At 30.1% G+C, this 67149-nt stretch overlaps 1 long non-coding RNA gene and 5 other non-coding genes across 6 annotated transcripts; 4 read left to right on the top strand and 2 right to left on the bottom strand.

The window, feature by feature from the left end:
* Window positions 1-4896: 4896 nt before the first annotated feature.
* LOC142241421 (uncharacterized) lies at window positions 4897-6652 on the top strand. The gene is made up of 2 exons (XR_012723626.1): window positions 4897-5478; window positions 5543-6652. It is a non-coding gene; the product is annotated as an uncharacterized LOC142241421 (long non-coding RNA).
* A 38335-nt stretch (window positions 6653-44987) lies between these two features.
* On the top strand, window positions 44988-45153 carry LOC142242133 (U1 spliceosomal RNA). Its single transcript, XR_012723994.1, has one exon. It is a non-coding gene; the product is annotated as a U1 spliceosomal RNA (small nuclear RNA).
* Window positions 45154-48030: 2877 nt separating this feature from the next.
* On the top strand, window positions 48031-48196 carry LOC142242132 (U1 spliceosomal RNA). The gene has a single exon (XR_012723993.1). It is a non-coding gene; the product is annotated as a U1 spliceosomal RNA (small nuclear RNA).
* A 1705-nt stretch (window positions 48197-49901) lies between these two features.
* TRNAD-GUC (transfer RNA aspartic acid (anticodon GUC)) lies at window positions 49902-49973 on the bottom strand. The gene has a single exon. It is a non-coding gene; the product is annotated as a tRNA-Asp (tRNA).
* Window positions 49974-50525: 552 nt separating this feature from the next.
* TRNAD-GUC (transfer RNA aspartic acid (anticodon GUC)) lies at window positions 50526-50597 on the bottom strand. Its single transcript has one exon. It is a non-coding gene; the product is annotated as a tRNA-Asp (tRNA).
* A 445-nt stretch (window positions 50598-51042) lies between these two features.
* LOC142242126 (U1 spliceosomal RNA) lies at window positions 51043-51208 on the top strand. Its single transcript, XR_012723988.1, has one exon. It is a non-coding gene; the product is annotated as a U1 spliceosomal RNA (small nuclear RNA).
* The last annotated feature ends 15941 nt before the right edge of the window (window positions 51209-67149 follow it).

Raw genomic sequence — 67149 nt, 5'->3', positions numbered from 1 at the left:
AAGTTAGATTAAGTTAGAACAAGTTAGAATAAGTTAGATTAAGTTAGAATAAGTTAGGTTAAGTTAGAATAAGTTAGGTTAAGTTAGAATAAGTTAGGTTAAGTTAGAATAAGTTAAATTAAGTTAGAATATTAAGATTAAGTTAGAACAAGTTAGATTAAGTTAGAATAAGTTAGATTAAGTTAGAATAAGTTAGGTTAAGTTAGAATAAGTTAGGTTAAGTTAGAATAAGTTAGGTTAAGTTAGAATAAGTTAAATTAAGTTAGAATAAGTTAGGTTAAGTTAGATTAAGTTAGAATAAGTTAGAATAAGTTATAATAAGTTATAATAAGTTAGAATAAGTTAGGTTAATTTAGAATAAGTTAGATTAAGTTAGAATAAGTTAGATTAAGTTAGAATAAGTGATATTAAGTTAGAATAAGTTAGATTAAGTTAGAATAAGTTAGATTAAGTTAGAATAAGTTAGGTTAAGTTAGAATAAGTGAGGTTTAGTTAGAATAAGTTAGATTAAGATAGGTTAAGTTAGATTAAGTTAGAATAAGTTAGATTAAGTTAGAATAAGTTAGGTTAAGTTAGAATAAGTTAGAATAAGATAGGTTAAGTTAGAATAAGTAAGTTAAGTTAGAATAAGTTAGATTAAGTTAGAATAAGTTAGGTTAAGTTAGAATAAGTTAGATTAAGTTAGAATAAGTTAGAATAAGATAGGTTAAGTTAGAATAAGTTAGTTAAGTTAGAATAAGTTAGATTAAGTTAGAATAAGTTAGAATAAGTTAGATTAAGTTAGAATAAGTTAGGTTAAGTTAGAATAAGTTAGAATAAGTTAGATTAAGTTAGAATAAGTTAGATTAAGTTAGAATAAGATAGGTTAAGTTAGAATAAGTTAGAACAAGTTAGAGTAAGTTAGAGTAAGTTAGAATAAGTTAGAGTTAGTTAGAATAAGTTAGAATAAGTTAGATTAAGTAAGAATAAGATAGAATAAGTTAGATTAAGTTAGAATAAGTTAGTTGAGTTAGAAAAAGTTAAATTAAGTTAGAATATTAAGATTAAGTTAGAACAAGTTAGATTAAGTTAGAATAAGTTAGATTAAGTTAGAATAAGTTAGGTTAAGTTAGAATAAGTTAGGTTAAGTTAGAATAAGTTAGGTTAAGTTAGAATAAGTTAAATTAAGTTAGAATAAGTTAGGTTAAGTTAGATTAAGTTAGAATAAGTTAGAATAAGTTATAATAAGTTATAATAAGTTAGAATAAGTTAGGTTAAGTTAGAATAAGTTAGAGTTAGTTAGAATAAGTTAGAATAAGTTAGATTAAGTAAGAATAAGATAGAATATGTTAGGTTAAGTTAGAATAAGTTAGGTTAAGTTAGAATAAGTTGAATTAAGTTAGAATATTAAGATTAAGTTAGAACAAGTTAGATTAAGTTAGAATAAGTTAGATTAAGTTAGAATAAGTTAGGTTAAGTTAGAATAAGTTAGGTTAAGTTAGAATAAGTTAGGTTAAGTTAGAATAAGTTAAATTAAGTTAGAATAAGTTAGGTTAAGTTAGATTAAGTTAGAATAAGTTAGAATAAGTTATAATAAGTTATAATAAGTTATAATAAGTTAGAATAAGTTAGGTTAATTTAGAATAAGTTAGATTAAGTTAGAATAAGTTAGATTAAGTTAGAATAAGTTAGATTAAGTTAGAATAAGTTAGATTAAGTTAGAATAAGTTAGATTAAGTTAGAATAAGTTAGGTTAAGTTAGAATAAGTGAGGTTAAGTTAGAATAAGTTAGATTAAGATAGGTTAAGTTAGATTAAGTTAGAATAAGTTAGATTAAGTTAGAATAAGTTAGGTTAAGTTAGAATAAGTTAGAATAAGATAGGTTAAGTTAGAATAAGTAAGTTAAGTTAGAATAAGTTAGATTAAGTTAGAATAAGTTAGGTTAAGTTAGAATAAGTTAGAATAAGATAGGTTAAGTTAGAATAAGTAAGTTAAGTTAGAATAAGTTAGATTAAGTTAGAATAAGTTAGGTTAAGTTAGAATAAGTTAGGTTAAGTTAGATTAAGTTAGAATAAGTTAGAATAAGTTAGATTAAGTTAGAATAAGTTAGGTTAAGTTAGAATAAGTTAGAATAAGTTAGATTAAGTTAGAATAAGTTAGATTAAGTTAGAATAAGTTAGGTTAAGTTAGAATAAGTTAGAACAAGTTAGAACAAGTTAGAGTAAGTAAGAGTAAGTTAGAATAAGTTAGAGTTAGTTAGAATAAGTTAGAATAAGTTAGATTAAGTTAGAATAAGTTAGGTTAAGTTAGAATAAGTTTGATTAAGTTAGAATAAGTTAGAGTAAGTTAGATTAAGTTAGAATAAGTTAGGTTTAGTTAGAATAAGTTAGATTAAGTTAGAATAAGTTAGAATAAGTTAGATTAAGTTAGAATAAGTTAGATTAAGTTCGAATAAGTTAGAATAAGATAGAATAAATTAGATTAAGTTAGAATAAGTTAGATTAAGTTAGAATAAGTTAGGTTAAGTTAGAATAAGTTAGATTAAGTTAGAATAAGTTAGGTTTAGTTAGAATAAGTTAGATTAAGTTAGAATAAGTTAGATTAAGTTAGAATAAGTTAGGTTTAGTTAGAATAAGTTAGATTAAGTTAGAATAAGTTAGAACAAGTTAGAGTAAGTTAGAGTAAGTTAGAATAAGTTAGAGTTAGTTAGAATAAGTTAGAATAAGTTAGATTAAGTTAGAATAAGTTAGAGTAAGTTAGATTAAGTTAGAATAAGTTAGAGTAAGTTAGATTAAGTTAGAATAAGTTAGAGTAAGTTAGATTAAGTTAGAATAAGTTAGGTTAAGTTAGAATAATTTAGATTAAGTTAGATTAAGTTAGAATAAGTTAGATTAAGTTAGAATAAGTTAGATTAAGTTAGGTTTAGTTAGATTAAGTTAGAATAAGTTAGGTTAAGTTAGAATAAGTTAGAGTTAGTTAGGTTAAGTTAGAATAAGCTAGGTTAAGTTAGAATAAGTTAGATTAAGTTAGAATAAGTTAGAATAAGTTAGGTTAAGTTAGAATAAGTTAAATTAAGTTAGAATAAGTTAGATTAAGTTAGAATAAGTTAGATTAAGTTAGAATAAGTTAGATTAAGTTAGAATAAGTTAGAATAAGTTAGTTAAGTTGGAATAAGTTAGAGTAAGTTGGGTTAAGTTAGAATAAGATAGGTTAAGTTAGAAAAAGATAGAATAAGTATGAATAAGATAGAATAAGTTAGATTAAATACCGCGTACGCTATCCCTACGTTATGGGGATGTGGCCCCCGCGGTCGGTAGGGGCGGGTAAGTGGGCGTGGGTCCGTTCGAAAAAACTATATGTTAGAATAAGTTAGAGTAAGTTAGGTTAAGTTAGAATAAGTTAGAGTAAGTTAGGTTAAGTTAGAATAAGTTAGAGTAAGTTAGGTTAAGTTAGAATAAGTTAGAGTAAGTTAGATTATGTTAGTGTAAGTTAGAATAAGTTAGATTAAGTTAGAATAAGTTAGATTAAGTTAGAATAAGTTAGGGTAAGTTAGAATAAGTTAGGTTAAGTTAGAATAAGTTAGATTAAGTTAGAATAAGATAGAATACGTTAGGTTAAGTTAGAATAAGTTAGGTTAAGTTAGAATAAGTTAGATTAAGTTAGAATAAGAGAGGTTTCGATTCGCAAAAAATATGTTGCCTTGGTGTTACCCTACTTTCAAAATTTGTTACCTATTAAAATTTTCATTAATTTTCAATCAGTTTCAATTATAGATTTATTCAAGATGGTTTTATTCAAAAAGCGCGCCTAAAAATATGTTTTAAAACAATTCAATTGAAAAAAATATTTTCCCTGAATGGATTCCGCAAATAGAAACTGCTTAAATTTAAGATGACCAACGCAACACTATAATTTCAACTCTAAAGGACAGAAAATCTTCTGAACTCATCTGAAATGGGAATTGTTTGAATTTTCTTTGCTGTTTCCATAGCAATTTGGATTTATGTGAAGAATATGAACATTTAGAAAATCTAAGTCATCCTTTGGTAGTGGATTGAATATTTGTGATGACCAATGATAATTTTGGATGTTCAACATCAATGGCCAGTGAAGTTTCGAATTAGATATCGAAAATTTTGAAACGTTGCTATGGATACTATTTATGTTTCCATAACAATTTATGCTGCAATCGACCGACGGCAGCATAAGATGCTCCTTTAGTAGATGGTATATAAACAATACGGCTGAAGATGAATTTTCTAAATTGTTGCTTAGATATTTGTGGAAACGTTGCCAAGGATACAATTTGTATTTCTATAACATCTGCGAATTGAATAAAAAATGTTTTATTACACCAAACTATTGTATCAAAATATTCTATAGCAAATTTTTGGCGAAAATATTTCCATATATTTGTTTTCCTGGCTTAATTTTGTGTTGTCAATAAATGTTTGTTTGGTAAAATCCGTGTAATTTTTGATAGTAACGAAAAAGATGAAAAAGATTCAGAAAAGACAAAAGAAGATCAATAAATTAATGAAATTTATCAAAATTTTATTCAAGACGCATAAAGATGAATATTCATGGATACAAAATTTTGTCCTAACAAGCATCGGAAGACTGCTGTTAATATAAACAACTCTTCATTTGTATATTCAACACTTTTAAGAATCATTAAATGGAATGGAAGATGCTAAAATAAAATTTCCTTAATTTTTGTTTTATTGGACTTAGTCGTTTTTCAACAATTTTTCATCAAAGGCTGAGAAGCAACTGCAAAATCTATTGCAATAAACTTGTTGCAAAAACAACTTGTTACTGGAACCATAAATTCATATGAAATTTTTTTTTCCAATACCAGTAGGCGATGATTTCAAAATTTGTTATCATGGAAAATTTTTATTTATTTCAAAATGTGTTACCATGGAAAATTTTCATTTATTGTCAATAAGTTTCAAATATTTATTCGGTTCGGAAAATATTTTTGAAAATAATTTAATTCAAGAAAAAAATATTTGGAATTCAAACATGAAAACCCTGAAAAATGAAGATGACCACCGATGTAATTCTTGAATGGACCGAAAATGTTTGTTTGGATCTTTGGTGCAATTTGGAGTTTGAAAATTTTAACACCAATGTGAAGTGAAGCTTTAATCTCGGTATCTAAAATGTTGATACGTTGCTATGGATACAATTTATGTTTCCATAACAATTGATGGCTCAGTTTACCCATGGAAAAAATATTGACCCCGAGATGCTGTTGTACTACATGGTTTAATGAAGACGCATGAAGATTAATGTTCCAAATTTTGTCCTAACCGACATCGGCAGACTTAAGTTAAAAATTCCCCCCTAGAAGCTGTCCAATTTATTTATGAAAACCAATGTTAATCCTGTATGTTCAACACCAATGGCTGGCGAAGCTCCTATGTGGATATTCAAAATTTTTGAATGAATGAATTAAATAAGAATGATCCGAAGATTGTGTTGTACTAGACGGTATGTAATCAAGATGAAAATTCAAAATTTTTGTTGGCATGGTTACAAAATTTTGTCCTTACAGACATCGGAAAACAAGTTTAAAAAAATATGAAAATTCATTTTTTTAATAAACAATTGCCGATCTAAGATGTCTGTGTTCTGTATTTCATTGCAAACAACGCTTCTTTTGGATCATGAAATGGAATGGAAGATGCCAAAATAAAATTTCCTTAATTTTTGTTTTATTGGACTTAGTTCGTTTTTCAACAATTTTTCGTCAATGGCTGTGAAGCAATTGCAAAATCTATTCCAATAAACTTGTTGCAAAAACAACTTGTTAGTGGAACCAAAAATTCATATGAAAAAAATTTTTTTCCAATACCAGTAGGCGATGATTTCAAAATTTGTTACCTAGGAAAATTTTCATTTATTTTCAATCAGTTTCAATTATTGAATTGTTCAAAACGGTTCTATTCAAATAGTGCGCCGGAAAAAAAACAATTTTTGTTTTAAGAATTCAATTGAAAACATTTCCCCTGAATGGATTACGCAAATAGAAGCCCATTTTATTAAAGATGACCAAGGCAACGCTATAATTTCAACTATAATGGACCGAAAATCTTCTTTGAATTTTCTTTGGTGTTCCATAGCAATTTGGATTTGGATTTATGTGAAGAAAACGAACATATAGAAAATCTAAGTCATCCTAAGTTAGTGGAGTGAATATTTGTGATGACCAATGATAAGTTTGGATGTTGAACACCAATGGCCAGTGAAGTTTCCATTTGGATACCGAAAATTTTGAAACGTTGCTATGGATACTATTTATGTTTCCATAACAATATGTGCTGCAATCAACCTACGGAATAAAGAATGTACGGGATGAAGAATGATTAGAAGATGCTCCTTTAGTAGATGATATATAATCAAGACGTATGTATTCAATATTGTGGCTGAGACATTTGTGGAAACGTTGCCATGGATACATATTGTATTTTCACAAGAATTGCTAATGGATTAAAGAATAATCGGCATTAAACTGTTTTATTAAACCAAAATATTGGAGAAGAATATTCTATAGCAAAAATTTGGCGGACATATTTTCCATTTATTTGTTTTCCTGACTTAATTTTGTGTTAATAAATGTTTGCAAAATAAATGTTGTGGCTTTTGTTTTGGATAATCCGTTTAATTTTGAAATTTTATTGCAAATATAATTGCATCGACTGAGATCAATATATCGTATTTTCTATGTTAAAAAAGATATGAATCCCCGATTAATCCATATTTGAATATAACGTAACGAATGAATAAAAAGGAATATTAAATTGAGATGAGAATTTTAAATTGGATTAGGGTACGATTGAAGATGGTACTTAAAATGTAAATCGAAAGAAAGAAGAAAAATGTGGAGACCCCAATTTTTCTGAAATCTACTAATGGGAAACTATAATCCAATTGTTTTTTTTTTACTATATTATATATGGGATAAAAATGCTTACAACAATAGGAACGTTTTCTGAAACATACATACATACATATGTCCAAAGCATTACTGCGACATAAAAAATGATGAATGAAAACTCATTTGGTATTCAGTGAAGATTTAGGGAATTGCCTTAGCATAGAGAATAAAAACATCATTCGTATTAAAAAAACGATTTAATTCACTTCAAATGATATAACTCAATCTATTCAATTCAACTGGATTCCGATTCATTTCGGATCAGGTGAGTTCAATGAAATTAATTTATATCAAATTAATTTAGAACTTAAATGAATGCTAGGTTAAGATAAAAAAGGAACAATTTGGTCTACACACAGAAAATCTAGATTGAGATAGTTAAGTTAAGTACGAATAAGTTAGGTTAGGTTAGAATAAGTTATAGGCTAAGTTAGAAAAAGTTAGAATAAGTCAGGTTAAGTTAGAGTAAGTTAGGTTAAATAAGAATAAGTTAGGTTAAGTTAGAGTAAGTTATAGGCTAAGTTAGAATAAGCTAGGTTAAGTTAGGTTAAGGTTAGATATAGTGAATAAGTCAGAATAAGCTAGGTTAAGTTATATAAGATAGAATAAGTATGAATAAGATAGAATAAGTTAGATTAAATACCGCGTACGCTGTCCCTACGTTATGGGGATGTGGCCCCCGCGGTCGGTAGGGGTGGGTAAGTGGGCGTGGGTCCGTTCGAAAAAACTATAAGTTAGAGTAAGTTAGGTTAAGTTAGAATAAGTTAGATTAAGTTAGAATAAGTTAGAGTAAATTAGATTAGTTAATATAAGTTAGAATAAGTTAGAATAAGTTAGATTAAGTTAGAATAAGTTAGATTAAGTTAGTATAAGTTAGAATAAGTTAGTTTAAGTTAGAATAAGTTAGTTAAGTTAGAATAAGTTAGAATAAGTTAGATTAAGTTAGAACAAGTTAGATTAAGTTAGAATAAGTTAGATTAAGTTAGAACAAGTTAGATTAAGTTAGAATAAGTTAGATTAAGTTAGATTAAGTTAGAATAGGTTAGGTTAAGTTAGAATAAGTTAGTTAAGTTAGAATAAGTTAGATTAAGTTAGAATAAGTTAGGTTTTGTTAGAATAAGTTAGATTAAGTTAGAATAAGTTAGAATAAGATAGAATAAGTTAGAATAAGATAGAATAAGTTAGATTAAGTTAGAATAAGTTAGATTAAGTTAGAATAAGTTAGATTAAGTTAGATTAAGTTAGAACAAGTTAGATTAAGTTAGAATAAGTTAGATTAAGTTAGAATAAGTTAGATTAAGTTAGAATAAGTTAGGTTAAGTTAGAATAAGTTAGGTTAAGTTAGAATAAGATAGATTAAGTTAGAATAAGTTAGATTAAGTTAGAATAAGTTAGAATAAGTTAGATTAAGTTAGAATAAGTTAGGTTAAGTTAGAATAAGATAGATTAAGTTAGAATAAGTTAGATTAAGTTAGAATAAGTTAGGTTAAGTTAGAATAAGTTAGAGTAAGTTAGAATAAGTTAGATTAAGTTAGAATAAGTTAGAATAAGTTAGAATAAGTTAGGTTAAGTTAGAATAAGTTAGAATAAGTTAGATTAAGTTAGATTAAGTTAGAATAAGTAAGAATAAGTTAGATTAAGTTAGAATAAGTTAGATTAAGTTAGAATAAGTTAGATTAAGTTAAAATAAGTTAGAATAAGATAGGTTAAGTTAGAATAAATTAGTTAAGTTAGAATAAGTTAGATTAAGTTAGAATAAGTTAGGTTAAGTTAGAATAAGTTAGAATAAGTTAGGTTAAGTTAGAATAAGTTAGTTAAGTTAGAATAAGTTAGAACAAGTTAGGTTAAGTTAGAATAAGTTAGATTAAGTTAGAATAAGTTAGAGTAAGTTAGAATAAATTAGAATAAGTTAGATTAAATTAGAATAAGTTAGGTTAAGTTAGAATAAGTTAGATTAAGTTAGAATAAGTTAGAGTAAGTTAGGTTAAGTTAGAATAAGTTAGAATAAGTTAGATTAAGTCAGAATAAGTTAGATTAAGTTAGAATAAGATAGGTTAAGTTAGAATAAGTTAGTTAAGTTAGAATAAGTTAGAACAAGTTAGAGTAAGTTAGAATAAGTTAGAGTTAGTTAGAATAAGTTAGCATAAGTTAGAATAAGTTATAATAAGTTAGAGTAAGTTAGGTTAAGTTAGAATAAGTTAGAGTAAGTTAGATTAAGTTAGAATAAGTGAGGTTAAGTTAGAATAAGTTAGATTAAGTTGGAATAAGTTAGAGTAAGTTAGGTTAAGTTAGACTAAGTTTGAATAAGTTAGGTTAAGTTAGAATAAGTTAGATTAAGTTAGAATAAGTTAGGTTAAGTTAGAATAAGTTAGATTAAGTTAGAATAAGTTAGGTTAAGTTAGAATAAGTTAGATTAAGTTAGAATAAGATAGAATAAGTTAGATTAAGTTAGAATAAGTTAGATTAAGTTAGAATAAGTTAGATTAAGTTAGAATAAGTTAGATTAAGTTAGATTAAGTTAGAACAAGTTAGATTAAGTTAGAATAAGTTAGATTAAGTTAGAACAAGTTAGATTAAGTTAGAATAAGTTAGATTAAGTTAGAATAAGTTAGGTTAAGTTAGAATAAGTTAGGTTAAGTTAGAATAAGATAGATTAAGTTAGAATAAGTTAGATTAAGTTAGAATAAGTTAGAATAAGTTAGGTTAAGTTAGAATAAGTTAGAATAAGTTAGATTAAGTTAGAATAAGTTAGAATAAGTTAGGTTAAGTTAGAATAAGATAGATTAAGTTAGAATAAGTTAGATTAAGTTAGAATAAGTTAGGTTAAGTTAGAATAAGTTAGAGTAAGTTAGAATAAGTTAGATTAAGTTAGAATAAGTTAGAATAAGTTAGAATAAGTTAGGTTAAGTTAGAATAAGTTAGAATAAGTTAGATTAAGTTAGATTAAGTTAGAATAAGTAAGAATAAGTTAGATTAAGTCAGAATAAGTTAGAGTAAGTTAGAATAAGTTAGAGTAAGTTAGAATAAGTTAGATTAAGTTAGAATAAGTTAGATTAAGTTAGAATAAGTTAGATTAAGTTAGAATAAGTTAGAATAAGTTAGATTAAGTTAGAATAAGTTAGAATAAGTTAGATTAAGTTAGAATAAGTTAGAGTAAGTTAGAATAAGTTAGAGTAAGTTAGAATAAGTTAGAATAAGTTAGAATAAGTTAGATTAAGTTAGAATAAGTTAGAGTAAGTTAGAATAAGTTAGAATAAGTTAGATTATGTTAGAATAAGTTAGATTAAGTTAGAATAAGTTAGGTTAAGTTAGAATAAGTTAGATTAAGTTAGAATAAGTTAGATTAAGTTAGAATAAGTTAGATTAAGTTAGAATAAGTTAGATTAAGTTAGATTAAGTTAGAATAAGTCAGATTAAGTTAGAATAAGTTAGATTAAGTTAGAACAAGTTAGATTAAGTTAGAATAAGTTAGATTAAGTTAGAATAAGTTAGGTTAAGTTAGAATAAGTTAGAATAAGTTAGATTAAGTTAGAATAAGATAGAATAAGTATGAATAAGATAGAATAAGTTGGATTAAATACCGCGTACGCTATCCCTACGTTATGGGGATGTGGCCCCCGCGGTCGGTAGGGGCGGGTAAGTGGGCGTGGGTCCGTTCGAAAAAACTATAAGTTAGAGTAAGTTAGAATAAGTTAGGTTAAGTTAGAATAAGTTAGAGTAAGTTAGAATAAGTTAGAGTAAGTTAGGTTAAGTTAGAATAAGTTAGATTAAGTTAGAATAAGTTAGGTTAAGTTAGAATAAGTTAGATTAAGTTAGAATAAGTTAGAATAAGATAGAATAAGTTAGAATAAGATAGAATAAGTTAGATTAAGTTAGAATAAGTTAGGTTAAGTTAGAATAAGTTAGATTAAGTTAGAATAAGTTAGATTAAGTTAGAATAAGTTAGAATAAGATAGAATAAATTAGATTAAGTTAGAATAAGTTAGATTAAGTTAGAATAAGTTAGGTTAAGTTATAATAAGATAGAATAAGTTAGATTAAGTTGTAATAAGTTAGGTTAAGTTAGAATAAGTTAGATTAAGTTAGAATAAGTTAGAATAAGATAGAATAAGTTAGAATAAGTTAAGTTAAGTTAGAATAAGATAGAATAAGTTAGATTAAGTTAGAATAAGTTAGAATAAGATAGAATAAGTTAGATTAAGTTAGAATAAGTTAGGTTAAGTTAGAATAAGTTAGATTAAGTTAGAATAAGTTAGATTAAGTTAGAATAAGTTAGATTAAGTTAGAATAAGTTAGAATAAGAGAGAATAAATATGAATAAGATAGAATAAGTTAGATTAAATACCGCGTACGCTATCCCTACGTTATGGGGATGTGGCCCCCGCGGTCGGTAGGGGCGGGTAAGTGGGCGTGGGTCCGTTCGAAAAAACTATAAGTTAGAATAAGTTAGAGTAAGTTAGGTTAAGTTAGAATAAGTTAGATTAAGTTAGAATAAGTTAGATTAAGTTAGAATAAGTTAGGTTAAGTTAGAATAAGTTAGATTAAGTTGGAATAAGTTAGGTTAAGTTAGAATAAGTTAGGTAAAGTTAGAATAAGTTAGGTTAAGTTAGAATAAGTTAGAATAAGTTAGGTTAAGTTGGAATAAGTTAGATTAAGTTAGAATAAGTTAGGTTAAGTTAGAATAAGTTAGATTAAGTTAGAATAAGTTAGATTAAGTTGGAATAAGTTAGGTTAAGTTAGAATAAGTTAGGTAAAGTTAGAATAAGTTAGGTTAAGTTAGAATAAGTTAGAATAAGATAGATTAAGTTAGAATAAGTTAGATTAAGTTAGAATAAGTTAGAATAAGTTAGAATAAGTTAGATTAAGTTAGAATAAGATAGATTAAGTTAGATTAAGTTAGAATAAGTTAGGTTAAGTTAGAATAAGTTAACGAAAGTTAGAATAAGTTAGGTTAAGTTAGAATAAGTTAGGTTAAGTTGGAATAAGTTAGATTAAGTTAGAATAAGTTAGGTTAAGTTAGAATAAGTTAGGTAAAGTTAGAATAAGTTAGGTTAAGTTAGATTAAGTTAGAATAAGTCAGATTAAGTTAGAATAAGTTAGATTAAGTTAGAATAAGTTAGAGTAAGTTAGAGTAAGTTAGAATAAGATAGATTAAGTTAGAATAAGTTAGAGTAAGTTAGATTAAGTTAGAATAAGTTAGAATAAGATAGATTAAGTTAGAATAAGTTAGAATAAGTTAGAATAAGTTAGAATAAGTTAGAGTAAGTTAGAGTAAGTTAGGTTAAGTTAGAATAAGTTAGATTAAGTTAGAATAAGTTAGGTTAAGTTAGAATAAGTTAACGAAAGTTAGAATAAGTTAGGTTAAGTTGGAATAAGTTAGGTTAAGTTAGAATAAGTTAGATTAAGTTAGAATAAGTTAGATTAAGTTAGAATAAGTTAGGTTAAGTTAGAATAAGTTAGATTAAGTTAGATTAAGTTAGAATAAGTTAGGTTAAGTTAGAATAAGTTAGATTAAGTTAGAATAAGTTAGGTTAAGTTAGAATAAGTTAGATTAAGTTAGAATAAGTTAGGTTAAGTTAGAATAAGTTAGATTAAGTTAGGTTAAGTTAGAATAAGTTAGGTTAAGTTAGAATAAGTTAGATAAAGTTAGAATAAGTTAGGTTAAGTTAGAATAAGTTAGATTAAGTTAGAATAAGTTAGATTAAGTTAGAATAAGTTAGATTAAGTTAGAATAAGTTAGGTTAAGTTAGAATAAGTTAGGTTAAGTTAGAATAAGTTAGGTTAAGTTAGAATAAGTTAGATTAAGTTAGAATAAGTTAGATTACGTTAGAATAAGTTAGGTTAAGTTAGAATAAGTTAGGATAAGTTAGATTAAGTTAGATGAAGTTAGAATAAATTAGATTAAGTTAGAATAAGTTAGAATAAGTTAGAGTAAGTTAGGTTAAGTTAGAATAAGTTAGAATAAGTTAGATTAAGTTAGAATAAGTTAGAGTAAGTTAGGTTAAGTTAGAATAAGAGAGAATAAATATGAATAAGTTAGAATAAGTTAGATTAAATACCGCGTACGCTATCCCTACGTTATGGGGATGTGGCCCCCGCGGTCGGTAGGGGCGGGTAAGTGGGCGTGGGTCCGTTCGAAAAAACTATAAGTTAGAATAAGTTAGAGTAAGTTAGGTTAAGTTAGAATAAGTTAGATTAAGTTAGAATAAGTTAGGTTAAGTTAGATTAAGTTAGAATAAGTTAGATTAAGTTAGAATAAGTTAGGTTAAGTTAGAATAAGTTAGATTAAGTTAGAATAAGTTAGGTTAAGTTAGAATAAGTTAGGTTAGGTTAGAATAAGTTAGGTTAAGTTAGAATAAGTTAGATTAAGTTAGAATAAGTTAGAATAAGTTAGGTTAAGTTGGAATAAGTTAGATTAAGTTAGAATAAGTTAGGTTAAGTTAGAATAAGTTAGATTAAGTTAGAATAAGTTAGATTAAGTTAGAATAAGTTAGATTAAGTTAGAATAAGTTAGATTAAGTTAGAATAAGTTAGATTAAGTTAGAATAAGTTAGATTAAGTTAGAATAAGTTAGGTTAAGTTAGAATAAGTTAGGTTAAGTTAGAATAAGTTAGGTTAAGTTAGAATAAGTTAGAATAAGTTAGAATAAGTTAGGTTAAGTTAGAATAAGTTAGGTTAAGTTAGAATAAGTTAGATTAAGCTAGAATAAGTTAGATTAAGTTAGAATAAGTTAGAATTAGATAGAATAAGTTAGTTAAGTTAGAATAAGTTAGGTTAAGTTAGAATAAGTTAGGTTAAGTTAGAATAAGTTAGAATAAGTTAGGTTAAGTTAGAATAAGTTAGATTAAGTTAGAATAAGTTAGAGTAAGTTAGAATAAGATAGGTTAAGTTAGAATAAGTTAGTTAAGTTAGAATAAGTTAGAGTAAGTTAGGTTAAGTTAGAATAAGATAGATTAAGTTAGAAGAAGTTAAATTAAGTTAGAATAAGATAGGTTAAGTTAGAATAAGTTAGGTTAAGTTAGATTAAGTTACATTAAGTTAGAATAAGTTAGAATAAGATAGGTTAAGTTAGAAAAAGATAGAATAAGTATGAATAAGATAGAATAAGTTAGATTAAATACCGCGTACGCTATCCCTACGTTATGGGGATGTGGCCCCCGCGGTCGGTAGGGGTGGGTAAGTGGGCGTGGGTCCGTTCGAAAAAACTATAAGTTAGAATAAGTTAGAGTAAGTTAGATTAAGTTAGAATAAGTTAGAATAAGTTAAGTTAAGTTAGAATAAGTTAAGTTAGTTAATAAGTTAGTTAAGTTAGAATAAGTTAGGTTAAGTTAGAATAAGTTAGGTTAAGTTAGAATAAGTTAGAATAAGTTAGGTTAAGTTAGAATAAGATAGATTAAGTTAGAATAAGTTAGAAGATGTTAAATTAAGTTAGAATAAGATAGGTTAAGTTAGAATAAGTTAGGTTAAGTTAGATTAAGTTACATTAAGTTAGAATAAGTTAGAATAAGATAGGTTAAGTTAGAAAAAGATAGAATAAGTACGAATAAGATAGAATAAGTTAGATTAAATACCGCGTACGCTATCCCTACGTTATGGGGATGTGGCCCCCGCGGTCGGTAGGGGTGGGTAAATGGGTGTGGGTCCGTTCGAAAAAACTATAAGTTAGAATAAGTTAGAGTAAGTTAGATTAAGTTAGAATAAGTTAGAATAAGTTAAGTTAAGTTAGAATAAGTTAGATTAAGTTAGAATAAGTTAGGTTAAGTTAGAATAAGTTAGATTAAGTTAGAATAAGTTAGATTAAGTTAGAATAAGTTAGGTTAAGTTAGAATAAGTTAGGTTAAGTTAGAATAAGTTAGGTTAAGTTAGAATAAGTTAGATTAAGTTAGAATAAGTTAGATTACGTTAGAATAAGTTAGGTTAAGTTAGAATAAGTTAGGATAAGTTAGATTAAGTTAGAATAAGTTAGGTTAAGTTAGAATAAGTTAGAGTAAGTTAGGTTAAGTTAGAATAAGTTAGATTAAGTTAGAATAAGTTAGATTAAGTTAGAATAAGTTAGATTAAGTTAGAATAAGTTAGGTTAAGTTAGAATAAGTTAGAGTAAGTTAGGTTAAGTTAGAATAAGAGAGAATAAATATGAATAAGATAGAATAAGTTAGATTAAATACCGCGTACGCTATCCCTACGTTATGGGGATGTGGCCCCCGCGGTCGGTAGGGGCGGGTAAGTGGGCGTGGGTCCGTTCGAAAAAACTATAAGTTAGAGTAAGTTAGAATAAGTTAGGTTAAGTTAGAATAAGTTAGAGTAAGTTAGAATAAGTTAGAGTAAGTTAGGTTAAGTTAGAATAAGTTAGATTAAGTTAGAATAAGTTAGGTTAAGTTAGAATAAGTTAGATTAAGTTAGAATAAGTTAGAATAAGATAGAATAAGTTAGAATAAGATAGAATAAGTTAGATTAAGTTAGAATAAGTTAGGTTAAGTTAGAATAAGTTAGATTAAGTTAGAATAAGTTAGATTAAGTTAGAATAAGTTAGAATAAGATAGAATAAATTAGATTAAGTTAGAATAAGTTAGATTAAGTTAGAATAATTTAGGTTAAGTTATAATAAGATAGAATAAGTTAGATTAAGTTAGAATAAGTTAGGTTAAGTTAGAATAAGTTAGATTAAGTTAGAATAAGTTAGATTAAGTTAGAATAAGTTAGAATAAGTTAAGTTAGAAAAAGATAGAATAAGTTAGAATAAGTTAGATTAAGTTAGAATAAGTTAGGTTAAGTTAGAAAAAGTTAGGTTAAGTTAGAATAAGTTAGGTTAAGTTAGAATAAGTTAGATTAAATTAGAATAAGTTAGAATAAGTTAGGTTAAGTTAGAATAAGTTAGATTAAGTTAGAATAAGTTAGATTAAGTTAGATTAAGTTAGAATAAGTTAGATTAAGTTAGAATAAGTTAGGTTAAGTTAGAATAAGTTAGATTAAGTTAGAATAAGTTAGATTAAGTTCGAATAAGTTAGGTTAAGTTAGAATAAGTTAGGTTAAGTTAGAATAAGTTAAATTAAGTTAGAATAAGTTAGATTACGTTAGAATAAGTTAGGTTAAGTTAGGATAAGTTAGATTAAGTTAGGTTAATTTAGAATAAGTTAGAGTAAGTTAGGTTAAGTTAGAATAAGTTAGATTAAGTTAGAATAAGTTAGATTAAGTTAGAAAAAGTTAGGTTAAGTTAGAATAAGTTAGATTAAGTTAGAATAAGTTAGGTTAAGTTAGAATAAGTTAGAGTAAGTTAGGTTAAGTTAGAATAAGAGAGAATAAATATGAATAAGATAGAATAAGTTAGATTAAATACCGCGTACGCTATCCCTACGTTATGGGGATGTGGCCCCCGCGGTCGGTAGGGGCGGGTAAGTGGGCGTGGGTCCGTTCGAAAAAACTATAAGTTAGAATAAGTTAGAGTAAGTTAGGTTAAGTTAGAATAAGTTAGATTAAGTTAGAATAAGTTAGATTAAGTTAGAATAAGTTAGATTAAGTTAGAATAAGTTAGGTTAAGTTAGAATAAGTTAGATTAAGTTAGAATAAGTTAGGTTAAGTTAGAATAAGTTAGATTAAGTTGGAATAAGTTAGGTTAAGTTAGAATAAGTTAGATTAAGTTAGAATAATTTAGATTAAGTTAGAATAAGTTAGAATAAGTTAGAATAAGTTAGATTAAGTTAGAATAAGATAGATTAAGTTAGAATAAGTTAGATTAAGTTAGAATAAGTTAGAATAAATTAGAATAAGTTAGATTAAGTTAGAGTAAGTTAGGTTAAGTTAGAATAAGTTAGATTAAGTTAGAATAAGTTAGGTTAAGTTAGAATAAGTTAGGTAAAGTTAGAATAAGTTAGGTTAAGTTAGAATAAGTTAGAATAACTTATTCTAATTAGAATAAGTTAGGTTAAGTTAGAATAAGTTAGATTAAGTTGGAATAAGTTAGGTTAAGTTAGAATAAGTTAGATTAAGTTAGAATAATTTAGATTAAGTTAGAATAAGTTAGAATAAGTTAGAATAAGTTAGATTAAGTTAGAATAAGTTAGAATAAGATAGATTAAGTTAGAATAAGTTAGATTAAGTTAGAATAAGTTAGAATAAGTTAGAATAAGTTAGATTAAGTTAGAGTAAGTTAGGTTAAGTTAGAATAAGTTAGATTAAGTTAGAATAAGTTAGATTAAGTTAGAATAAGTTAGATTAAGTTAGAATAATTTAGATTAAGTTAGAATAAGTTAGAATAAGTTAGGTTAAGTTAGAATAAGTTAGAATAAGATAGATTAAGTTAGAATAAGTTAGATTAAGTTAGAATAAGTTAGAATAAGTTAGAATAAGTTAGAGTAAGTTAGAGTAAGTTAGGTTAAGTTAGAATAAGTTAGGTTAAGTTAGAATAAGTTAGGTTAAGTTAGAATAAGTTAGATTAAGTTAGAATAAGTTAGGTTAAGTTAGAATAAGTTAGATTAAGTTAGATTAAGTTAGAATAAGTTAGGTTAAGTTAGAATAAGTTAGATTAAGTTAGAATAAGTTAGGTTAAGTTAGAATAAGTTAGATTAAGTTAGAATAAGTTAGGTTAAGTTAGAATAAGTTAGATTAAGTTAGGTTAAGTTAGAATAAGTTAGGTTAAGTTAGAATAAGTTAGATTAAGTTAGAATAAATTAGGTTAAGTTAGAATAAGTTAGGTTAAGTTAGAATAAGTTAGATTAAGTTAGAATAAGTTAGATTAAGTTAGAATAAGTTAGATTACGTTAGAATAAGTTAGGTTAAGTTAGAATAAATTAGGTTAAGTTAGAATAAGTTAGGTTAAGTTAGAATAAGTTAGATTAAGTTAGAATAAGTTAGATTACGTTAGAATAAGTTAGGTTAAGTTAGAATAAGTTAGGATAAGTTAGATTAAGTTAGATGAAGTTAGAATAAATTAGATTAAGTTAGAATAAGTTAGAGTAAGTTAGGTTAAGTTAGAATAAGTTAGAATAAGTTAGATTAAGTTAGAATAAGTTAGAGTAAGTTAGGTTAAGTTAGAATAAGAGAGAATAAATATGAATAAGATAGAATAAGTTAGATTAAATACCGCGTACGCTATCCCTACGTTATGGGGATGTGGCCCCCGCGGTCGGTAGGGGCGGGTAAGTGGGCGTGGGTCCGTTCGAAAAAACTATAAGTTAGAATAAGTTAGAGTAAGTTAGGTTAAGTTAGAATAAGTTAGATTAAGTTAGAATAAGTTAGAGTAAGTTAGATTAAGTTAGAATAAGTTAGAATAAGTTAAGTTAAGTTAGAATAAGTTAGATTAAGTTAGAATAAGTTAGGTTAAGTTAGAATAAGTTAGATTAAGTTAGAATAAGTTAGATTAAGTTAGAATAAGTTAGGTTAAGTTAGAATAAGTTAGGTTAAGTTAGAATAAGTTAGGTTAAGTTAGAATAAGTTAGATTAAGTTAGAATAAGTTAGATTACGTTAGAATAAGTTAGGTTAAGTTAGAATAAGTTAGGATAAGTTAGATTAAGTTAGAATAAGTTAGGTTAAGTTAGAATAAGTTAGAGTAAGTTAGGTTAAGTTAGAATAAGTTAGATTAAGTTAGAATAAGTTAGATTAAGTTAGAATAAGTTAGATTAAGTTAGAATAAGTTAGGTTAAGTTAGAATAAGTTAGAGTAAGTTAGGTTAAGTTAGAATAAGAGAGAATAAATATGAATAAGATAGAATAAGTTAGATTAAATACCGCGTACGCTATCCCTACGATATGGGGATGTGGCCCCCGCGGTCGGTAGGGGCGGGTAAGTGGGCGTGGGTCCGTTCGAAAAAACTATAAGTTAGAGTAAGTTAGAATAAGTTAGGTTAAGTTAGAATAAGTTAGAGTAAGTTAGAATAAGTTAGAGTAAGTTAGGTTAAGTTAGAATAAGTTAGATTAAGTTAGAATAAGTTAGGTTAAGTTAGAATAAGTTAGATTAAGTTAGAATAAGTTAGAATAAGATAGAATAAGTTAGAATAAGATAGAATAAGTTAGATTAAGTTAGAATAAGTTAGGTTAAGTTAGAATAAGTTAGATTAAGTTAGAATAAGTTAGATTAAGTTAGAATAAGTTAGAATAAGATAGAATAAATTAGATTAAGTTAGAATAAGTTAGATTAAGTTAGAATAATTTAGGTTAAGTTATAATAAGATAGAATAAGTTAGATTAAGTTAGAATAAGTTAGGTTAAGTTAGAATAAGTTAGATTAAGTTAGAATAAGTTAGATTAAGTTAGAATAAGTTAGAATAAGTTAAGTTAGAAAAAGATAGAATAAGTTAGAATAAGTTAGATTAAGTTAGAATAAGTTAGGTTAAGTTAGAAAAAGTTAGGTTAAGTTAGAATAAGTTAGGTTAAGTTAGAATAAGTTAGATTAAATTAGAATAAGTTAGAATAAGTTAGGTTAAGTTAGAATAAGTTAGAATAAGTTAGAATAAGTTAGAGTAAGTTAGAGTAAGTTAGGTTAAGTTAGAATAAGTTAGGTTAAGTTAGAATAAGTTAGATTAAGTTAGAATAAGTTAGATTAAGTTAGAATAAGTTAGAATAAGTTAAGTTAGAAAAAGATAGAATAAGTTAGAATAAGTTAGATTAAGTTAGAATAAGTTAGGTTAAGTTAGAAAAAGTTAGGTTAAGTTAGAATAAGTTAGAATAAGTTAGAATAAGTTAGAATAAGATAGATTAAGTTAGAATAAGTTAGATTAAGTTAGAATAAGTTAGGTTAAGTGAGAATAAGTTAGAGTAAGTTAGAGTAAGTTAGGTTAAGTTAGAATAAGTTAGGTTAAGTTAGAATAAGTTAGGTTAAGTTAGAATAAGTTAGATTAAGTTAGAATAAGTTAGGTTAAGTTAGAATAAGTTAGATTAAGTTAGATTAAGTTAGAATAAGTTAGGTTAAGTTAGAATAAGTTAGATTAAGTTAGAATAAGTTAGGTTAAGTTAGAATAAGTTAGATTAAGTTAGAATAAGTTAGGTTAAGTTAGAATAAGTTAGATTAAGTTAGGTTAAGTTAGAATAAGTTAGGTTAAGTTAGAATAAGTTAGATTAAGTTAGAATAAATTAGGTTAAGTTAGAATAAGTTAGGTTAAGTTAGAATAAGTTAGATTAAGTTAGAATAAGTTAGATTAAGTTAGAATAAGTTAGATTACGTTAGAATAAGTTAGGTTAAGTTAGAATAAATTAGGTTAAGTTAGAATAAGTTAGGTTAAGTTAGAATAAGTTAGATTAAGTTAGAATAAGTTAGATTACGTTAGAATATGTTAGGTTAAGTTAGAATAAGTTAGGATAAGTTAGATTAAGTTAGATGAAGTTAGAATAAATTAGATTAAGTTAGAATAAGTTAGAGTAAGTTAGGTTAAGTTAGAATAAGTTAGAATAAGTTAGATTAAGTTAGAATAAGTTAGAGTAAGTTAGGTTAAGTTAGAATAAGAGAGAATAAATATGAATAAGATAGAATAAGTTAGATTAAATACCGCGTACGCTATCCCTACGTTATGGGGATGTGGCCCCCGCGGTCGGTAGGGGCGGGTAAGTGGGCGTGGGTCCGTTCGAAAAAACTATAAGTTAGAATAAGTTAGAGTAAGTTAGGTTAAGTTAGAATAAGTTAGATTAAGTTAGAATAAGTTAGGTTAAGTTAGAATAAGTTAGATTAAGTTAGAATAAGTTAGAATAAGATAGAATAAGTTAGAATAAGATAGAATAAGTTAGATTAAGTTAGAATAAGTTAGGTTAAGTTAGAATAAGTTAGATTAAGTTAGAATAAGTTAGATTAAGTTAGAATAAGTTAGAATAAGATAGAATAAATTAGATTAAGTTAGAATAAGTTAGATTAAGTTAGAATAATTTAGGTTAAGTTATAATAAGATAGAATACGTTAGATTAAGTTGTAATAAGTTAGGTTAAGTTAGAATAAGTTAGATTAAGTTAGAATAAGTTAGAATAAGATAGAATAAGTTAGAATAAGTTAAGTTAAGTTAGAATAAGATGGAATAAGTTAGATTAAGTTAGAATATGTTAGAATAAGATAGAATAAGTTAGATTAAGTTAGGATAAGTTAGGTTAAGTTAGAATAAGTTAGATTAAGTTAGAATAAGTTAGATTAAGTTAGAATAAGTTAGAATAAGTTAAGTTAGAAAAAGATAGAATAAGTTAGAATAAGTTAGATTAAGTTAGAATAAGTTAGGTTAAGTTAGAAAAAGTTAGGTTAAGTTAGAATAAGTTAGGTTAAGTTAGAATAACTTAGATTAAATTAGAATAAGTTAGAATAAGTTAGGTTAAGTTAGAATAAGTTAGATTAAGTTAGAATAAGTTAGATTAAGTTAGATTAAGTTAGAATAAGTTAGATTAAGTTAGAATAAGTTAGGTTAAGTTAGAATAAGTTAGGTTAAGTTAGAATAAGTTAAGTTAAGTTAGAATAAGTTAAATTAAGTTAGAATAAGTTAGATTACGTTAGAATAAGTTAGGTTAAGTTAGGATAAGTTAGATTAAGTTAGGTTAATTTAGAATAAGTTAGAGTAAGTTAGGTTAAGTTAGAATAAGTTAGATTAAGTTAGAATAAGTTAGGCTAAGTTAGAATAAGTTAGATTAAGTTAGAAAAAGTTAGGTTAAGTTAGAATAAGTTAGATTAAGTTAGAATAAGTTAGGTTAAGTTAGAATAAGTTAGAGTAAGTTAGGTTAAGTTAGAATAAGAGAGAATAAATATGAATAAGATAGAATAAGTTAGATTAAATACCGCGTACGCTATCCCTACGTTATGGGGATGTGGCCCCCGCGGTCGGTAGGGGCGGGTAAGTGGGCGTGGGTCCGTTCGAAAAAACTATAAGTTAGAATAAGTTAGAGTAAGTTAGGTTAAGTTAGAATAAGTTAGATTAAGTTAGAATAAGTTAGATTAAGTTAGAATAAGTTAGATTAAGTTAGAATAAGTTAGGTTAAGTTAGAATAAGTTAGATTAAGTTAGAATAAGTTAGGTTAAGTTAGAATAAGTTAGGTTAGGTTAGAATAAGTTAGGTTAAGTTAGAATAAGTTAGATTAAGTTAGAATAAGTTAGAATAAGTTAGAATAAGTTAGGTTAAGTTGGAATAAGTTAGATTAAGTTAGAATAAGTTAGGTTAAGTTAGAATAAGTTAGATTAAGTTAGAATAAGTTAGATTAAGTTAGAATAAGTTAGATTAAGTTAGAATAAGTTAGATTAAGTTAGAATAAGTTAGATTAAGTTAGAATAAGTTAGATTAAGTTAGAATAAGTTAGGTTAAGTTAGAATAAGTTAGGTTAAGTTAGAATAAGTTAGGTTAAGTTAGAATAAGTTAGAATAAGTTAGGTTAAGTTAGAATAAGTTAGAATAAGTTAGAATAAGGTAGAATAAGTTAGATTAAGCTAGAATAAGTTAGATTAAGTTAGAATAAGTTAGAATTAGATAGAATAAGTTAGTTAAGTTAGAATAAGTTAGGTTAAGTTAGAATAAGTTAGGTTAAGTTAGAATAAGTTAGAATAAGTTAGGTTAAGTTAGAATAAGTTAGAATAAGTTAGAATAAGTTAGATTAAGTTAGAATAAGTTAGATTAAGTTAGAATAAGTTAGGTTAAGTTAGGTTAAGTTAGAATAAGTTAGATTAAGTTAGAATAAGTTAGAATAAGATAGATTAAGTTAGAATAAGTTAGATTAAGTTAGAATAAGTTAGAATAAGTTAGAATAAGTTAGAATAAGTTAGGTTAAGTTAGAATAAGTTAGATTAAGTTAGAATAAGTTAGAATAAGTTAGAATAAGTTAGAATAAGTTAGATTAAGTTAAAATAAGTTAGATTAAGTTAGAATAAGTTAGATTAAGTTAGAATAAGTTAGATTAAGTTAGAATAAGTTAGGTTAAGTTAGATTAAGTTAGATTAAGTTAGAATAAGTAAGGTTAAGTTAGAATAAGTTAGATTAAGTTAGATTAAGTTAGGTTAAGTTAGAATAAGTTAGATTATGTAAGAATAAGTTAGGTTAAGTTAGAATAAGTTAGATTAAGTTAGAATAAGTTAGGTTAAGTTAGAGTACGTTAGGTTAAGTTAGAATAAGATAGAATAAGTATTAATAAGATAGAATAAGTTAGATTAAATACCGCGTACGCTATCCCTACGTAATGGGATGTAGCCCCCGCGGTCGGTAGGGGCGGGTAAGTGGGCGAGGGTCCGTTCGAAAAAACTATTGGAAGATATTAGAACAAGATAGGATAAGTTAGAATAAGTTATAGGTTAAGTTAGAATAAGTTAGGTTAAGTTAGAATAAGTTAGGTTAACTTAGAATAAGTTAGGTTAACTTAGAATTAGTTGGGTTAAGGTATAATAAGTTAGATTAAGTTAGAATAAGTTAGGTTAAGTTAGAATACGTTAGATTAAGTTCGAAAAGATATGTTAAGTTAGAGTAAGTTAGGTTAACTTAAAATAAGTTAGGTTAAGTTAGAATAAGATAGAATAAGTCAGATTAAATACCGCGTACGCTATCCCTACGTAATGGGGATGTGGCCCCCGCGGTCGGTAGGGGCGGGTAAGTGGGCGTGGGTCCGTTCGAAAAACCTATTTGAAGATAATCAAATAAGTTAGGTTAAGTTAGAATAAGTTAGGTTAATTTAGAATAAGTTATAGGAAACAACTGAATACTTATGGCAAACTAAAAATAGTCCTATACAATTAGAGAGTTGAAAAAATTCATTAAAAGAAAAACAAACAAAAATTTTTGAACTTAGCAAACAATAGGCTGATAAAAATAACGGAGAATAGGGAACGCAATAACAAACACAAACAATCATACGAGATATACACAAAATGTCTCTACAAACCCTCCACACGGTGCAATGATTTCATTGCTCTCTTCCTCCTTAATTTTCTAGTAGCACATTTATTGATTAGTTGAAACTCTATCTACTCTATCTAAGATGAAATATATTACACATTTACGAGGAATCTATAAAAAATCATATACACCCGTTAAGGATTATGTTAACTACTTTTTATTCCACTTTATCTACAATTTCAAAATACGAGGAAAAATACTCTAACTTATAATAAAAATGTGAATAAGCTGTAGGTAGCCATCGTACGAATCGGAAGTGTGCTTAAGATAATTTTTAAATTAAATTGTCCAAATTTGTCATGCAGTGGTTGTTTGCGTTTCTCTCAAACTTAAGAAAACTAGGATTTAGAACCTACTTTGTAATAACCAATTTTGTGTTTTTATTAATGTTTTCAATCCATTAAATTTTTGGCAGACAATTTGAAATTATAACTATATAACCAATTTATCAAAGCAGCGCTTCAGGTTGAATTATACACCATGCGTCAATCCGTGCGTTGATGGAAGGGTTGATTTCTTTTCTGTTTGCGGCAGACTATTCGAGCTTTTAATTTCAAAGAGAAATTTCAACTCTTCAATCATCGGACGCATTGAACGCATGGTATATAATTCTACCTTTCGACCACAACGCGGTGATTGTGCGACATCTATACGGTTACATTTACATTTGTTTGTTTGTCTTTGCAGGAGAGCCATTTTCTTTCTCTTGTGTTTCCTACTCTTTGCTGCTCACAAAAGAAGCAACCTTTTCTTAGTTAAAGAAAGCTATTTATAGACTATTAATTTCCCAGCAGATGAAAAAGGCATAAGATACGCGTTTATGCCGAGATAGGCCCCATTTGGGAACCCACATGCACAATCTATTTTGGTGGACCGAATAACCAGACCAGATCTGGAGAATACTGTGGGTGGGGAAGCAATTCGAAGCCCAATTCATGAATTTTTGCCATCGTTCTCAATGACTTGTGGCACGGTGCGTTGTCTTGGTGGAACAACACTTTTTTCTTCTTCATATGGGGCCGTTTTGCCGCGATTTCGACCTTCAAACGCTCCAATAACGCCATATAATAATCACTATTGATGGTTTTTCCCTTCTCAAGATAATCGATAAAAATTATTCCATGCGCATCCCAAAAAACAGAGACCATTACTTTCCCAGCGGACTTTTGAGTCTTTCCACGCTTCGGAGACGGTTCACCGGTCGCTGGCTACTCAGACGACTGTCGATTGGACTCAGGAGTGTAGTGATGGAGCCATGTTTCATCCATTGTCACATATCGACGGAAAAACTCGGGTGTATTACGAGTTAACAGCTGCAAACACCGCTCAGAATCATCAACACGTTGTTGTTTTTGGTCAAATATGAGCTCGCGCGGCACCCATTTTGCACAGAGCTTCCGCATATCCAAATATTGATGAATGATATGACCAACACGTTCCTTTGATATCTTTAAGGCCTCTACTATCTCGATCAACTTCATTTTACGGTCATTCAAAATCATGTACAATTTTTTGATGTTTTCGTCGGTAACCACCTCTTTCGGGCGTCCACTGCGTTCACCGTCCTCCGTGCGCATTTCACCACGCTTGAATTTTGTACCAATCAATTATTGTTGATTTCCCTGGGGCAGAGTCCGGAAACTCATTATCAAGCCAAGTTTTTGCTTCCACCGTATTTTTCCCCTTCAGAAAACAGTATTTTATCAAAACACAAAATTCCTTTTTTTTTCATTTTTTTCACAATAACAAAAGTTGCTTCACAAAAGACGCTCTATCTCACAAACTAATTGACTTACAGACGTCAAATTTTGACACGAATCATTTGAAGGTTGGTACAATATAATAAAATAATATGCATTTAATACTAGCACGTCATCTATGTGTCAGACCGGGGACTTATCAGCCAATCTGTTACTTACCAAATTTCAATATTAAATGAAAAGCGCAGATTATATTGAGATTTTATTTATTTAAATAAATATAAAAAAGATTAGGTGCTAGCAACAACGGTCAAACTACAAAACCTAATTCAATATATACTTACCAGAGACTTACTACCTAAGCCTCTAGATATAAATACAGACCGACTTATAACCGCCGTTGACTCGTTCTAGAATTTTATGTGCTTAATACAATATAATAACTCGCTTGCCGTAAAAAGTATTTGTGTTTGCTGGTGTATGAAGCCTGCACATTTTAATGGAAACTTCTCTAATATTCAGTTTTTACTAAATCGGTATGGTACATATGTTACCTTAAGCCAAATTCTAGTCTGCACTTGTTAATGCGAAAAATTTTATTCAATTTATTGCGGACTATTAATAAGTAAACTTAGTGATGCTGTTCCCCGTTTTGCAAATTTCGTAGCGTCATACCATCTAAATTGTCAATGTTGATATTACTATTTATTTGGTGCAACGTACAACGTGCGTTCGATGATTGAAGTAAAATTCTTTTAGTACATTCGACTTTTGGTTATACTTACCCCACTATGCTGATGGTTAGCTCCACTATGCTGGTGATTAGCTCCACAATTTGATGAAATCAAATTAATAGGCATTGGTTATTGTAACCAATTGAATGGTTATAGGAATTCTTATTTGATTTTTTGAACTTTTTTACAGTTGTGTTGGATATATAATGGGGGAAATAATCAAAACATTGTTCTTGTAACAAAAAAAAAAAAGTTACTGTCATTATCTCCTTGTTGTAATGGTCTAATTGCAACCAACCATTTCTCTGGGTGCAAGGTATCCTCTTCTTCCAAACTCGTGCTATATACACTACCATCCTTAATTCCCATTCGACACAGCTATGCCCTCAACTTTAGGTGCGTAGTCTGACTGTCCCTCGCCCTATTCTCCTTCTATAGTTCTTCGAACTTTTTCTTGTTTGGGTCAATCCATAGTATTTTGGACTCCATTTCGACTGTTGCGCTGTTCCAACTCGACTCAGATTGTGTCCCAACTCTTAAGGCAGACAACCAATGAACACGCCGCTTAATTCTTCGCTATATTCTTTGCTTTGAAAAATGTTGAAGCACACGTAATTATATGAGCCTGCACTCAATAAATGTAAACATGACAACAAAAAAAAGGCTTCAAAAAAAGTTTAAAATATTTTAACTCTTGGGCTTTGGTAGGCTGTTTTGTTTTTGGACGTTCAAAACATTTGTTTGCAATTGAAAATAAAAATTTGCTTATATGTTTATGAGCGAGCATTGCACTTTTCTATGTGTGTTGGGAAAAATAAAACCGTTTTAAAGCTAAAGCATACGCCTGCTTTTTTCATTGTGCTTCGGCCTTTATCGCTTTGTATTTCCATGCATCCATATGATTCTGATTAGAGGTGTGCGCGGGACTGAAATTTCACTCACATTCACGAAGCAAAATGTTTATTCACGCACGCTCACGCACGATACATGTTGTAGCCAATCCCACTCACGCACATTCACGAAATGAAAACCAGTACTCACGCACGCTCACGCACGCTCACGCACGAACTACTTTTAAGGACTCACGTTCACCCACGATTCACGACAATTCTCGTGATTCACGAGCCTCACGACATTTTCCAAACGGAAATCAGCAAAGGTAACATACTTCAAAAATAGAATATAGTTCGAGAGCTAAATTAATTTCATTTAACATACGAGTATGAATTAAATCTTGATTTTTTCGTGAGCGTGACTACGCAGAAATGTTACTCACGCACATTCACGAACCGATTTTATTTCTCACGCACGACATATTTATTTTAGTCCCATTCACGCACATTCACGAGACTTGCTTTGGATTTTGTTCACGACTCACGTGATTCACGTGTGAATCACGCGTGTCACGAGAATTGCGTGTCACGCGCACACCTCTAATTCTGATACCGCCTTATTCTGAGTAATCGTTGATTACTCTGGCCTCGTTTTATTTCTAAGCAAACCCAGTTCCGTCCCTTCAATTTAAGTTAAAAGAAACAGTGTCTCTTCTAATGGCATTCTAGCTTTAAGGCCTCTTTACAGGCCGTTTACACAAAAGTATTTCATACATTTATGTATACATACTGGCTAGCTTTTGAGAGTCAGCGTCATTGCTATGCACACGGACGTTAAAAATAAACCGATCTCGCCTGCCTAAAGCCACCACTAACCCCCTCACAGACCATGGTGAGTAATCAACTTCAATGCGATATATTCACTCAGGGCTGCCAAATTTGCCGATTTATAGGCATTTTTAAGATTTTTAACTTAAAAAATAGCAAATGCCGATTTTTGTCCCAAAAATGACGATATTAGCTCCGTTCAAAAATCTTGACTAGAAGCAGTTCGTTTACACGTTTAGAGTCAGCAAAAGATAGAATGCATTTGACACTTGTCAGATAGAGAAATTATAAGTTTCTGCTAGAGATTTCATACACGTAGGAGCTATATCTCATTTTACATCTACAGTATTAGTATCACGACTGCCACTGGTGCCAAAATTTTAAGAAAATGTTCCCAAAAAAAAAAAAAAGAAATGTTACCAAATTAGAACTTATAGAAAATTTTATTAAAATTTTATTTCTACAGAAAAAGTTGTCAACATTGTATTACTATAGAAAATTTTGTCAAAATTTTATTTCTTTAGAAAATTTCGTCAACATTTTATATCTATAGATAATTTTGTCTAAATTTTATTTGTATACAAATAAAATTTTGACAAAATTTTATTTCTATAGAACATTTTGTCAAAATTTTATTTGTATAGAAAAAAATTTTATTTTAATAGAAAATTTTGTCAAAATTTTATTGCTATAGAAAAGTTTGTCAAACTTTTATTTCTAAAGAAATTTTTGCCAAAACTTTATTTCTTTAGAAAATGTTGTCAACATTTTATTTCTGTAGAGAAAATTTGTAACTCTTAATTGGAATGTCAATCAATGGAAAGTCGGGCAACACATACGTAAATATTAAAGATGTTTATTTTTATTTTTAGATAAAAACCTTACTGAATTATATACATATATTAAAAAATATTTTTTATATTATTTTTTGAATTGAATAGCATAGCATAAAATGCATAAAAATTCATTTCTTTGCAATTCATTATGCCTTTGTTGTTGAAATGCATAGTTATGTATGTTTATTTTTTGTTCTTTATATGAAGTAAATACTTTTGGTTTTATTGACGATTTTTAAAATGGAAGTGAATTTCTTCGGAAAAAAGTGGCGGTTTTTCTTGAAATTTTATTGGCAGCCCTGCACTAACTGTTTGCATCTATCTCAGTGATGCAAATATTGATTTCAGTTGTACTAAATTTCGTACATGTCAGATACCAAAAGTAGAAGGGTATTGCAAATACATATTTGGTATAATGTGTGTAAAAAAAATAGACTATGTCGAATTCAATATTGTTTTCAATTATTTTAAGCTTGTCTTTCAGAACCATTTTGATTTCTCGTAAAGTATCCACGGAAATTTAATGAGATTTAAAACAAAACTAATGTTCCAATTTATAATTTTTCTGTTCGTAAACAAACAAGAGTTGTTAAATCATGCACATATGAACGAAATCGCAATTATTCCCCAATATGAACACTTTGTAAAGAGGTAATTATCATTTTATATTTTAGAAAATCTAGTAAAATTGAATTGTTTATAGTGACCAAAATCGACTAACCGACATAAAACAAAAACTAAAAGTTTAAAGGAAAAAGTGATATGGACAATTTTTTCTTTATTAAGGTAAGTACTATGTTCGCTTTTCGCGTTGAAATTTTCGTGGTTACTTTATTAAAATAGTTCAATATAAAGCAGATAAATTAACTCAATTGATGCGTAGTTTCTTGTTTCTCTAGATTTCGGCAAGACTTTACAGGAATAAGTTTGTTTTCATTTATAATTTTGATTATTTAAGGAAAAGTAATCGCGAAAATAAAGTGGTTTTCAACTCGAAAACATAACATAGTACCTACCCTTATACGTTCACACTAGCGCGAAATCTTCTTTAAGGCAGTGCTTCCACAAAAATATGGTTCTATGTGCTATATGATCATATATAAAACATGAAAATGCTGCGTATATAACGTAATAATAAATTTGTATTCAGTCTTTTAAAAATTCATTAATCACAAAAGTAATACAGTTCCTTAACCCTAAACAGCTTATCTACGTCTGAGAGACGTATGCGTTTTTTAGTTGTTCGCTCTCCCTCATGAAAATGAGTACCGAAAATGTGATTTATTTATTACACAATAAATAAAGCGTGTATAAATGATAAGGATTTGTATATAGAATCGGTAGAAGTACAAAAATTTTAAAACAAAAATCCACAAATTTTGTCCACATGATGACAAACTATGATATGTCCCACAGACGTATGTTTAGCTTATCCGTGACTTTCAGTAGGATAAGCATTCTAGGGTTAATGGAATAAAGTTTTTGTTTTTAGATACGTAGTTTCTCATTTAAAACTCACAAAGTCTTCATGTTGGGGGCTATGAGCATACTCATGGTGTTTTCTTTTCTGAAAAAGTGCTTTGCCTTCATATTGTCTGTACAGAATGCGCATTTTTAAAATGTTACCAGTAACCTAAAAAAATACTATCATTTCAGCGGGCAGAAAAGAATTCAAAGAAGGTAACAGGGCAATCGCAGCACTCTCGTTTGCAGCAGTGCTGAAAATGCCCGCAATTTGCCTATATACGTGGCGCTATTTTCACAAAAGAATCGAAGCCTTTTCAAACTTTTGCCTGTTTTTTTTTTAGAAAAGAACCAAAAAAGTACTTTTTCTGGGCAATATGCAAAAAAGTGCGCATTTTTTACAAGAAAAAAAAAACGCCATAAGATGATCTACATAACAGCCCATCAAATTTGGTTGATCACTTTTTTTTCGCAAAATAATTTATAACTTATATTTTGTGACGAAATGTTTTTTATATGAAGCTTCGGTTGACCATGTTTCTTGAGTTTTGATTTACCACAGTACATAAATTTTTTGACAAGCAAGTCATTCACACTTCGTCTTTCACTTCAGCGAGCAATCCTATACAGATTTCCTTTGCAAGCAATTCCTACTTAAATTCTTATTTTCTTTTCTTTCGGATAGTTTCCGAAGACATATTCCTATAAAATAAATTTAAATAAAAAAAATCACCAAAATGTAAAAATTGTGTTAAGTGATTTGTTTAATTTATTTAACTTTTTTTTGCTTATTTTATAGCTACATTTTAATTCATCTTTCTAATAAAAATATTTTAATATAAAAATTATAAATTTAATACAACGAGAGTTTTGAATATTCTTTTCTAAATCGAATTTTAATGAAACAGTATATTCTTGTGTTCACATGAAAACTTCTCTCTTATAAAAAATATTTTGCCTAAAAGAAAAACTAAAAAAAATATGTGTTTTTTACTTTCTTATATCTCTTATCTACTATATAAAATTTTTTACACAATTTCATCCAAAAAGTACACTTTTTCCTTCGCATTGGTACAATTGATAAATTTATTTTTCATCTCTGATTTGTGTAACCAGAAACTAATTGCATCGCTGTTGCATTTCGAGTCAATGCTTGTTCCCCATAAACAAAATCGTTTTCAATGTTCAAATTGAAATCTTAAAATAAAAAATAGCTCGTCATAATTCTCATATAGTTCATAATGTGTGTGCCTTCAATAGTTTAGCCTGTGTTAGAGTACGTTTATTTCCATCGTAGAGGTAAACCGTTATCAAGAAGGCGGTTCCTCCAAGGGGGCGGTTCCTCCAAGGGGGCGCGCGCTTATGTGAACGTCCTGCGTGTAATTCTTGAGTCGGGATTGCGTTCGCGTAGTCTCGGCGACTTAATCCAAATAAATTTCAGAAAATTGTGGTTTTAACCAGTGTAGTGTTGTAAATTTTGATTACTTTTGACTACTCGTTACTTTTGAATTGAGTACTCGTTACTTTTATAAAAAAATTAAAAAAGACATTGTGGGCACTTTTTAATAATATCTTCCTCTTTTTTAAATTTAAAAACAGTATAGAAAAGCAAATTACATTATCCAGTTTTATTCTAGTGTTATAAAATGTGGTGTTGTAGATATATGGGTCTCTTTAGAAAAAGATTTTCACCAATCATTCAAATTTTTAGAGCCAATTTCGTATTCACTATTTGGTATTTTTTCGTCAGGGTATATCTAAATGGCATTGTGTATTACTGATGCTTGCAATTTGCAAACTTTTTAAATCCACCATTGACAGTGGATGAAAATATTTAGCGATCATTTTTATCGTGAGACCCAATGTTGAAATTTTCCAAGGGTTTTTGAATAAGCTTGAGTACCTTCTCTGAAAACAATTGGATTGAACCAGCTGAAGTCAACGACATTATTATTCATACTATTCGCATGAGACGTGATCCATGTGATGCTTTAAATTATAGCTCCCACCTACACCCAATGCAAATTTTTTCAAATGCAAACGTTTTTAAGAAATCGGATAAATTTTTCACTTTGTTCAAAGGTGAAGCCATATATCCTTTTCGTGTTATTTTAACTGATAAAACGATTTTCGAAAACTTCAATTAATATTTTTCAAGAAGTCAAGAATTTTACTTCCAAACCGCCAACTTACTCACCGTCAGAAGAAAAAAACTGGCATTGAAGATATTGAGTACTCTTTTACTAGTAACGAGTACTCAAAAAATTAGTCAGTAACGAGTACTTGTAATCAAATACTCGTTACTTTCCCAACACTAAACCAGTGTTGCCAATTTGGTGCTTTTAGCACCAAATTTAGTGCTTTTTGATTTCTAAAAAGCACCAAATTGCCTTTTTGGTGCCTTTTCAAAAAAAAAAGCACCAACTTGGTGCTTTCTGGCATTTTCATTTAGTGCTTTTGGTGCTTTTTTATTTTGAACAGTATTAAGTTTAATTGATACAAAAATTTTGATTAGACTTTCAAGAGCCGAAGAAACTCAAATTTATTGCCAAATATAGAATTTGATTGTTATGAAGTTTGTATTGATTATTTTTTAATTAATATAGTTATTTAGGGTATTCTGTAGGAAAGTCGAGCGATGAGTTTCGAATTTGGTAAAGATGTCATTAAAAACGTTTGTATTAAATTCACAAAAGCACGCACAACTGAAATAAGACTCCTTCCATATATTAATATAGACTCCTTCCACATATTAATATTTTGAAAGTTGAAAAACATCACTGATCAAAATGAATTGGACGAAAGCATTAAAACTGATCAAAGTGTATACTTGAATAGCGGTTCATAATGGTGAGTACTATGTTCGAGTTTTGCCGCTAAAGTGAAAACTATATCAGTAAAAAAGGCATAAAATTTTGCATATTTGCTGCAAATTTTATTATAACTTGATGGGGAATAGCCAAAAGCAAATTTTTACAAAGTTTGTATTCCTTAAAATGAATTATTAAAGAAATTGTAATTGTCAAAAAATGACTATTTCAGCAGCTAAACTCGATCTTAATACCCACATTAACTTCTTAAAATTCAATTCACAAAAGTTCTATGATACACTGAAAAAACAGTGAACCCACCAGGAAGAAAACTTTTGATTAATTTTAGAAAATTTTGAATAGTTTTAGAAATTTTTAACTAAACAGTATTACAAGCGCTGGCATCACGCCGATATCACAAAAATAAGTAAATATTTTTCGACAAATTCAAGAAAATTTATTAGACATAAATAATTTTTTTCACTTTTTAAAGAAAATTTTGTAGTTTGAAGACAAAAATGGAGTTCAAAATTGCAAGAATGTCTTTAGTGACATACGAAGTTCATGATGGACACTGCTGTAGTAAAATTTACAAATTTAAAGAAATAATGAACTATTTTGTGAGAAGCACGAATTTAGTAAACATTTTTACTTCATTTGTGTATATTTTTTTCCCGTCTTTTAGTTCATTTAACTAACGTACGCAAAAAATTATTAGAGTAAATGAAACTTTCTTCAAATATAATAATTTCATGAACTAAAATATAGTTAAATTGGCTTTAGTGAAATAGTGAGTTCACTTTTTTTTGAGTGTAGGTACATCTTCGGAAGTTTTTTTTTTTTTTTTTTTTTTTTTAGTAGAGCATTTAATTTTCGATTTTGTGGTGGAAGGTGGTATGTTAGAATTTATAATATATTTTTGGTGCTTTTTGGCCTTGGGGAGTTGGCAACACTGCCTCTAATGCCCCAATTTTTTTTGCAAGCTGATTAAATTTTCAATGCTAAGCAAGAAAACTAAACAATAAAAATTTATACGGTAAAATTCAGTATATGCTGCAAAGCCTCTTGAACAATTTTAACTAAGTTTTCTTTTTATTTTACCCATTTTTATTCTCTTAAGGTGTGTTTTACTAAAACATTCCTCATTAAATGAAGACCGCCTAAAGGTGGGCTTGGGCATTAGAGGGTTAAATGAGTTTTTCCTAGAGCTGTTAAACTATCCTTGAGCACTATCGATACGATACTATGGCTTAATTTACGTGTTATAATACACATTAAATCAAATAAGTTTTTGTTTTACAAAATAAAATCTAATTCAAATACATAAAAGAAACAGAAAACGAAGCACTTATTATAACGACTTAAGGTGGGCAGCAGTGCTGCCGCTAGTGAAATATTGAGTGAAGTAGATTTTGGAAAAAAGTGGAGTAGATTGAATAAAATTGAAGTAGCATACATTTTTGAAAACAAAACAATAGAATTCATTTTATTATACCCACCACCATAGAATGGTGACGGGGTATAATAAGTTTGTCATTCCGTTTGTAACGCATCGAAATATCGATTTCCGACTATATAAAGTATATATATTCTTGATCAGGGAGAAATTCTAAGACGATATAAGCATGTCCGTCTGTCTGTTGTAATCACGCTACAGCATTCAATAATGGAGCTATCGTCCTGAAATTTGGCACAGAATCGTCTTTTGTCTGCGCGCAGGTCAAGTTCGAAGATGGGCTATATCGGGCCATGGTTTGGTATAGCCCCCATATAAACCGACCTCCCGATTTGGGGTCTTTCGCTTATAGAAACCGTAGTTTTCATCCAATTTGCGCGAAATTGAAAATCTAGAGATATTTTGGAACCTTGAAGAGGTGTGCCAAAAATGGTGAGTGTCGGTCCATGTTTTGGTATAGCCCCCATATAAACCGACCTCCCGATTTGGGGTCTTTCGCTTATAGAAACCGTAGTTTTCATCCAATTTGCGCGAAATTGAAAATCTAGAGATATTTTGGGACCTTGAAGAGGTGTGCCAAAAATGGTGAGTGTCGGTCCATGTTTTGGTATAAACCGACCTCCCGATTTTACTTCTTGGGCTTATAGAAACCGTAGTTTTTATCCAATTTGCCTGAAATTGGAAATCTAGAGGTATTTTTGGGCCATAAAGAGGTGTGCCGAAAACGGTTAGTATCGGTCGGTATTTTAGTATAGCCCCCATAAGAACGATTTCCCGATTTAACTCCTTAGGTTTCTAGAAACCGTAGTTTTTATCCGATTTGCCTGAAATTGTAAATATTCTCGTATTTAAGGCTCACAAAAACGTGTATCGGATTAAGTTTTTATCGGTCCATTTGGTAATGCCTCCATATAGACCAATTTCACTTCTTGTGAGTATAGAAGGCGCACTGATCATGAAAATTGCTTGAAACTCAATGTAAAATTTCCAGATTTTATTTTTCGGGTGAAAATCTACAGATTTAAAATTTCAAATCAAGACGTTATTTTATAATTTTCTTGCACACTTACAAGAGATGTTAATGATTCCTCTAAAACTCAAACAAAAATGGTTCTTATAAATCCAGAATCTGATATAGTCCTCATAGGTGAAATCTTTAAATGTATCTTCGGGAAGTGTCCTCAAGTCCTCAAGCCCTCCTGAAATTTCAAAGGAAATCCTAACATTTGGTTCATGGTGGTGGGTATTTAAGATTCGGCCCGGCCGAACTTACTGCTGTAAATACTTGTTAAATCCTCCGCTATAGAATGGGGGTACATTAACTTTGTCATTTCGTTTGTAACACATCGAAATATTGCTCTAAGACCCCATAAAGTATATATATTCTGGGTCGTGGTGAATTTCTGAGTCGATCTGAGCATGTCCGTCTGTTGAAATCCCGCTAACTTCCGAACGAAACAAGCTATCGACTTGAAACTTGGCACAAGTAGTTGTTATTCATGTAGGTCGGATGGTATTGCAAATGGGCCATATCGTCCACTTTTACGTATAGCCCCCATATAAACGGACCCCCAAATTTGGCTTGCGAGGCCTCTAAGAGAAGCAAATTTCATCCGATCCGGCTGAAATTTGGTGTTAGTATATGGCCTCTAACAACCATGCAAAAATTGGTCCACATCGGTCCATAATTATATATAGCCCCCATATAAACTGATCCCCCGATTTGGCTTGTGGAGCCTCTAAGAGAACCAAATTTCATCCGATCCGGCTGAAATTTGGTACATAGTGTAAGTATATGGTATCTAACAACTATGCAAAAATTGGTCCACATAGGTTAATAATTCAATGATTAAAATCGCTATGTTCATCGTAATTAAAGGAATAGGAAAAACAATTAGGCAATATGGGGAAAATTTTAAAAATTTGAAGGAGTGACGAAGTAAATTTTGTGAAAATGAAGCAAAATACTTCGATTGAAGTAGTAGCGGCAGCACTGAAGTTGGGTATTAAGCAGGGTTGTAGTGTTGTAAATTTTGATTACTTTTGACTACTCGTTAATATTCGTTACTTTTGAATAGAGTACTCGTTACAACTCGTTACTTTTTAAAAAAAAAAATTAAAAAAGTCATTGTGGGCAATTTTTTTTTCTTCTTTTTAAAATTAAAAAACGGTATAGAAAAGCAGATTATAACTTCGTATTCAATATTCGGTATTTTTTCGTCAGGGTATATCTAGATGGCATTGTGTATTACTGATGCTTGCAATTTTCAAACTTTTTAAATCCACCATTATCCACCATTGACAGTGGATACAAATATTTAGCGATCATTTTTATCGTGAGACCCAATGTTGAAATCTTCCATGGGTTTTTGAATAAGCTTGGGCCCTTCTCTGAAAACAATTGGATTGAACCAGCTGAAATCAACGACATTATTATTCATACTATTTGCATGAGACGTGATCCATGTGATTCTTTAAATTAAAGCTCCCACCTACACCCAATGCAATTTTTTATACCCTTCACCACTACTGTGGTACAGGGTATAATAAGTTTGTGCATTTGTATGTAACGCCAAGAAGGAAAAGTCTGAGACCCATCGTTTAGTATACCGATCGTCTAAGAATTAAATTCTGAGTTGATTTAGCGATGTCCGTCTGTCTGTCTGTCCGTCTGTCTGTCTGTCTGTCTGTTGATGTATTTTTGTGTGCAAAGTACAGCTCGCAGTTTTAGTCCGATTGTCCTAAAATGTGGTATAGGGTCATGTTACGGCTCAGAGACGATCCCTATTGATTTTGGAAAAAATCGGTTCAGATTTAGATATAGCTGCCATATACATTTTTTCACCGATCTGGTCATAATTGGCATGTATATCAACCGATCTTCCTCAAATTCCGTACATTCGAATATTTTAACAGTCTCGAAAAACTTGCAAAATATCAGCCAAATCGGTTCAGATTTAGATATAGCTCCCATATATAGCTTTCGCCCGATTTACACTCATTTGCCCACAGAGGCCAATTTTTTGCTCCGATTTAGTTGAAATTTTGCACAGGGAATAGAATTAGCATTATAGCTATGCGTGTCAAATTTGGTTGAAATCGATTCAGATTTAGATATAGCTCCCATATATAGCTTTCGCCCGATTTACACTCAAATGACCACAGAGGCCAACTTTTTGCTCCGAATTAGTTGAAAATTTGCACAGGAAGTAGAATTAGCATTGTAGCTATGCGTGCCAAATTTGGTTGAAATCGGTTCAGATTTAGATATATCCCCCATATAGCTTTCGCCCGATTTACACTCATATGACCACAGAGGCCAATTTTTAACTCCGATTTAGTTGAAATTTTGCACAGGGAGTAGAATTAGCATTGTAGCTATGGTCAAAATACCAACATTTTCCTTGTTAAATCGGCACTGCTTAGTCGAAAAGTTGTAAAAATTACTCTAATTTTCCTAAACTTCTAATACATATATATCGAGCGATAAATCATAAATAAACTTTTGCGAAGTTTCCTTAAAATTGCTTCAGATTTAAATGTTTCCCACATTTATTTTTTTACTAAAATTGTGTTCCACCCTAGTGCATTAGCCAACTTAAATTTTGGGTCTATAGATTTTGTAAAAGTCTATCAAATTATGTCCAAATCGAAATGTATGTATTTGGGACAAACCTTTATATTGTTACGAATTTGATAATTATAGATATAAGTTAATTTAAATTAGTTTCCGTTAATTTAAAATTTAAAATTGTAACTATAAAATTTCGCTATCACTTGTTGGAATCATCTATTCATTTTCTAGTATTTTCCTGAATTTCTTTTATGTTCTTTTGTTTGCTTACCGAAATGTTAGTTCTTACTCTCTCATAGAATAACAACCCCTTTGCTTTGTTATTTTGCTTTCTCATTTCATCTCATTGTCTATTGTCATTGTTGTTGTAGTAATGCGAGCATATATCTATGTGAGTGTGTATGTGTTTGGCAGCCACCAGACGAATTACTTAATGGTCGTAGATCCTTCTAGCATTGTCTAAGAAGGTTCTGGCGTTGCCAGAATATTGTAGTGATACCAGAATGTTCTCGTATTGCCACACCGTCATATATAAAAGCGCTCGCATGCTGCTAACGAGTCAGTCTTAATTAAAGCGTCAAACGAATAACTTCAGTGTGAACGAATTGTAAAGTGTGAAGTCATAGTAAATAAATTGTAGATTGTCGTTATTTAAAAGAACTGTGTTTTAATTGTCGGGTAATTAAAAACGCCTAAATATAAAAACGTAACAATTGGTGTCGGAAGTGAAATAACGGAAAAAAATCTACAATGAAGTTTAATGAGCTTCGTGTGGAAGACTTAAAAAAGGAATTGAGCAAACTGGAGCTGCCGACAACAGGAAACAAGGCTCAATTACAAAAGCGACTACTGGAAGAGTTCGAGCGGCGCAGTATTGATATCGAAACACATGAGTTCGATTATAAGGAAGATCTTGACGAATCAGTAGTAGCCAGCGCCTTGGAAACTCCATCTGTAGCTTCTAATGTTGTTGATTACACATCGATGGTCAATATTTTGAGCAAAATGATGGAAGAAAATTCTCTAAAAATGCAAGAGAATTCTAGAAAAATGATGGAAGCTAATTCTAGAAAATTGGAAGAAAAATTCGACGAAAATTCAAAAAAGATGGACGAAAATTCTAGAATTCTAAATGAGAATCTTCAACAAATTGCTGAAGGCATGGGAAAACGTGTGGACCATATCGAAAGCCAAATTGGGGAGCTGGATAAGAAGATTATTTCTGTGGATGAGAAAATTATGGTTCATGATGAGAAGTTTCTACACATTGAAAGAAAAATGTCAGAGCTGGAAATTAAAGGTGGACCAGTGCGCGTCATCGAGGGCTCAAAAACCAAACCTCCTGTTTTCGATGGCTCAACTTCATTTGATGTATTCAAATTCCAATTTGAAATGGTTGCTTCTAGAAATTTATGGAACGACAATGACAAAGCAATTGAACTTCTATTGGCATTAAAGGGCAACGCCGCTGATGTGATACAAAACATTCCCGCTGCCTCTAGAAATAACTATAATGAAGTAATAGCGGCACTTCAACGCAAGTATGGTGGAGAGCACAAGCAGGACATCTTCAGAATGGAATTGAGAGGGAGAATCCAGAAATCGAATGAAACCCTACAAGACTTCGCAACAGAAGTTGAGCGGCTAGTGCTTTTGGCATACCCTGGAGAGAATCATCCTCTTATAGATCGTATCAAGATTGAGACTTTTGTGAATGGCATTCGAGACCCTGAGATAAAATGTGCAACATATGCCGCACAAAAAGCTACATTCACAGAAACAGTAACATTTGCACTTGTACAAGAGACTGCGAGATTGCTGGCACGGCCTCAAATTCACAAAGTACGCAGAGTAGAGACCGAGTGTGAAGAATCGAAATCGGTCATTGAATTGGTAAAAGAGGCTCTAAAGCAGATAATGCAAGAAATGAAGCAGCAAGCAAATAAATCTAGAATGAAATGCTATAACTGTGATAAGGCTGGACATCTTTCCCGGGAATGTAAAGCGTGGCGTAAAACGTCGGGGTCAATCTCGCCATCTCCATTAAACAATAATCAGAAGAAGGCGACCACAAAGCCAAGCGACTCAAATTCAAATTTTGCGGATAATAGAAAAGGTGGCAAACAAGTTATTGATCAAGCCTTGACACGACGGCATTGCAGTATAGAATGCAAGCACTGCTCGAAAGCTGAACACAAGGAGGAGATTGTTGATATTCGGCTGTTACACATCGAATCTGGAGTGGACTGGCCAACAGAACAGCGTAAAGATCCCATTTTGGACAAAATTATTTCGGCAAAGGAAGAGAACAAGAAGCCCAGTAAGAAAGACATCGCAGCCGAAAGTCCACTTTTGAAATCATACTGGGCTCAATGGGATAGTTTAGTTCTAGTCAACGTAAATGGGAAAGCGAAGATGGCAAGAGCAGCCGAAATTTGATCATCGTTCCAGATTCCAAAATAAGAGACGTTTTGGCTGAGTTCCATAATGGTCCCAGTGGAGGTCATCTGGGAATAACCAAAACAGCCGAGAAAGTGAAGCAACGATTCTACTGGGTTGGATGCCAGAAATCAATTGCTGAATGGGTAGCCAATTGCGAGAAGTGCATGAAGGCGAAAGGTCCAACAAGGAAAAGTCGAGGTCCTATGCAAGAGTATAGACCAGGAGCCCCGTTTGAAAGAATAGCAATGGACGTGGCAGGCCCTTTCCCAGTAAGTGATTCTGGAAACCGTTATGTCCTTGTGGTCATGGATTACTTCAGCAAATGGCCGGAGGTGTATGCAATTCCAAACCAAGAGGCAAAAACGATTGTGGATGTGGTCAACAAAAACTGGATATGTCGCTACGGTGTGCCGTCCGAGATTCACTCAGACCAGGGAAGAAATTTTGAATCGGCCATATTCAAAGAGATGTGTGAATCCCTTGGTATCAAGAAAACGAGGACTACACCATTACATCCACAATCCGATGGCATGGTAGAAAGATTTAATCGCACTCTGGAGGAACATCTTCGAAAAGTAGTGGACAACGGCCAGAGGGACTGGGACGAGCATATACCAAAGTTTTTGCTGTCGTATAGATCTGCCATTCATGATTCCACCTCTCGAACACCGGCCAATGTTCTATTCGGAACTGAGTTGAAGTTGCCTGGAGATCTGATATTCGGCGCTAAACCTAATGAGCTCGCCATGGAAGAAAACAGAAACGACATCCCAAACACTTTCGGTGAAGTTCACGAATCAGTGCGCAACAAAATAAAAATGGTCAGCAACAGAATGAAGGCGAGATACGATCGTGCTGTAAATACTGAGGGCTTCCAAGAAGAAGAATTGGTTCTGCTATTTAACCCGCAACGAAAGAAAGGATTGTGTCCTAAACTGCAAACACAGTGGGAAGGCCCATACAAAATCATCAAGAAGATCGATGATGTTGTATACCGGATTCAGAAGGACGACAGCCCTAGATCAAAGATGAAAGTTGTACATCTGGAACGATTGGCTCCTTACGGAACAGGTTCTGTGCCTGTTCGGGACGAACAGGCTTAAGCGGGAGGCAGTGTTACGAATTTGATAATTATAGATATAAGTTAATTTAAATTAGTTTCCGTTAATTTAAAATTTAAAATTGTAACTATAAAATTTCGCTATCACTTGTTGGAATCATCTATTCATTTTCTAGTATTTTCCTGAATTTCTTTTATGTTCTTTTGTTTGCTTACCGAAATGTTAGTTCTTACTCTCTCATAGAATAACAACCCCTTTGCTTTGTTATTTTGCTTTCTCATTTCATCTCATTGTCTATTGTCATTGTTGTTGTAGTAATGCGAGCATATATCTATGTGAGTGTGTATGTGTTTGGCAGCCACCAGACGAATTACTTAATGGTCGTAGATCCTTCTAGCATTGTCTAAGAAGGTTCTGGCGTTGCCAGAATATTGTAGTGATACCAGAATGTTCTCGTATTGCCACACCGTCATATATAAAAGCGCTCGCATGCTGCTAACGAGTCAGTCTTAATTAAAGCGTCAAACGAATAACTTCAGTGTGAACGAATTGTAAAGTGTGAAGTCATAGTAAATAAATTGTAGATTGTCGTTATTTAAAAGAACTGTGTTTTAATTGTCGGGTAATTAAAAACGCCTAAATATAAAAACGTAACAATATATAGCCCCCAACACATTTGACGGATGTGATATGGTATCGAAAATTAAGATCTACAAAGTGGTGCAGGGTATAATAAAGTCGGCCCCGCCCGACTTTAGACTTTCCTTACTTGTTTTCAAATGCAAACGTTTTTAAGAAATCAGATAAATTTTTCACTTTCTTCAAATATGAAGCCATATATCCTTTTCGTGTCATTTTAACTGATAACACGATTTTCGAAAACTTCAATTAATACTTTCCAAGAAGTCAAGAATTTTACTTCCAAACCGCCAACTTACTTACCGTTAGAAGAAAAAAACTGGCATTGAAGATATTGAGTACTCATTTTCTCGTAACGAGTACTCAAAAAATTAGTCAGTAACGAGTACTTGTAATCAAATACTCGTTACTTTCCCAACACTACAGGGTTGCCATTTTGATCCGATCGGACCAAAATTGGTCCAAATAATTATTAATGTTCAAATTTGATCCGATGGTCGGACCAAATGGAATTAGGTTGATTTTAGTCCATTTTCATCAAATCGGCATTTTTTTCCAAAATTTTGTAATGAAATAAAATTTTGGCAAAATTTTCTGTAGAAATAAAATTTGACCACAAATTTCTATAGAAATAGAATTTTAACAAAATTTTCTAAAGAAATAAAAATTTGTGCAGAAACAAAATTTTGCGATAACTTTCTATAGAAATAAAAAGTTTGACAAAATTTTTTATAGATATAAAATTTTGACAAATTTTTTTATAGAAATAAAAATATAGAAATAAAGTTTTCACAAAATTTTTAAACAAATTCTTTAGAAATAAAATTTGGACAAAATTTTCTATAGAAATAAAATTTTAACAAAACTTTTTATAGAAATAAAATTTTGACAAAATTTTTTATAGAAATAAAATTTTCTATAGAAATAAAATTTGGGCAAAATTTTTCATAGAAATAAAATTTTAACAAAATTTTCTATAGAAATAAAAATTTGACAAAATTTTAGATAGAAATAAAATTTTGACAAAATTTTCTATAGAAATAAAATTTTGACAAAATTTTCTATAGAAATAAAATTTTGACAAAATTTTCTATAGAAATAAAATGTTGACAAAATTTTCTATAGAAATAAAATGTTGACAAAATTTTCTATAGAAATAAAATTTTGAAAAATTTTCTATAGAAATAAAATTTTGACAAAATTTTCTTTAGAAATAAAATGTTGGTAGATTATTTTTGGCGATATGAACCAATTTTTGTGTGATTGGGGATCGGCTATATATAACTATAGACCGATATCGACCAATTTTGGCATAGTTGTTACGAGACTATATGCTAACACCGTACCAAATTTCAACCGGATCGGATGAATTTTGCTCCTCCAAGGGGTTCCGGATGTCAAATCTTGGGATCGGTTTAAATGGGGTTATATATAATTTATGGACCAATTTTTGCACGATTGTTAGAGACGATATATTAACACCACGATCCGAATTTCTACCGGATCTGGTGAATTTTGCTCCTCCAAGAGGCTCCGGAGATCAAATGTGCGGATTGGTTTATATGGGGGTTCTTAGAGACCATATACTAAACCAAGTACCAAATTTCAAGCGAATCGGATGAAATTTGCTCCTCCAAGAGGCTCCGGAGATCAATTCTGGGGATCGGTTTTATATGGGGGCTATATATAATTATGCACCGATATGGACCAATTTTTGCATGGTTGTTAGAGAACATATATTTACACCACGTAATTTGGTACGTGGTGTAAATATATGGTCTCTAAGAGGCTCCTCAAGCCAAATCCGGGGGTCGGTTTATATGGGGGCTATACGTAAAAGTTGTGCAATATAGCCCATTTGCAATATCATCCGACCTACATCAATAACAACTACTTGTGCCATGCTTCACGTCGATAGCTTTTTAGCGTAATTTCAACAGACGGACATGCTTAGATCGACTCAGAATTTCACCACGACTCAGAATATATATAATTTATGGGATCTTAGAACAATATTTCGATGTGTTACAAACGTAATGACAAAGTTAATATACCCCCATCCTATGGTAGAGGGTATAAAAAAAAGGATATCTGCCCTGGTGAACTTTTTTTTGGAGAAATTCACGAAATTCTCACAGAAGAAAAAATGAACTAAAAGTAAAGAAAATGAGCATTGGCGCCAAATCATGACCATTTTTACTATTTGTGGGAATCGTACGAAAATTTTCTTCTGCTTTAGTTCATATTGAACTTATATGTACCGCCATTGAACTTTATACCCACGTTTAGTTCGTAAAATGTTTAAATAAATATAATTAAATGAAATAAGTATAATATAAAATGATATGAATTTAAACTAAAGAATTTTAATTCCGTCACTGGAATCATATAAAATACCTGTTATTTGTAATTCAATACGATAACAACGTAATTTTCTATATACAAAGAAAAGAGACCTCTTTTCAGGCCATATATGTATGTACGCATACAAAGGCATATCATGTTTTTTCATAATCATTCAGCATCTTTGCTATACAGACTCTAAAAATAAGCTGGTGTCGGCTACCTACTGTCACCAACAATCTCTCCAGAGTGCATGATATCAAACATACATGGATTTTACCCCACAAACAGTGACCAGCAAAAATTTTCAAACCCATTTGTGAGTTTGCTATCTACTACCTAAGCAGAAACTTATAGCAATGTGATGAAGTGTTTGGAATTCGTACTTTTCCCATATGAAATGGTCGTTTTCATTGTACATTTTGAAATGTTGAAATCAGTAATAATTCGTTATGATTCTCATTGCGTTTACAGCACATGTGGTGTAAATAGTTGGATTTGAGTTGAAGAAAGCATACTTACCTGGCGTAGAGGTTAACCGTGATCACGAAGGCGGTTCCTCCAGGGCGAGGCTTGATCATTGCACATTCGATTGAGTTGACCTCTGCGATTATTCCTAATGTGAATAACTCGTGCGTGAAATTTTTGATAGCCGGGAATGGCGTTCGCGCCGTCCCGATCTAATTCAATACATTCCAAACTTTGTTCCGTTCCAAGATTTTCGGAGTAAATTTTGAAGGATTCGTGCTTTCAAAAATGTCCACTTTAATCTGAAATTTACTCAATTACTTTGTGTAGTTTTTTTATACCCTCCACCATAGGATGGGGGGTATATTCATTTTGTCATTCCGTTTGTAACACATCGAAATATTGCTCTAAGACCCAGTGTTGCCAATTTAGTGCTTTTAGCACCAAATTTAGTGCTTTTTGATTTCTAAAAAGCACCAAATTGCTTTTTGGTGCCTTTTCAAAAAAAGCACCATCTTGGTGCTTTCTGGCATTTTCATTTAGTGCTTTTTTTATTTTGAACAGAATTAGTTTAATTGATACAAAAATTTTGATTAGACTTTCAAGAGCCGAAAAAACTCAAATTTATTGCCAAATATAGAATTTGATTGTTATGAAGTTGGTATTGATTATTTTTTAATTAATATTGTTATTTAGGGTATTCTGTAGGAAAGTCGAGCGATGAGTGTCGAATTTTTGAATTTGGTTCAGAATCATGGTTGCCACTCGAGCTAAAAATAATCTACCAAAATTTTATTTTTATAGGAAACATTGTCAAAATGTTATTTCTATAGAAAATTTTGTCAGAATTTTATTTCTATAGAAAATTTTGTCAAAATTTTATTTCTATAGAAAATTTTTTCAAAATTTTATTTCTATAGAAAATTTTGACAAAATTTTATTTCTATAGAAAATTTTGTCCAAATTTTATTTCTATAGAAATTTTTTTCCAAATTTTATTTCTATAGAAAATTTTGTGAAAATTTTACTTCTATAGAAAATTTTGTCAAAATTTTATTTTGTCAAAATTTTATTTCTATAGAAACTTTAATCTTAATTATATACGTATTTAATAGGCCTTTTTTAATATATACCACGTATGGACTATGTAGTATATATTACGGTGTTAGGAAGTTTTAAGACACCTTGCCATCGGCTTCAGTAGAAGTTTCTACGCAATCCATGGTGGAGGGTACATAAGCTTCGGCCTGGCCGAACTTACGGCCGTATATACATGTTTTTGTTTGGTTTTAAGAAAAAACAAATTGATACTTATTGCAGTGTTGCCAGGCGATTTTTGATTCATCCCCCCCAATCTTATGCCCTTTTCCTGTATATCGAACGAAAACCCATTCGAAAGAAAGGCAAGTCACTCGAATTCGAATGAATTTGAGTTTTTATATTTTCGAAAGTTCGTTTCGGTTGTATGAGAATACATTGAATATCAAAAATGAGTATTTTCAAATTTTTGGCCTGAGAATTCATTCAAATGTTAACAATGTTTTTACTTTTTTCTTGACACTTATTGTATATGTTCGTTTATTGCTCGACAACAAAATATGAAGTGACTTGCCTTTCGAAATAGAAGAACAAAAATCAATTTTCCTTCGTTTGGAATACGAAAGAAAGCTTTCCTACGGTATACAGGAACAGGCCATTAAGAAAAAAACCCTAAATTGGTCTAGGCTTTTTTCAAAAAACCCCCAAAATATTTAAGAATGTAAAAAGTACAAAAGGGTCCCAAATTTCGTGAAAAAATCCTGTAGTGATAAAGTTTAAAAATTAAATTTAACACAAATATATATATTGAAAGAAGAGGTTTCTTTTCTGAGAAACGAAATTTTAGACAAACTAAGTTTTCGTTTGACGCAAAAAAATTTTCTTTTGAAGTAAATAAAATATAAAATTTGCTATTTAAGAAAATACTTTATAACAAAAGACAATTTCGTTTGTTTAAAACTTCGTCCCTGAAGAAATTATTTTGTCTTTGGATGTGATAATACAATATGTATATCAATTTAAAAAGCAGGCTTACTCTTAAAATGCTTTCAGCTGCTAAGTTACAATAAGATTGTTTTTAATTGTGTCAAATATTAAAAATTCCCTTTTAACAGAAGCTTTTAAAAAAGATAACGAAAATAATGCTATACTTGCTTGTATTTAGGATCTTGTTGTTGACTTCCCTCATCTTTTTTCTCATAATTCATGCCAGAATTGTTCCGAATTTGCTTGAGAATTGCTCCACTTTATAAGGTCTAAGATATTTTTTTTACCCCCAAAAATCCCCCTAAATGTGAAAAACCCCTAAATTTGGGGGAACCCCTAACCTGGCAACACTGACTTATTGACTGTTGAGGATTTATGGACTAAATTTTAGGCAAAATAATTATTTCGACTTCTTGGGATAAAATATTGTCCATATGAAATAAAGATAAAGAACGTATTAAATATGTCCATAGCTTTCATTTAACGTCAACACTTTAATAACTACATATAATAAAAAATATATTTTATATCAATGATTTTTTTAAATAATTTTGTAGTATGTGTAGATGTGCATAATTAAATAATTCTGTGATGTGCATTTCCGATTGAAATTAGATTTAAGTTCAATGGTATAGCGTTTTTTTTTTTTTTTTTGTTATAAGAATTTCTAGTCCTCCAGTATTTTTATGCTTTTATTTCAAATATTCTGCGCACTAATTACAACTTAACTCATTCTATGGTAGAGGATGTAAACGGCAGGTCACAGTTAATATTGCTATTCATTTCGAAATCGCAGCCAGCCAGCATTTACAACGTCAATGCCCTTCACCAACTATGATGCATTCATATATTCCGGTACTCAAGCAACCCTCAAATAAAACCATACGAATTGGCTACCTAACCGTAAACACGTATAAATATTACTGGTTAGTACCATTATCTCCAATGAAAATTTGTTTTTCAGAGTCAATTGTGTGCGAGCAAAAGAAGTTGTAGTTAGTTATAATTCTCATTGGATCCGTAGGGTGCAGAGTATGAATAGTTTGGTTTATGCCGACGAAAGCATACTTACCTGGCGTAGAGGTTAACCGTGATCACGAAGGCGGTTCCTCCAGGGCGAGACTTGATCATTGCACTTTAGATTGAGTTGACCTCTGCGATTATTCCTAATGTGAATAACTCGTGCGTGCAATTTTTGATAGCCGGGAATGGCGTTCGCGCCGTCCCGACCTGATATAATACATTTCAAACAAGTAGTTATTCAGAAATTTGTCAATTTTTTTAAATGACAATTTTTGATTCTAATAAAAAAACAATAGTTATACCGTTTTTTAAACAATTTATTGGAAATTTGTACAAACTCACTCCTTCTATAAATTGGAGAAAAAATGCATGATATGTACAATTGTTTATGAGGAATCCTTATTTCATCAGGCGATTTTGAACGGCTCATCAAAATGTCAAAAAATATTGTTGACATTTTTAAATTATGTTATTGTATTGTTCGAATTTCTCATCCAAATCACGTAGAGTGGACAATAATTTATTGAGGCCGTTTTGCATTACAGTCAAGTATATGAGATAAAACAGAGATCACGCACAATGGCTTTACTTCAAAGGCATCATCAAATGAGGATTAATCAATAATCTCTACCAATTCTGGGGCGGGTACATTTGCCACATGTTTGTCTAATGCCATGTGACAATGTCAGAGGATGTGCGTCCACCATCGTACTCTTGCTTTGATGTACTGTAGCATTTAAGGTCTTCAGATTACGAAACCAAATTATCCCAGTTATCGTCTATCAATTCAATGATGTCATCTTTGCCACTATCTCCACCAGAGGAGATACCACTGCTGCCACCTCCAAAAGCAGCTTGAACTTTTTTCTTAGCTTCAGCCAAAGCCGGCTCCGCTATAGCTTTTGCCGTACGTTGTCCACTGTAGTCCGTGGGCGCGTGTTTATTAGCACCAAATATCTTGATTGTACGTACACCATATTGACCACCCAAATATTTGTGCTCATCAGCATCCACAGCTCATACTTTAATGACAACCTTCAAAGTTTTGGCCACACCAGTTTGCATAAAATTGAACCCAAATGGCATCAAAATTGGAGGGAGTTAGTTCAACAACAGCGTCACTGGGCGAATACATGCCCCACTGTTACAGAAATTCACTGCATACAGAATTTCCAAAAATATTGCAGTTGCATATTTTTCACTCACAATAGATTTCCATTCCAATAAGAAACATTTCTCATGAGTAACACAAAATAAAAACAAACATTTTTGTATTTGTTTATTTTCTTTTTACTGACATTTAGTTTGACGTTATGATGAGCTGCTTTTATGTTTTTGTTGGTATTTTTGTTCTAGAGAGGGTACCTTATAAATAATTGTATCATGGTAAAATGTTTTGCTTATGGGACACAGAGAAAATGTAGGTTTATTCAATAAATGTTTAATTATTTTACTATTGCAACATGATAATAATACTTTTTCTCAAATTTAAAAAATTGTGTTTTACATTTTTGAAAGAAAAATTTGAATTAAAATTTATGGAAATGTCGTTAGCATTATACAAAATACAAGACCGAAAAAAAAATTAGTAAAATGTACCCATTTTAGAAATTTAATTGATATATGAATTCCGAATTCAGTAAAAATGTTTACTTCATTTTCAAAAAATAATTATAATAAGATTTTCAAACATTTGGCAAAATTTAAGTAAAATTATTAAATGTGTATGGAAATTTTCGTTGACATTTTTCTGAGGGTATTTAAAAAAAATATAACAATTTTATTTATTTTAGAACAAAAAAACCATAAAATGTATTAAATCGGACAACCCCAGCGATAACTGGTCAATATTTTAAAATATTCCCTTTCAAAATTATATTAATAAAAAAACTAGAAAAAAAATAATCTTCTCCTCCCCGACGGGGAATTGAACCCCGGTCTCCCGCGTGACAGGCGGGGATACTAACCACTATACTATCGAGGATGTTGTGTGTGGTGAAATCAAATGCCATACTTTTTATTAGTCGTGTGTTTTGTTTACATCTCTATATAGAACAGTAAATTCCAAAGTTTTTGTTTATGGATGAGAAAATGTTGTTTAGTTTCTCAAATGCATTTTGACACTGCCAATAAAATGTACATTACAATTAAAACAAAAAATAATATAGTATGAATATTTTTTTATGTTTCCCATGCATATACATATGTAGTTATCAATTTCCCTTCTCTAATAAATTCTATAGCAGTTTGGAGACTATCTATACACATACATATATAAATTATTGTATCAATGATTGTATTTAGTTTAATTATAAGGTATAAATTATGGAACTATGAAGAACAATTTTGTAATGATTTAATATTAAATTTATTAAACATGAAATAAAAAAACTTCGATATAAATTATTGTATCAATAATTGTATTTAGTTTAATTATAAGGCATAAATTATTGAACTATGAAGAACATTTTTGTAATGATTTAATATTAAAATTATTAATTTGAAATAAAAAATTAAAAAAATAAAAAACGTCGACCTCCCCGACGGGGAATTGAACCCCGGTCTCCCGCGTGACAGGCGGGGATACTAACCACTATACTATCGAGGATGTTGCATGTGGTGAAATCAAAAGAGATACTTATTATGAGTCTCACTGTTTGTTTACATCTCACCATACTCACTAAATGTTTTATTTCTATACAGCTAAGTGGTTAGATTTCATCAATTTTGAGATCGGCAGCGAAAACTGCCCACAATATACAATGAGTAATAAAAGCCATGGTATATTATATGTATTATGACTAACAATCCACCACCAAATCCTAAGAGTTCTTGAACATGCAGTGTACATTCACTCAAGGCCTTAATATCAACCCTCAGGGTAAAACACAAATCGTAATTACTTGTTTGCCATCATATTTCTACATTCCTTTCAAATTAAAATTTGCGTTTCAATGTCAAGTTTGTGCTGCAAAACAAGTCTATATTATTATAATTCTCATTGCGTTTGTAGCTCATGTGGTATGAATAGTTAGGTTTGTGCTGAAGAAAGCATACTTACCTGGCGTAGAGGTTAACCGTGATCATGAAGGCGGTTCCTCCAGGGCGAGACTTAATCATTGCACTTTGGATTGAGTTGACCCCTGCGATTATTCCTAATGTGAATAACTCGTGCGTGAAATTTTTGATAGCCGGGAATGGCGTTCGCGCCGTCCCGATCTACTCCAATACATTTCAAATGTCTAAGCATTAGAACTAGAAAAGGTCATGGAATAACTCATGTTTGTTCAGAAGACTTTTTTCTTTACAATTGTTGTTGTTGTTCTTCTGTAATATCATTTTATCATTAATTCATGAATAAGACAGCAGTATGACAAAACCAAAAAAAATGTGTTACCACAAAATCAGCATTAAAATATTTATTTATTTAATGTTTACATGTACAACAAGACAAGGCCTTATAATTAAAGTACAGGATTCTCATAACATACAATTTTCCGGTACATAATAGGTGTGTTCCTTTACTTTACTCGTAGTAAAAAGTAGTAAAAGAGAGAAATATTGAAAATCCTCTCAGATTTCTATATTTGTTAAATGTACAGGAACGAAAATATAGTAAAAATTGTAAAAATGTCAAACAAAAAACAAAAGAAGCATTGTGATTTGAATAAATATTTTCAAAACATGTAGGTAAATTAAATACTTTTATATAGAATTTTTTTTTGACAAATGGCAGATTTTTTGCAGGAAACTTTGAAATCCTTATTACGATAGAAAGAAGCTATGGTTTTTACTTTGTTATAAAAAGTACTCCTTTTGCAAAATTTTTAATCAAAGTAAAACTCTGGCTTCTGGGCCATAAAGTAGAGTAATAGCGCATATTATCAGTATCTTATAAGGTGGGGTTTTTCATTCCGTTTGTAACACATACAAATAACGAATTCTGACTATATAAAGTATATATAGTCTTGATCAGGGAGAAATTATAAGACGATGTCTCTCTGCCTGGCTATCTGTTGTAATCAGGCTACTTCCATCAATAATGAACCTATAGTGCTGAAATTTTAACAGACACGTTTTTCTTCTACATGCAGGTCAATTTTGAAGATGGGTCTACTTCGGCCTAAGTTTCGATTTTACTTCCATATGAACCGACCCCCGAATTGGGGTCTTCATGACATAGACATTAAAACTTTTATCCGATTTGCATGAAATTCAAAACGTAGAGGTACTTTTGGTCCATTAAAGGGTGTGCCGAATTTGGTGTGAGTCGGTCAATGTTTTGGTACTTTTTTCGAAACATGTGGTATTGGTTCGGCATTGTTTTGAAATTCCAAATTGTGGAGTCTACACGTTAAATCTAAAGCACAAAGGTGCACAAAATTTTCCTCCAGAATACGTAGAATTTTATAAGGAATGTAGTCCTTCTAGACTCAAAATACAGACCCCACTTTGTTCCAATTTTGCAAAAAAATAAATTGTAAGGCCCTATCTCGCAAATATTAGATATATTCGCACACATACACAATCTTTTTATGGTAGTTTATAAGTTCTATCCAGCAAAGCAAAAATCATGAAAATCGGTGCATAATTGCGCGTTTGCCAAGTAACACTAAATTGCATACATCAGAGGTGTCCAACTTCCAACGTCTATAGACCAGCCCGTGAATCCACTAGGGACTTACAAACCTCTAAATATAGAGAAAAACATTTCAGCTTTGGCACAAAGAAAAAATTATGATGATATCTTAATCCATTAAAAAGTTACAGATTTATTTCCAAAAAAAGCGATTTGGAACTACTTTAGTTTGGAAAATTTGAAAACAAATAATTATTTTTGTCATGACATATCTACAACTTTTACTCGAAAGAATTTGTCGAGTAACTTGTAGTAAAAAATTTTAAAAGAGACATGCATTTTGACATTGATCTCTTAAAATTGTTTACTACTTTTACTATTTTTTGGGGTTGAGGAACGGTTTCTAGTAAAAACTAGTAAAAGTAGTAACTAGTAGTACGTAAAGGAACACAACTAATGTATATATGACTAAATCAAGACATCAAAATTAATTTAAATTAATTTTGACAATTTTTGTCCAAATCAGAAAAACATATTATGGGAGCTATATCTAAATCTGAACCGATTTCAACCTAATTTGGCACGCATAGCAACAATGCTAATTATACTACCTGTGCAAAATTTCAACTAAATCGGAGCAAAAAATTGGCCTCTGTGGGCAAATGAGTGTAAATCGGGCGAGAGCTATATATGGGAGCTATATCTAAATCTGAACCGATTTGGATGATATTTTGCAAGTTTTTCGAGTTTTTCGAGACTCATAAAATATTCGGATGTACGGAATTTGAGGAAGATCGGTTGATATACACGCCAATTATGACCAGATCGGTGAAAAATATATATGACAGCTATATCTAAATCTGAACCGATTTTTTCCAAAATCAATAGGGATCGTCTTTGAGCCGAAACAGGACACTGTACCAAATTTTAGGACAATCGGACTAAAACTGCGAGCTGTACTTTGCACACAAAAATACATCAACAGACAGACAGACGGACAGACAGACAGACGGACATCGCTAAATCGACTCAGAATTTAATTCTAAGACGATCGGTATACTAAACGATGGGTCTCAGACTTTTCCTTCTTGGCGTTACATACAAATGCACAAACTTATTATACCCTGTACCAAAGTAGTGGTGAAGGGTATAATTATTTAAAAAAATTAATTTTTAATTTTAATTTTTTTTGTAAACTCTTTTTTAGTAAAATGTTCTCTTTTTTTAAAGCGAAAGTTCTCTTTTGAAAATTATCAATATGGAAACCCTATACCAAGTACACGTGTACTCTGCATATACAAATAGAGTTGTGCAGACCTCTAGCAAATATTCCTTATTAACTTAACTAACCACTATAAAAATACCATATCAACACATTTTTGTTTTAGCCCTACTAAACTTTTGATTTGCAATTAACTAATATTGATCCGTTAAGTTCGTTTATGTGAAATAGGAAATATAAGAATCAACATCAGTGCAGTATCCAGATCAAATATCAATGCAATAACATTAAAGTTTAACAGCATTGAACTTTTTTACTTTGATAGGAAAACAACATCTCTTTGCCCTCCCGATAATTACAACAAAACGAAAACGAGTAAAAAACCAACAACAACAACAACCAAAATCAATGCCAAAGCATAAGACATGGAAGAGTGCCATACTAAATTTCTTATTATCGTTCGGCAAATGGCAAAGGATGTACATACAATGTAGCACCAATGCAAAGAAAAGCGATGGATTGATTAACTTTGAACATTTAATCACTATAATTTCACTCCAATCTCAATTAAAAGTGGAGTTTATAACGTAAACAATAATTGCATAGTAATTGAATCAAATTTTCATTTACTTGCAATTTGAAATCGATACTTGCAAAACTTCTGCTCACCTACTCGCTTACACTCCCACATACACTATTGCCAACTGGATGGATGGAAAAACAACCGAGCAATACAAAGAACGTTGGCAACATCAACCATACAATTTAATACTCCAATAGGATTTGAACCAACTACTGATTAATACAAAAAGAAAAGCAATGGAATAGATAACGACAGTGGATGCAACTACACTGGCTGTAAAAAGAACATAAAACATAATGGAAGAATACAGGCAGAAAACTTTTTTGTTTTGCAAGTCATTCGATTCGATTAGCACATTGGGATGTCTATGAAGGTATGATACTAGAATAGAGTATGGTCTCTTTAAGCAATAAAGAACATTGATAAGCTTTAAAGAAAATCGTATATTTGAATGGGGGCTCCATAAAGAGAAATGTGCATTAACCACAGCCGTCAATGGAACAACCATTCGACATCCGGACGTCCGTCTGTTGAAATAATCATGGTTGCCATTTTGGTCCGATCGGACAAAAAATTATTAATTTTTTAAATTTGGTACGATGGTCGTACCAAATGGTTAATTTTGGTCCATTTCCGTCAAATCTGTATTTTTTTTCAAAATTTTTTATAGAAATAAAAATTTAATAAATATTTCTGTAGAAATAAAATTTTGACAACATTTTCTACACCCAGAGAAGGAATATGATCACCTCAAACATGTTTTAAGAGCAAAATGTTATTTTTGGGTGGTGACCATGTAACATGGTTTTCGCAACCATGTTATTTTCTCGAAAATCATGTATCTGATTTCGGCAAGCAGGTTATATTTGACGAGAAAATAACATTTTAGTGACAAACATGTTACATGATCACCATACAAAAATAACATTTTGCTCTTGAAACATGTTTGAGGTGATCATATTCCTTCTCTGCGTGTATAGAAATAAAATTTTGACAAAAATTTCTATAGACAAAAAATTAAAAATACTTTCTATAGAAATAAAATTTTCCCAAAATTTTGTACAGAAATAAACTTAAAAAAAAAAATGTATATAGATACAAAATTATGCAAAAATTTTATATAGGAAGAAAATTTTGTAAAAATTTTATATAGAAATAACATTTTGCAATAACTATCTATAGAAAAAAAGTTTGACAAATTTTCTATAGAAATAAAATATTGACAATATTTTCTATAGAAATTTTGGCTAAATTTTCTATAGAAATAAAAGTTTGGCAAAATTTTCTATAGAACTGAAATTTTGACAAAATTTCCTAAAGACATGAAATTTTGACAAAATTTCCTAAAGAAATGAAATTTTTACAAAATTTCCTAAAGAAATGAAATTTTGACAAAATTTTCTAATGAACTAAAATTTTAATAAATTTTTCTATAGAAATAAAATTTTGTAAAAATTTTCTATAGAAATACAATTTTGACAACATTCTCTATAGAAGTAAAATTGTGACAAAATTTTCTATAGAAATAAAATTTTGACGAAATTTTCTGTGGAAAACAAATTTTTGAAAAAATTTTCTATAGAAATAAAATTTTGACGAAAATTTCTATAGAAATAAAAATTTGACAAAATTTTCTATCGAAGTAAAATTTTGGGAAAATTTTAACGGAGCCACCGTGGTGCAATGGTTAGCATGCCCGCCTTGCATACACAAGGTCGTGGGATCGATTCCTGCTTCGACCGAACACCAAAAAGTTTTTCAGCGGTGGATTATCCCACCTCAGTAATGCTGGTGACATTTCTGAGGGTTTCAAAGCTTCTCTAAGTGGTTTCACTGCAATGTGGAACGCCGTTCGGACTCGGCTATAAAAAGGAGGTCCCTTATCATTGAGCTTAACATGGAATCGGGCAGCACTCAGTGATAAGAGAGAAGTTTACCAATGTGGTATCACAATGGACTGAATAGTCTAAGTGAGCCTGATACATCGGGCTGCCACATAACCTAACCTAACCTAACCTAACTTTTAAATGATATTAATCTAATTTGAAAAATGGTGCGCTGGTACGAATTTTGGTCCAATTTTGGAAAAATATTGGTCCAAAATAAAAATTCATTGTGGCAACGTTGGAAATAACGCTAACTTCCAAACGAAAAGAGCTATTGGATTGAAATTTGGCACAAGTAGTTGTAGGTCGAATGGTATTGCAAATGGGCCATATGTTATCTGACCACTTTGAGGTATATCCTCTGAAGCCACTGGCAGAAGCGAACGTTATGGTGGTCTTCTATCAACTTTGCAAATTATACACAGAAAAGAATTTTAAAATTTTTTTCCAATTAAAGTCTTAATTGAGTTTTAAAAAAACATTCAATTAAAAATTTAATTGATTCAACAATTTTTTTAATTGAAACAAAAATCAATCACAAATATTAATAGTATCAATTAATTTTTTAATTGGACCAATTAATGTTTTAATTAACTTTCAGTTAATTTCTGTGATTGGAGACATTTCAATTAAAAAATTAATTGGATCAATTAATTTCGTGATTAAATCAGATTTCCTCTTGAAGGAGTGCATATTATCTGAATCGGTTGAAATTGGGTGTGAGATCAGTGTTGTCATTATTAAGAATTTTTCTCCAAACTGGGGATAGTTTTCATAAAAAATGTGGGATTTTGAGAGGAATTTTAATTTAAATAAGGGATTTTTGGACCAGAGCCAGAAAAACGCTGTCAACATTGTATCAGTATACGCTTTTTACCAACTGTACCAAAATTGATCAATATCGGTCCATAACTATATATAGCCCCCATATAAACCGATCCCCAGATTTGACTTCTGGAGCCTCTTTAAAGAGCAAATTTCATCCTATCCGTGTGAGACCAACATTTCGATGTGTTACAAATGGAATGCCAGAGTTAGTATACCCCCATCCTATGATGGAGGGTATAAAATAAACAAGACTAGAATTTCGTCGTTATAAAACCATTGTGCACTGTATACATTACATGAACCGACTTGAACATAGATTGAAACAAAAAAAATCCATCCATAGTTCTCGATTGAGGAAATCTCAACGACCCACAATCACTGAGACCTGCAGTGCTGATGCATCTACATGAATGGAGAAATGGATAATGTCCAAGCAAATACATTGAATACGGCCATCAGAAACAATAAGGAATCGCACAACAACTTTTTATAACTTTTTTTTTGCTCACTGTATGTATGTGATATAAACCTAACCTTAGAATAGATTGACATAGAGAAATGTTGAAGAGAACATTTGCTGGTGGTGCGCATTGCACACGTTTGATGTTGATCAAAGACATATTTAAAAGCTCTGTGCATTCCATTACATACTGAGTTTAACATTAAAAAAAAAACAAATACAAAAAAACAAAACCTTGAAAAACGGACGCATATAATGAGGTTAGTTGAAAGCTAAAAAAAATTCTATAGAAATAACATTTTGGGAAATTTTTCTATAGAAAAAACATTTTCAGAAAATTTTCTATAGAAATAAAATTTTGAGAAAATTTTCTATAGAAATAAAATTTTAAGAAAATTGTCCATAGAAATAAAACTTTGACAAAATTTTCTATAGAAATAAAATATTGACAAAATTTTCTATAGAAATAAAATTTTGAGAAAATTTTCTATAGAAATAAAATATTGAAACAATTTTCTATAGAAATACAATTTTGCCAAAATTTTCTATAGAAATAAAATATTGACAAAATTTTCTATAGAAATAAAATTTTTAGAAAATTTTCTATACAAATAAAACTTTGACAAAATTTTCTATAGAAATAAAATTTTCTACAGAAATAAAATTTTGACACAATTTTCTATAGAAATTGAATTTTGACAAAATTTTCTATAGAAATAAAATTTTTACTAAAATTTTCTATAGAAATAAAATATTGGCAAGATTTTCTATAGAAATAAAATTTTTAGAAAATTTTCTATACAAATAAAACTTTGACAAAATTTTCTATAGAAATAAAATGTTGACAAAATTTTCTATAGAAATAAAATTTTGCCAAAATTTTCTATAGAAATAAAATATTGACAAGATATTCTATAGAAATAAAATTTTTAGAAAATTTTCTATACAAATAAAACTTTGACAAAATTTTATATAGAAATAAAATTTTGACAAAATTTTCTATAGAAATAAAATGTTAACAAAATTTTCTACAGAAATAAAATATTGACACAATATTCTATAGAAATAAAATTTTAACAAAATTTTCTACAGAAATAAAATTTTGACACAATTTTCTATAGAAATAAAATTTTTGGCAAAATTTTCTATAGAAATTGAAATGTTGACAGAAATAAAATTTTGAGAAAATTTTCCATACAAATAAAATATTGACAAAACTTTCTATAGAAATAAAATTTATACCAAAATTTTCTATAGAAATAAAATTTGGACACAATTTTCGATAGAAATACAAATTTTACCAAATTTTCTATAGAAATAAAATATTGAGAAAATCTTCGATAGAATTTTGTCAAAATTTTATTTGTAGAAATAACATTTTGACAACATTTTTCTATAGAAATAAAATTTTAATCAAAATTTCTATAGAATCAAAATTTTATAAACTAAAATATTTTTTGTTTTGGTAGTGTTTTTTCGAGTTTGCGATATAAATACCGTTGGAAACTTCAACCATACAATTTAATAACCCAATAAGATTTGAACATACTAATGGTTAAAAACAAAACGAAAAGCAAAATTTAATTTTAGTTAATTAAATCTTTTTTAATTTTGTTTAATTTGATATTATCTTTAGAGAATTCCATTGATGCTCTTATTTCATTTGATAACTCATTCAAGTCCGGAAGAATTCAAAAACATTATGAAATGTAACGAAAAATATTCGAAATAGAAAAAGTAAAAAAATGCAGCATACTCCCAAACAAGACACAATGTTTTGTCTTCTATGACAGTAAATAATTTTGGTGATGTTTAAGGTTTGTGACTGTTGCCCTGGTCTTGTTGTGTCTCTCATAGAGTTTTCCATATACGAAGTTGTGGGCATTCATTCATCCACTCATCCATTCTTGCAGACACAACATTCAGTCAGTCAACCAACCAACCAACCAGTCAGACATTCATTCACTAAGCTCATCCAAAAACTAAATTTGCTGATACTGCTTTATCGTTCATATTACGGTCACTCTTCAAAGAGCTGCTGTAGCTTTGGCAACTGGTGTGAGACGACATGTTAGAAAACATTGGCAGCACCACATTGAAGTTCATGTTTACGGATTTGTTTTGATACCCTCCACCATAGGATGGTTATATAAACTTTGTCATTCCGTTTGCAACACATCGACATCTTGTTCTAAGACCCCATAAAGTATATATATTCTGGGTCGTGGAGAAATTCTGAGTCGATCTAAGCATATCCGTCCGTCCGTATGTTAAAACCACGCTAACTTCCGAACGAAACAAGCTATAGACTTGAAACTTGGCATAAGTAGTTGTTATTGATGTAGGTCAGATGGTATTGCAAATGGGCCATATTGGACCACTTTTACGTATAGCCCCCATATAAACCGACCCCCTGATTTGGCTTGCGAAGCCTCTTTGAGAAACAAATTTCATCCGATCCGGTTGAAATTTGGTACGTGATGTTAGTATGGTCCATGCAAAATTGGTCTATATCGGTCCATAAATTGACCTCCGGAGCATTTTGGAGGAGCAAAATTCATCCAATCCGGTTGGAATTTGGTACTTGGTGTTAGTATATGGTATCTAACAACCATGCAAAAATTGGTCCATATCGGTCTATAATTTTATTTAGCCCCCATATAAATCGATCCCCAGATTTGACTTCCGGAGCCTCTTGGAGGAGCAAAATTCATCCGATCCGGTTGAAATTTGGTAGTTGGTGTTGAAATATGGTCTCTAGCAACCATGCAAAAATTGGTCGCTATCGGTTCATTATTATATACAGCCCCCATATAAATCGATCCCCAGATATGAACTCCGGAGCCTCTTGGAAGAGCACAATTCATCCAATCCGGTTGGAATTTGGTACTTCGTATTATTATATGGTCTCTAACAACCATGCAAAAATTGGTCCATATCGGTCCATATTTATATAATAGATTCCCAGTTTTGACCTCCAGAACCTTTTGGAGGAGCAAAATTCATCCGATTCGTTTGAAATTTGGTACATTGCGCTAGTATATGGCCGCTAACAACCATGCCGAAATTGGTCCATATCGGTCTATAGTTATATATAGCCGATCTCCAATCACACAAAAATTGGTAAATATCGCCAAATATACTTCATCAACATTTTATTTGTATAGAAAATTTTGTCAAACTGAATTTTATACGTATTTAATCGGACTTTTTTTGTTTAATATATACCCCATATGGACTAACTTACAATTTAGAAAACGGTACTAAGAAGTTTTAAGATACCTTGCCATCGGCAAGTGTTACCGCAACCCAAGTAATTCGATTGTGGATGACAGTCTTTGGTAGAAGTTTCTACGCATTCCATGGTGGAGCGTACATAAGATTCGGCCTGGCTGAACTTACGGCCGTATATACTTATTGTTCTTCATATTTTCTTGCTATCTATGATAACATATGAAGGTGGGTAGATTTGTTGTAGTATATTTGTGGGTATATGTAGTGGTGTATTTGTATGCATCTGCTACAGCCAGGATATAACTGTGACACACAATTCTTTAGCACAGTATTACGTAGACATTAGGGTTTTTCCCGGGAACAGGATCCCGGGAATGTGCGGGAATTCCCGGGAAATTTTCTTTAGAATATTTTATCTATAATAGAGGGTTCTATATGGCAAATGATAGTTGAAATCTAGTTAAAGTGAATTTTGGAAGTGTAATGGGAACGACTATGGTACCAAGTAGTAGTAGTTGCCTTGTGGGGCATATAAAGTCGTGGGTTCTAGCCCAGATTCTAACGGGCTCCCAATTGTTAGGAAGAAGATTGCACTTCCTAATTTATGATTGTCATATTTCTGTAAACCGACATTCCTATAGATGTGTAGACTGAGTAAAGCTTTAAAAACAACGGGATATTTTACCTTATGTTACCCACGTTTGCAATTGTATAATTTGAAAATTTCATAATTAGTGCAAGTATGTTTTTATGAAATATGAAAATTCAAACCTTTATTAAAATAGTTACTTTAATTCCAAATTTATACATCATACACATTAGGGTCGAAATCTAAATAAATAAATGAAAAATCCCACTATATTAATAGTGTCATTCCGAAAACTATAACGAAAGAGACTGTTTTAACCATTGTAAAAAATTTTTGTATTCCAAAATTTTTCGTATCTTAGTATGATTTATGACTGATGTAAGCGATCAACACAATATATATTGTTAGTTGTCCAGACAGCGCCTTATAACCGTAGTTTTGGGCGATTTATAATTTATTCAAATGTCTAAATGTTTCCCTTTGACCGGGATCCCGGGAAATTTGAAAAAATTCCCGCTTTCCCGGGAATGAAAAAAGTCCGAGAAAAAGAAAACCCTAGTAGACATTTAAAAATCTAGCTCTACGAAATATGCTGTACATAGAAGAGGTGCCACACAATAAAACTCGAGAACCCAGTTTGCTCCGTCCCTGCCAATATTTTTTTTTAATTTGACGGCACTTCTGAGAACCCCCCTCAATCTATATACGATATCCAAAACTCCTCGGAAAAGTGCCGCCACTATTGACAAGTTGTACCACGACAAGTTACTATATTAAAACATCGCTTGAATGCATTTTTAGGTAAAGTTAGAATGAAGCCAATAAGATCCGACAAAGTGCATTTTAAGAGAATTGTGAAAGAATCATTGTGGTCAAGTAAACCAAAGATTGTTTAAATGTTTATTAACCCTTTCGACCCTGAATTTTTATAGGTATCGCTAGAATTTTTTTTTTACTTTTAATCATGTTGAAGTCATTTAAGAAGCGTCTAGCCAAAATTTCGGGTCGCTACGCCCATTCGTTTAGGCGGTAGAGAATGTTGCCTGTGGGCAACTTTGGGCAATTGTGACTACAAAATAGTTTGTTTTGCATTAATAGACGTATTACGTTTTATTGGATTTTTGTTAAGTTTTTTTGTTATTTTACAGTAAATATATACTTAGATGCGCGCGTGAGTGGAATTTCAATCACGCTCAAACACATTCACGAAGAAATATTTGTACTCACGCACGCCATGTGGGTAGGAATTCACGGTCACGAAATTAATTCACGAAATGAAAAGTCATACTCGCGCACGATCACACATGAACAACGTTTATGTCTCACGCTTTCGCACGATTCACGACAATTTTCGTAATTCACGACAAATCTCGTGAGTCACGAATATTTTCGCAACACGACAATTTTCGTGGCTCAATAAAATTCTGGTAATTAACGAAATTTCTCGTGATTCACGCTATTGAGTTGGATCGTGAGGGTGGGTTGGATCGTGAAAGTAAATTTTTATCGGGAGCGTGTTTTCGGAGAAAGTTTACTGACTCACAATCACGAACACAATTTGATTTTAACTCACGCTCACGCGCCACACATTTTTCTTTAATCCCGTTCACGCATATTCACGAGATTTCGTTTAAATTTCATTCACGGCTTCGCGTGAATCACGCGTGACTCACGAAAATGTTTTGTTTTTTTTTTGTTTGTTTTTAACCCATGTCAATTTAACTGGCGGTGTAAAAAGCCAAAGTATTATAAAGCGTCAATATTCGTGCTAATCCACTAGTATGTTGCCAAGAAGTGGCTTCCTCCCTTTTTACGATTCCTTCCAAATTCCTCACTGCACTGCAGATATGTTTTCCACATCATCGCCGCATTTCTCGTCACTGGGACATCTCAATTGAAGTTCAAAATTTTTTCAAAGTTATTGTTTTTCAAACCTTTGTTCTCCAGGCCTTATGTTCAAAAATATGTAATTTTACTACCACAATTGCCTAAAGTTGCCCACAGGCAACTTTTCAATTTTAAAAATTTCTCATCTGTTGTTTTTTCGCAATTCTAAGATTTGACTTCCAGAAATATTTTATTTGACATGTACTACAATAGATTTAATAAAAACTTTCAACATTTTAGTTGTAATTTTTGAAAAAAGTCACATGTATAAAAACCTCTTTTTAAATTCGCAAATATTTTTTTCTTGAGGTACGTGCGTATTAATGATTTTTTTTTTGCTAATTGACAACCAAATTGGCTGATTTTTCATTCAACTTGGAGGAAACACTTGTAGCTTTCGATACCGTTACAGTTTTATGAACAAAAACAAAAACAACGCTGACAGTGAGCCTCAAAACACAAAAAGTTGCCCACAGGCAACTTTAGGGTCGAAAGGGTTAATTTGAAATAATAATGCGAGAATATCGACTTGTATCTTTGGAGTATTGTATGTTTTTTACGGCTACCTGATGAATGTCTACATTGTCTTAGAATATTCCATTCTTGCCAACGATTATTCCAGATCGTCATATTTGAAGTACATAAGGGCGTTGTCATGGTGCTGCAAGTTAGTTGTATTCAGTTTTGCCAGAAGTAGGAGAAATTCCCTACCTGTAGGTTTTTTCTAATATTTAGCGTCACTCAACACAAGTTTAATTTTTATATTTTAGTGGCTCTAGAAGAGGAAATTAGAAGCCGGCAAGGTTTGATCTTTAACAATATGCGGTAACCACGTTGCCAAAAAATCTACCAAACTTTGAAGAAAAATTTACCACAAATCTACCAGCCAAATATTTCTATAGAAATTTTTTTTCAAAATTTTATTTCTGTAGAAAATTTTGTTTCCATAAATTTTTTTTTTTTAATTTTAATTCTACAGAGAATTTTGTCAAAATTTTATTTCTATAGCAAATTTTGTCAAAATTTGATTTCTATAGAAGATTTTGTCAAAATTTTATTTCTATAGAAAATTTTGTCAACATTTTATTTCTATAGAAAATGTTGTCAAAATTTTATTTCTATAGCAAATTTTGTCAACATTTCGTTTCTATAGGAAATTTTGTCAACATTTTATTTCTATAGCAAATTTTGTCAAAATAAACGATCGAAAAAACAGAAAAGCTTTTATTTGAAAATAAAGATCGAAGAAAACACCAAAAACATAAAATCTTGTTTGCATGGAAAATTTTGTCAAAACTTTATTTCTATAGAAAATTTTGTCAAAATTTTATTTTTATAGAAAATTTGGTAAATATTTTATTTCTATAGAAAATTTTGTCTAAATTTTATTTCTACAGAAAATTTTGTCTAAATTTTATTTCTATACAAAATTTTGTCAAAATTTTATTACTATAGAAAATTTTGTCAAAATTTTTTTTCTATAAATTAAATGAAATTTTGACAAAATTTTCTATAGAAATATATTTTTTTCAAATTATCTATTTATTATTATTTATTTTAAAATTTAGAAAAAATTTTCTATTGTAAAAAATTTGGACAAAATTTTCGTTAGAAATAAAATTTTGACACAATTTTCTATAGAAATAAAATTTTGACAAAATTTCCAATAGAAATATATATTTTTTTAACTTTAAAAATTTTATTTCTATAGAAAATTTTGTCAAAATTTTATTTTGATAGAAAATTTGGTAAAAATTTTATTTTTATAGAAAATTTTGTCAAAATTTTATTTCTACAGAAAATTTTGTCTAAATTTTATTTCTATACAAAATTTTGTCAAAATTTTATTACTATAGAAAATTTTGTCAAAATTTTATTTCTATAGAAAATTTTGTCAAAATTTTATTTCTAACGAAATTGTTGTCCAAATTTTTTACGATAGAAAATTGGGTCCAAATTTTTTTACTATAGAAAATTTTGTAAAAATTTTATTTCTATAGAAAATTTCGTCCAAAATTTTATTTCTATAGACAATTTTGTCAAAATTTTATTTTTATAGTTTTTTTTTTCAAAATATAATTTCTATAGAAAGTAATCTCAAAATTGTAGAAATAGAAAAATTTCTCAAATTTTTTATATAGAAACCATTTCCAAAATTTTTCCTAAATTTTATTTCTATAGAATTCTACCAATCTACCAAATAGAAAAAAATTTACTATTTTTGGTAGAATTCTACTAACTGTGGCAACCGTGGTGTTAATACAAATTTATTTTTACGAAATATACATGGCATTTTCATATGTTTTAAGATAATAAAGCACATAGAACCATTTTGATTTTGTAAACTTTGTTTGAATTTAACGAAAAATATTGTAGGGAAAACTTTTTAGGAATGTAGGGGAAAGTAAAGAAATTTTTATTTCCTTGTAGGGTAAACCGAAAATTTTCCCTCGCAACACTGGTTGTATTTCAGACCTCGTCATTGGAGTTTAAAGTAAATTAGTGAAAACGTTAATAAGTTAAGCATATAAATTGCAGATGATCGTTATTGAAAAGGACTGTGTTTTAATTATCGGTTCATTAAAAACACCAAAAACGTAATAATATATATTTCAATTTTGAATTTGATTTTTCGAACCTTTTTCACTTATTCATTCGTTTGTTTAAAACAAACGATTTCAAACACTGTCGCCATGCTTTTCCTATGATGGATATATGTACATGCATCAAAATAATTCCAACATACCCAATTATGGAGCACTTTGTTCTATTCACAAAACGTGTACATCAACATCATCATCATCATCATCGTATACAAATCTAAGTCCATTTTCGGTCTGAAGTTGTCTCACAATGAGTGTGGCGAGTATGTCAACGGATTTTTGCTTCTCCCACATTTGCATTTTTATAGAGTTACGCTTTTGTATTTGGATCCTTTTCTGTGTGGACATATTGGTTGGTTGTGTTTGTCGGTTTGGTTAAGGATGATGATGATGCTTCAGATTTCTTGTGTTTCTGATTTCTTGCAGAAAGAAGTTTTGTATGACTGCATTATGTGGTGCAATCTTTTACATGATGTTTTGGATTTTTATTTCATTTACATTTGTATAGGACCTACAACAGTCTAAGTATCTTTGTGTGTCCTCGCTTTTGGTCTGTCCTAACATTTGTTGCTGCCTTTGATATAGAATTTCGGGTTAGTCTCTGTCTATTGTCAATTCGAATCTTTTATTCTTTTTATAGCCTTCCACAATCTTACAATAACGGGGTTATAATAGGTTTAACGTTCGGTTTGCAACATATCACTATATAATAAATATAACATTTACGAAGGTGGTCCAAAAAGTACTTGGTGTAAAAAAAAACTATTAAACATTTTGTGGCGATTTATTTGTCATAATTCCCTTCTGATTGTGTTTAAATAGAGATTTTCCATTGTTCCAGAATATCCAATGGACTGAATAGTCTAAGTGAACCTGAAATTTAATCGGGTTGCCACTTTAACCTAACCTAATTGTTCCAGAATCCGCGCTACATCTGGTCGAAATTTCGATTTAAAACAGTTTTAAAATATCATGGTATTACTGCACTCTAAATTGTCTGTTTTGGGTTTTCCCCAATTCTCTTTACTGGGTTCCAATTATTAGACATATATTGGCAATACCAATTATTTTCTATAAAAATAAAATTTTGTTTTCTATAGAAATAAAATTTTTACAAATTATCTATAGGAATAAAATTTTGACAACATTTTTTATAGAAATAAAATTTTGATAAAATTTCCAATAGAAGTATATATAATTTTTTTTTTAATTTTAAAATTTAAAAAAAATTAATTGAAAAATATAGGTTTGACAAAATAAAATGTTGAAAACATATTAATAGAAATCAA

Source organism: Haematobia irritans, chromosome 5 (genome assembly GCF_050003625.1).
Source record: "Haematobia irritans isolate KBUSLIRL chromosome 5, ASM5000362v1, whole genome shotgun sequence".
Taxonomy (NCBI): domain Eukaryota; kingdom Metazoa; phylum Arthropoda; class Insecta; order Diptera; family Muscidae; genus Haematobia; species Haematobia irritans.
Note: the sequence above shows the minus strand (reverse complement) of the source record. Positions and strands in the feature narration are given on the sequence as shown.